We start from the raw sequence: 72,089 nt of genomic DNA on the forward strand, positions 1-72,089 counted from the left end.
TTTTATCTATAAATCTTTTTTTACTGATCTAAAATTGACATTTTGTTGTTTCAAAATTTATTTGCACTGCATATTCTTGAATAAGTTTTTAACATGAAACAATAATTGATTTTATGATTAACTTTCAAGTTTATGATGACTCAAAATTTATTTCAAAATCTATTTTCAAAATTTATTATGACTCCTTAATTTTTAATATTCAGATTCGATAACTGACAGTGAATTTAAAACTTAAATTCCGCTAATTGTAAATTAGGATTAGCATCGTAAATAAATGGAACAAATTTACAACTTGTGGATTATTGACAATGCGACATTGAAATCAATATTTTTTTTTATAAAAATTCTTATTTTAATTTTTATAATAAATTTTAATAAAATTATAATAATGTATAGATTCACACATATGCATAGCTGTCAAGAAATCTTTGACATGTACATATGCAATAATTTTACACTATATACATTATATAGATAGTATTTTAAAGTGCAAATCTTTTGAAATAAATAATATAAAATATTCACAATCATCGTTTTAAAAACACTTAGATACAAAAAATATACGATAAAAAAATAATAAAGATTTCAATTAAAAAATTTCAATCTAACTCTTATTACAGTTAAATTTAAATTTGTGTCTTCGTGGAGCCTCATGAAATTCTAAATCTTGATTATTAAAAATTTCAATTTTCAATTTTCAATTACATATCGTACAAAATCGCAAATCATTCTTATAACACGATGTAAATACGGGTCAATGTGTTTATCGATTTATGACACGCGGATGTAAGTGTAACACGGCATATGCCTGCGAGTAAATTCTCATTTCTCGACAAAGATTGCAATTTCATTCGCGCAACTTCCGCGCATGTACTCAATCCAAATAATCATACAGGCATAATTGAAGCACATGCTCGCATTATGATGAATATTTTGTACGGTAAGTGTATTAATGTGTGCCAGCAAACATCATCGCACGCACGCGCATTAAAAACTCATTCGCTATCCAATTTAATTCACGTATGCAATTAATCTGCAAACATATATTCGCGTACGTTTAAAAAAAATTGGTGAAATAATATGATTTTAATAAGATGCATTAAGGCAAATTCATGATCGGATTAAATATGGCAACGCAAAACAATATGAAAATATTGATAAATAAATTTGGCATTTATAAAAATACAATCATCTATTTTTGCCGAATTATAATGAGATATTTACTTAATGTAATAAAAATTTCACCAGTAAAAGATTAATATTAACGAGCATGCTCATGATTGTATTTTTCATGAATTAATAACGAAAAAGAGTGAGAAAGAAGCATGAAATGATACATTGCTTAAAAAAAGTCGTATTTGTTTTCACTACATATCCACTAGATATATACACATGATAATCGCAGTAGTCGAGGCGCTAATTACACCGCCGCTGCTCAGATACCGGTACCTAATTATTTCCAGTGCCTCCTCTATGTTATCTTCGCGGCACCTCCGCGAATTGTATCTGCAATTTATACGAATTTATCACGACCAGAAACTCTGGTATCATTTTGCGAGATGAGCCTTTACGCTCGATCTTTTCCATTTCTTTTTTCGCCCGATCGTTTCGAGCGATCCTTTATTAGTACGACGACGCTCAACGAGGCGATAACATGATTCACGGTCGGCAATTCCGAGCAATTGCTGATTCGAAGGTTGAGATAAATAATCGCGAAGATGATTCGTTGCAGTGATACACTCGGATTTATAGGACATTTTTTGTTCTATAAATATACATATAATGATAACGTTATTTTGGAACAATGTTGGACAAATATTACGAATAATTATACGGTAGCTATGAAGAATATCTATAATTCACATTATTATCATTAAAAATCATATTCGAATTAATAATAACACATTTTAAGGAAAATGTTTACATTAACTTACACCTCACGGATCATTTTCATTTTTACATATATTATATTCGGCACATTCCTAAGTATTTTAAAATTTTCTAATATTAAATAAATAATATAATTCATTCTCATGAAATCGAACAACACTAATAATGTTAATCCTAAAACTCCCCCACAAACTCTAAATACTAAATAATAAATTATATATATTTCTACATTTATTAATATATATTTATATTATTATTTATTATATTTATTATATTATTTATATAATTAATATATTATTAAACGCGCACTTTGAATTTTGTGGCGCTCTCCTCTCTCTCTCTCAGGTTCCAGAGATATGCAATTTTAAAGTTTTCACGAATTTAATACTTTTTCTGTTATAAAATAAGGAAAAATAAAGTTTGTTTACATTGTATTTGCGTAAAACAGACATGGAAAAAGTGTTTGTTTACATTTCCGGGGTCGAAGCTCCTTGGATTTGTCCACATTCCACGCGGAGCGAGATTCAACGCAAACCTATGTGTCAAGTCTTCCGATAGTGGAGCCCCCCTCCGCAGGGGAATATATATATGTATTATTTATATATTTTTCAATGCGTAAATATAAAGTGGAAAATTGTAAATCTATGTGGAATCTTATTTTATTTAAAAAATATATGCGTGGAGACAGTGTGTTCCGCCCCCCTTGCGGAGGGGGAGGGGGGGCTCCATTATCAAAAAACTTGATACATAGATTTGCGTTGAATCTCGCTTTGCGTGGAGTAGGAATTGCGAGTAAAGTAGACGATCTTCTGAAGCGTACTAGTAGCAACATCAAAACAACTCTAAATGTAAACAAAAGAAATTGCTAGCGAAAATATACTGACAGTGACGCAAATGTGAACAAAAAAACATAAACGCGCAAGTGAGATATAATGAAAATATCATAGAAATAAATGCGATAAATTATGACACATCAAAATTGCATATCTCTGAAACCAGAAGAGAGCGCCGCAAAGTTCAAAGTGCGAGTTACTTAGGAATGTGTCTTCTATAATATATGTAGAAATGAAAACGATTCGTGAGGTGTAAGGTAATGCAAACAATTACCCATTTTAATTTAGCTAATAAATTAATTGGTTAATATATGCATAAATAATTAATATAATATAGTTTATATTAATCTTCATTATAAAATATTAAATTATGTTTAAATTATTTAATTTTATATATATATATATATATATATATATATATATATATTTGAAAAATTTAAATAAAAAACAATAAAGAAGTTTTTAAATAAATTTTCCTGTAGAAGACAGTTTCCACATTTTTAAGATTGTGAATTGAATTATAAATATATTTTTGACATATATATTAAACTTTATATGTCACTATTAAATATCAAGATACAAATAAGTTGTTACATTTTTTTTTTAAATAACAGGTAATTATAATACATAAATATTCGAACGTTGCTGTCATCCTATCTATGAAAGGTAAAGACGTTCCCTGACGTCGCGAGTGTAACCGCGCGCACATTTATGTATAATAGCGCCGCCACAAACATAAATAAATCTCATCACTATAATTCATTATTTTTGCATAAGCTCACTGGACACCTTAATCACGAATATATGCATATGACAAATGCACTGCGAAGACTAGAAGATTAGAATCGAAAGCGGAAAGCAGTTTCTCTAAGTATTGATAAAGGAAGCATGCTCAAGGGAAGTAACTTTAATAATGTGACAGAGTAAGATTTCTTTTTGAAGCATTACGAAGAAAGAGCGTGGCTAATCCACCTCCACCTTTGTTTTTCAATAGATTAGAAAGCAATGCGAGAATTGACATTTTGTTAATGTTCCTACATATGCATTATAATTTTCTTCCTATGCCATTATTAAGATGCGCAGAATCAGTCTATTTTACATATCAGTCTATAGATTGTATTTTCTGTCCTAGGCAACGGTATTAAAAAAAATTCTTAAAATTTTTTCGTGTATAATTAATCAATTTTATTTATATTGTTAATTATTTATATTGTTAAATTCCTTATATCCGTACAATTTTTTACACAGTTTATTTTTTTTTTTTGTAAAATTTTTTACATTATTTTTTCAACATAATATTTAATCAAATATTTTATTTATTAATGAATAATAAATATAAATATTTAATATATTTAATATTAATAAATAAATTTATTATATTTTTATTATTATTTTTAATTATTATATTATATTATTATATTTAATATTAATAAATAAATAAATAAATAATATTAATAAATAAAAATAAATAAATAAATAATAATAAATAAATAAAAAAATAAATATAAATATAAATTAATAAAAAAAAAATAAATAAATAAAATAACAATATAATATTGATTTCATAGAAAAAGATGGACAATGTAAAATTCATTCTCCTAAAATATTACCTCATCGATCTGACGATTCGTTGCATATGTTGCTGAATATGAATAAGTAGTTTCGCTTCTTAAGTATTGGAGCAATTAATTAAAAATTAGCTGTTTAAAATTCATATCATCTGCCGTCAACCGGTGATCTGACATATTTCCCATCACGTGGCATACCTAGGTGCATTAGTCTACATTTAAAACACGCGCGCGCCAAGAAATTAATTCAGAATTGCTTTCCCGACGACAATGACGTCGGGACGCGATTACACTTGCTGTCAGTCGGCGAAGGTATCTAAGCCCGCAAGAAGTGCCGCTATGTCCTACATAAGAGCCGAGGCGGCGTATAATGATTCTGGGACGGCGCGTTCGGTTATTACGTATCTTCCGGGTCCGGTTACGATTGATTTCTTAAATCACGTATCATCAATCTCGGGGATCTCAGTAAATTTCAGTATCGCGAGTCTTTACTTATCGAGAGCAAACAGCGATAATCAAGTGTTTGCCCTGCTGCTTTCGCGTGAAGGAGAATTTCGGAAAATATTTCGAATTAATTATAAAATTTTCGAAAATTTTTCGGCCGTTTCTTTCTTTTATAATCTTGTATTATTATATATTTTTTAATCATACATTTTATATTCTTTTATAAAACAATTGTAGAAATTTACTTTTAATTTCTTTCTTTTTTTTTTTCGTTTGAATATTTATATTTGCTCGAGGATGACAAGCAACATCGTGAAACACTCAATGGGCACTTCCTGAAATTACTTTCCGGTTATAATGTGAATAATATTAGAAGTAAATAAAAAAGAGAAAAATAAGATTTACGTGTGCAGCTCCTTTGCTGCTAAACGTCATGACTCGTCCTTTCTCTGCTTATTATGCTACTTTGAGAGCGCAGATGGTGGTTGGACTTAAATTGTAACTCAGCGTATCTTCAACTGCGATAATATATATTAGATTCTACCCATTTTCCGCTTTTGTTACGAAAGGAAAGCTTGACCGTGTTTATGCGTAATATATAAAATACCAGATTCGCGATGGCGTTGATTAATTCGTTCGAAAAATCAGCCACCGATGAATCGTAAAGAGACGAACAATTCCTTATCAATGTATATTCAGGAATCATTCGATTATACCTCAGGACGCGACAAGTAGATCATACGCGTTACGATGCGCCAACACTTTATTCCGGCGCCTTTATCGGCTTGATAAAGGGATGCCGGTCCCGCTCTCTTCTTCACTCCTTTCTTTACAAACTGGTTTCCGACTCGAGTTGAAACATCGAGCGTTCCGTTCTTCAACTTCCATCTGTCGCCTGGCTAGCACGCGAGCTACATTGGTATGTGAGTCTCTTCGCGGTTGACACTCGCTCGCATTCCGCGCGATACACACGAGGGAGAAAAAGCTTCTTCCTGTGTTAACCATCGGTTAGCATCGCGCAGCGATGCTTGTTATCGAGTTGGCACGAACCCTTCATCGTGTGCCTTCGTCGCGTGCAGGATGTAGAAAAAAATGAACTTGTAGAAAAAAAAAAAGTTGCTCGATAATAGTAGCGTCGATCGACATTGACCTTGTGTCTAATCTGTCAGTTCCCGTTTGCAATGCTAGTCCACGATACTAATAAATTTTGCAACGCTATTATAATATTGATACAATTTATGATATTTATTAAGAAAAAAATTGATTATCAAAACAAAGGATTAGATATAATAGAATGAAAGAAAGGAATTCCTTCCGGATAAATTAAGGATGTTTTGGCTGTACATTGGTAGCAAAAAACTGTCAAAATTTAAAAAAAATTTATATTTTTTACTTATACTGTTTAAAAACAAAAATAAATCCGGATTATAAAAAGAATTAAAGCATTACAAAATAATACAATTTTTAATTTTGTAAAAGAAAATAGTTATAATTAATATTTTTCCTCATTTATGATAATTACTTTTGATTACGCTCCGAAATTAATTGCAAGAAACAAAAAAAATGAATAATTTATAGAAATAGAGAAAAATAGATGATATTTTGTTTACAATTTTTAATTAATAACTAGTAATATTAAATAATATAATATTTAATACTACTAGTTATATAATAATATAATTAAATAATATTATACTAAATATATATAAAATAGAATATTAACACAATAGAGATGTTTAGATTTAATTTTATTCATAAAGATAAGATATAATTTATGAATTTTTTTTTAATTAAAAAATTTTAATTGCATCTCAAATTCTAAATAATATGGAAATACCAATGAATAATATCAATCAAGGAAATATTACATTTAAACATATTTATATCCATGATATTTGCAATGCAATTATTGGATTAATAAAAAAATGAATATTATAACTTTTGCATACGTTGATATGGATCGCATTTGATATCAGCATCGACGTTTCGTGAAAGTTTGGATACACGCTTTCTTCCTGATCCCAAATGCAAATATCGACTTCTTAATCTAATTCTATGCTATAGTCGCAACCACGTTATGCAAGATCTGTTTAAATAGCCCTTCTCTTGATCTATCGATCTTATAACGTGACTAAAGTATTTCTTCTAGAATTAATACAATCCTATACTCCAAATATGTATCATATCATGTCGTCACATTTTTTTATTACAATCATTTATCTTATATGATTCCCAAATTTCTTACATATTCAAGTTTGCAAGTTTGTATTATAATAAGTAAAGGAAAAATATAATTAAAATATAAAAGGTGAGTTGGAATTTTTAAAATATATTATCATACATAGTATCTATCCTAATTTCTGCGAGATCCGAAACAAATCCACCTTAGACGTTCCGCTCTTCGACTACTCGAGATACCGTATCGTCGCGGGCACCGTACGTCAAGTTCACCCACTTCGCGCATCGATCGGTCGGCGGTGGAAGAGAATCCTCTCGCTCGCTCGTTCGCTCACGCTTAGCATACGCGCCTTATATGTATTATCTGCTAGTATATACATACGTGTAACGACGACCGGCGCGGCGGACGACAGGCGAAGGTTGTTCAACTCGGGCGGATCTTGTAACCGTCAAGTATAACGGGTCCTAAGGCCCGCGCACGCCGGGCATCGCGCCGGCGCTCCACCTTCCCGGTTCGGCTTTACCTTCTCGCGAGCTTAGGCGAGCGCGTGTGCACGCCGAGAACCCTCTTCCTCTTCTCTCTCTCTGCTATAAACCTTCTTCAACCTGGGCACGACTTGTCGAGTCAGCCAGTCAGCCGTGCACCATTGTCGAAAGATCGTCCGGGTAGCCGACACTCTTCGCTTCGCGATCTCTTCCGTTCTCTCTTCCGTTTTTCAAATATCTGGCGATCCGTCAGATTTTACAGTTTAATTCGAGCATCTATCTATATTTTTTTTTTTTTATCATTCTGTCGCTTCTTTCTCGCGAACGTTTGGTGTCTCTTCTTTTCCGCCCAGTAGTTGACGCGCGGGTTCGTATTAGTGGGTGCGCCGAAAAAAAAGTTTGTCTCGCGTCTCTTCGCGGTCGTCCGGGGGTGCGTGTGTGTGTTATCATATATGAAGATCACCGCGTTAGCGGTGATTCGATGTGTCGTTGAGCAGTTAATTGAGATATAGGTAAGATCTTGATAAATTTGCAATAATCGTTAACCATCTTCTATACTTGGAGCTTCTACGTTGAAGCATGCTTCATTTATTTTCACATTTTTCTACTTTTATCGTCCATCTTTTAACAGTAATTATAGTGCATAATTAATGCATTAAGTATAATATTATACATATGTGTGTGTGTGCTATAAATGTCATATAATTTTTTTAATGATATATATATATATATATATATATATATATATATATATGAAATTTATATAAAATAATATAAAAATTTTTTTTAATCATAATTTCAACTCGAGGTTTTTATGTAACGTGAAGACGTTATTTCGTTGAGAAAAGATATTGTAACAATGTTATCAAATATGATTCAGATCTGGGATCTAACGTCGCTAATTATATCCGTATCTATTTCATTTGCATTGGCACAGCTGATGTCAATCGCTTCCTCGGGAGAAGAGCTTCTCGTTCATCTTCCTGCTTCTCTTTTTCGCATCATTACGTCACGTTATACTTGTCGGTCGCGTTTCACGGATGTCTTATTATATTGTTACATGATTGGAAGATAATGGGAACACTTTTGGAATTTGTACGCCACGGTCTAAAAAGTATTAGGAAATAATTATATCGATTAGATTAATCAATGTTATTAATATACGCGATCTACTTATACCAAATCATTTATTGATGAGAGTAAAAGAATCTTTAATATGCGTGGAGACACGATTAAAATAATTCTACATTTTAAAAAAGTTTGTGTGCGACTTTTAAATTTTTTATCATTAAAACTTTGTGACAAAATTAATCTTTCAGTCAAAATTAAAAAAAAAATAAAATTAAAATAAATTTGAAGAATAAAACCCCTTTTATTTATTTGCATCTGCGAAAGCTTAATTCGCCAAATTTTGTTTTTTTTTTTTTGTTATATGTATGTTCTCATTATTAATTAAATTATTATTATTAATTAATGACATTTTTTAAGAATTATTCTTTTTAAGAAAAAATATTTTAATTATTGACAATTATTGACAACACAGCTTTTTTTGCACTAAATAAATACATCATTTAATACTGCATGTGATCTATCAATTATATATATTCAAAATTATTAAGGATAATTAGTCATAATTAACTAATTATAATTTTCCTATTTTCCTGATTTATTAATTAGTAATTAATGAAAGGCTCATGTAATGAAAAAAGTGCCCGTTATGCTTTTACGCAAAAAAATAAAAAAAATAATAAGGAAGTCTAAATATCAAAAAATATAGCATTCATGTAGGTGTTACCGTTATTAACGTGAAATGCATTAAGGATCGATGGGAAGGGAGACTTGGCGTGAGAACGTTCATTGTGCGGGACAGTTACGTCGATGAAGCATCCGCTTCCCATAACGATCGTACATCTGTCTGTAAATTTGAGATTCGATCCGACCGAATGAGAGATCAATGCGATTTATCTCATCTTGAACCTGCAATCTCGTGGTCGTTTTATTTCGTTTTTTTTTTATCTTCGGTGATCTGATTTAAACGGCGATATATAGGGATGTTCGATGTTCGTTAGAGCACAAATCTGTTTGTTAAATAGCATAATTTTATTACACTCGCAATCTTTTCCGCTGCGGCGTTCAGCGTTCCAGAAACGGATCTCATTCCTCGAACATAAGCGATTCCATGAATACGCGAATCGTTAAGTATTCCTTCGCAGATTGAACGGTTTTATCGCTCCGTTTAAACATGTTTCATTAATATTTATGAGGATATTAAGTTTTAATCCGCAGAAGAAAAGAAAGAGAAGAAATAATAAACTTTAATATTACGTTCGAACCTAGATTATCTTGTCATCATTTTTCTGATCTGTCATAATTTTTAAATTTAAATTTTTGTATTAAATTTTTATTTAATAAAATCACACACAGTACGACGATAAAGTAGTTCCCCGTAATTGCACTTGTGTCTATTTACTCTACAATTGCGGAAAATTACTGCAATACGCTTGCCATCGAAAATAGTCAGTGCGTAAATAAGAGCATGAATAATAACAATTATTGTTGCATACAATGGTTCAATTTTGCGAAGGTAAAATTATAGGAGTTCTATCCAAAGCAGTTCATAGTCGCCAAAAATTCCGCTGTTATAATTAATTAAAATTCTTTGTAATTATTATACATTTAACAATTAAAAAAAAATTTATAATCTGTCACATATAGAAGATAAGAAACAAGTATTAATTTTTTATTTTACATATTATTTTTTTAATATTAATTTTTTAAATAGTTTATATAATACCGTCTTCATGCAAGCGGCTTAAAAATAATCACGACAATATTTATATGATATTTATATTTATATTTAACAAAGAATATAATTTATTTAATCATATTGTTTGATCGGTTGTTTTTTTTTCACTGACGCATTTGTTTGGAATTCAGGGAATTTTTTTTAACGTTACTCACAAATTTAATGGAGTCGCTTATGCGCGCGAGCTGTTTTCATGTTCGTAAAGATACATTCAAATAGTTAACGGTACGTACCTGTTTGTAGAAACGCGTTGGATTCTACTATTCTATACCGGCGAATAATATCCTCGAACTTCAATCACGTTTTCTCTAATATTACCGCGGCAAGCAGGATCGACGTCTCACATACGAAGGATTCCCAAAGAAGATATCGATGCTCCGATCGAGGTACCGTTAGTAGACACGATTATATGAACGGAAAAATGCAACGGTAAATTACATCCAGGTGACAATTATGTAATCATCAACTGAATTCTCCGGATTCCATTGGCGGAAGATATTAATTGTAAATGACAGTTGTTGCGGCTTGTCTTTCTCAAGTCGAGACTGAAAGTACTTCGTTAATCCTCGGCGGAGACTTCGATGCGCGAGAAGGAGCGAACGTTTTGCTCGTTCATGAATGATCAAGATATTATTTAATTAAATATTATCTGCAAAACAATTTCTCTTAATTTATATATTGGTTAAAATTCTTATTGATAAATATGTGATTCTTATATTTTTTATTCAAATTTCTTCGAAAAAGTCTAATATTATTTGAAGTACGATTTCATTGCGCGAGTGCACGCTTAATTTCATATAAACGTCAATGTTGAGATAATTTCACCGCTTGTATTCTACGCGCATTGATGGTTGAACAATCGGAAATGAAAATTGAATACGAACGATCCTTTCAATCAAGACCTTCGATAACAAATCGGCAATCAGAGATTCACGTCGCGTCTAAGTAAAGTCGCCAAAATCACCTGTCTCGACAATTGCGTCATTAGTAACTTAATGATTGCATCTTAAATTCCTCAATTGTTGTTGTCCAAAGTTACTTTAAAATTCTTATGCTCAGGCAACTAAGATCAGTCGTAGATTAAGCTTTTATATGCAAATTATCTGTAGAATTGTTTATATTTATAATTATATTTTCAGAGTGATAGGAAATTAAATTGTAGAGAAGAAAAAAATTAAAAATCTTAAATGAAATATATTGTTTACATCTGCTTGATGTATCATTTCATAATCAATTAGAGAAAATATTGTGTACATATTTGATTAATATTTAACTGCACTTTATGAAATACATGTGAGACATTGCAAAAGTATTTGTCGAAACACGTATAGAAACGTTAAATACGTATTGCAGATATATATCTTCGTTCGCAATAGCGTTCACGCATATACTTATTCTCATGAATGTTAATGCAAGCGTCGCGTCTTCGTCGCCGTAAAATTAAAACCTTCCACTTCCGCGTTTGCTCCACCGTTTCCTGTCGCTCTTTCTGCGCGACTCGATCGCACCTTTCATTTCGACGATCGCAAAATCGTTTTTGCGATTCTCTTACTCTCAACTGGTTCCCGATAACACGCAGTCCATACGCGTGCAACGAGATCCACGATCTAGATCATTGCACAAGATCAGGTTTGACGTTTAGGAGTATAGGTCAACGTGTCGAGGACGGCCTCTAGACACGCGTATTTCGCGATTCACGGAATCTCCCTTTGTCCGTCTTCTTATAATTCACGGCGCATCGCGATAAAGCCGTTTCTGAATTTGAAAATAAATTACACAAAAGATTGCGTCGTGTAGTCTTTTTTTTTGTATATATATGTATAGTCTTATTCTAAAATATTCTTCCTTAATCTTTGTTTCAGTGCGAAGATGCGGATGCAGATATTGAAGATTGTGGTGGTCCTGCTTGTCGCGGGATCGGGGGATGCCAGACCTCAGAAAAGTGGTAGGTCTTTTTTTCAAGAAAATCATATTATATGCGATGACGAATTATAACGTGATGGAAACAATCGGTAATATCTAGCAATCAAATCACGTAATGCAGCGAGTTGGTAGTAAAAACCGATTTCTAACGTAGGATTGATGCCTTTTACGCGGCACAATCGTGGCTAATAAACCGTGTCATCTGTCATTTTTTCATGTATAAATGACAGCTAAAAAAAATGTATCTCAATAATAATTAATTAATATAATATTTTTGCTTTTATTATAAATAAATATATAATAATTATTACATTGTAATTAATGTAATAATTCTTGCTAATTAATATAGTAATAATTGTGTAATTAAATAATTGACATATAATAGTTCTTGTTAATTAATATAATATAATTTTGACTTGATAATTTATGTATTTTAAAAATTCGCGTAGAATTTCCATACAACGTACGATTATTTTTAATGGTTAATTTCACTACTATTTCTGATAAGTCTATCGTTTCTTAAAAAGTGGGCTTCGTTTGACGTTCCATTACAGAGAAAACGCGTACGAGGTATAGAACGTGCAATTACTCAATAGTCTCAATTATATATTGTTGTAGCGTGTCGAATCGCAACTTGTCCTTCTTATCGCAATTACGTCATTTACGTTCCCATAGTGCTTTTCTTACAAAACTGAATTTCTTAAGACGGAAGTGTTTATCTAAACTTGCGGCAATTGGAAATTACCAATAGTTTCTTAGCAGTTTCGTTGCGATTGGCGAGTAATTAGTACATTATTGGAATGTCGTAAGCTTTGTTTTATGTATTATGTCCAGTATTTATCTCGATGATGTTTGTTCTTCTTTCTAAAAAAATTCTGATAAAAATTATTTCTTTTGCTTTTCAGGCGACATAAATTCGGCAACGCAAGCGGAAAGGGGCGACGCGGAATGGAAAGATGTTCAAGCCCGGAACAAGACGCACGATACAATTCGGGACGATAGCAGGTATACGGGGACTTCCGGACGTAATAGAAAGTCGTTTATCACACATTTCCGCGATAGTATTGATTCGTCGCGCGAGCATAACGCGATCGGTTCACGCGCGAGCGGTTTCGCTCCGACAACGCGATCGTCGCCGTTGGGCGCTCGTCGTTCCAAGATCGATGACATCTGGACGACGTCTGAATTTAAAGCACCTTCGGTCCTTTCGAGGACGAACGTATTAGGGAAAATCACAGAGATCGATGCCGTTCGAAATTCAAACAAACCAGACGGAGATTTGTTTAGTGGTCTTTCTAATAATTCAAGGTTTGTTTTAGCGTCGAATAAGAGCTTCGACTTAGGGATTGATCGAACGATTGGTTATTCTGGAAAAGTGAATAGCGAAAATTTAGAGATCGAAATCCGACGCAGCTTTGAACCAAAATTTTAAATTGACAGTCGCTCGGACGAGGTACTCTTCCGGAGGAAATAATGCGTTCGATTCGGAAATTGACAATATTTCTAGCGCGAAAAATCGACAGAAGTCGAGCACGATTAAATCCGAGTCATTCTCGAATAAACGTATTATTGGAGATAATACGTTGCGTTGGAGAACAGGACAGGTTTCGAATATTCTCTCTTCTAAGATCTCGAACGATCCTCGGGAAAGCGCTATTTCAACTCATTCCATTCATCGTAAAGATCACAAGCCGATTCGTACGGACTCGATCGTGACTTTGCACGAATATGTAAAGCCCGATTTCATAACCGATTCTTTTCGCCATGTTGTCGATTCCAAGCGCGACGATTTGAATAATTCAAGAGAATTGACGCGCCCGATTTTGATCTCGAATTCGAAATCAAAAGTCGGTTATGACGTATCTCGCAGACACGCGACAACTTCTAATAGAAACTTCGTTAGGCTCCGATATCCGTTCTCCACTTTAAATCGAGGCAACGTCGCGTTGAATTCGAAGCTGAAAGATGACGACAATGTTCAGCTGAGAGAGTCGATGAAGAACCACTTGACGCGAACCGCTGCGAAGAGGCCTGCTTTGAATGATCGCGCAACGTTCGATCCGATGAAGTATCATCATTCCTTGCATGCTCAGAATCTGTCAGGTCAAGTCGAGAGAGTCGACGGTGGGGAGACAACGAAAGATGACTACGTCAGTACATCGACGGTACAACATAATGCGTATTTAAAGAACTGGCCGAACGAGACGTTTCAGGATGTTGAGGATCTGTACAATTACGAGAAGTACACTTCGTCTCTGGAGGAGAATTCAAATCATGATTCTGGCATTCACGATGCCATTCAAACGCCGATGATTTTATCATCGAACGACGGCTACTACGATCATCCGGATCCGGTTATTGATGCCAGTGTGAAGAAGATCATCAATTGGTTGAAGGTATCAACGATTGTGCCGAACGATACGCAATTCACGGACGACAGCGATGATGTTCGTAAGCCGGTCGAATCGGTCTTCGAATCGATCTACGAAAACTTGGAACCTAATCGTCCGCTGAGCGTTAGCGATCATGACAATAATCGTTACGAGACTGTCGTTCTTCAGGATGCGCCTCAGAGTCAAGATCTGGACGAAATAAACTATCATGAAGAGTATCAAAATTCAGCCGTTCATTCACAATATGTAACAGATTCTGCGAATCTTTCTCCAGCTTTAACTTCTTCCTCCTGGTCCAATCCGGCCTTGCTGAGAAACAAGACCGTTTACAATCCCACGACACATGTGACGCAGAATACGGTGGTTCATATTTTAAACGATGGTCTGAAAGAACCGAATAAAACGCAATCAAAAGTGCCTCAATCAAACACGGTATCTACTAGTCAAGTAACTTCTTCTTCTGATCAGAAGCCCAATGTTCACATAATATTTGAAAAAGACAAAGAGGACAAAAAACCTTCTAAGCAGGAGACCAATACCTTCCCCTCGTCATACAACTGCCCAACAATCACGATAAACACTTACACCCGCGTGAACAATACGATTCAAAGCAAAGAGGGATGCACCGATCTTAATATAATCGTCAACTCTCACGTTTTGACTACGAATGTGTTCAAACCGAGCGGCGAACCGACTGAGCTAGGTCAACAGACTTTGTTGGCGACCGAGAGCTACGGCGACACAGACAAGAGCGACAAATATGTTGGGGATGCCGACGATCTTTCTCATCAGGATTCTTCAAACAGTTACGTAACCGCGCCCATCGGCACGTATGGCTCGCTTGAGGCACCGCGACCAGGTCAAAGCCTGGATTATTATGACTCTCAGAAAAATCCCGGTAGCATCTTGGATGGGAACGATCCTGTATCTTCAGAAGTATCGACCTTCGAAGTATTCCAAAATACTCAGATCAGCTTGCTAGGTTCGGGTGCTTCGTTAACGGACTCGGAAGCAACGGCGGGTTCGGTTGCAGATGGTCCTGTCGGATCCTCCATCGATGGTCCCGCTGTCGGCGATGACGCGGTCGTTTCGCCAGCTGTTTCCGCGAGTGGACCACTTGTTGCCGGAAATACCGGCTCCATGAACGTGCCTTTGGTCGAGCCTTCGTCTTTGAGCAATTCTATAAAAGGTCAAGCCAACAACGGTCCTGGTTCATTGCAGCTTCCCGCGCTGCCGAGTCTTCCCAGTCGACCCGGCTTATCGAGCACTGGTAGTTTATCTTCGTCGCAAGGTTCTTCGGGATCATCTTCCCACAACGATGATGACGATGACGACGATTTCGACATGTCGCCAAGTGGCATGTTGAAGTCAGTCGCTTCGGTCTTCACGTACTTTTCTTTACTAAATCCATTAGGTTACGGTTTCTTCAGCCTCGCCGCAGCGCCATTCGCCGCAATGGCGGCCAGCGTGCTCGGAGTCGCGGCGGTTATCTTCCCATGGGCGATACCGAACGTTATTGATTTTGGACGCGCTGCGGACAAGGTGACGATTAGATTCAGACCAAATCTTGAAGAGTTCGTTAAACAAGCCGTGCACAAGTACAATGGTCTAAACGAATGGAAGAGCAGACGAAAGAAGCGCAGGAGATGAATTAATTTCCGATTGATCTCGTAATGCTCGTATATTTCTTCGAAATCACTTGACACTATTTCGAAGCTAGGAGCCATGGCATTATTTCGAAGCTAGGAGCGTGAAACTTGCATGAAGCAAGTATGAGTTCGGCTAGAATTATATTAGATAATTATATTAGATAGGGTTCGAAAGGAGAGTAAATCATATCGTTTTATAGTTGATTGAAAATGATACGTGATTAATAGAAGAAGCGAAGAGAAGGTTTGAGAACATTTATTTTAAAACATGGATGCGTTAATACATAACGCACAATGTAACATATATAATAAGTCAGATTTGTGGTGCTTTTTTCGTACAAACAAAACTTATTTATCAAGGTAAATAATATATAATGATTAAATAAATAGAAAATTTCGTATTTATTAGTGTATAAATATATCTTTCACGCATTTTTTCTTTTTTTTATCGTGTTTTTCTTTTTTTTTTGTGTGTAAAAAAAACTCATAATAGATATAATTTTTACAAAATAATTCGATTATATAACCTCGTGTATAAATTTATAATATATTTTTATACGTCTTAAGTAGCTTTGTTTTTGTTGCCAAAAATAATACATGATAGGGAAACTTTCGAGGTTCATAAATAACGTGTAAATTGAACGACATAATATGAATCTGTTTAAAGAAAGAAGAGTTGTAAGTACACAAAGACATATGTATACATATAAATATGTATATATATATATATATATATATATATATATATATATATATATATTTTATTATATCTTATTACTATTATTTATCATTATTATAATCATGTGTTCATTAATGGAACATATAGTATTGCGCTTTTTTTATCGTCTATATAAATTTTCTATAAATTAATATAAGTTTTTTGATAAAATATTTATATAATATTTAATTTTATATAATCATTGCTTCCTAGTGTGTGTGTCGGTAAAACGTAATAGAAGCTTACACCATTTCAGGGCATTTGCAGTATATTTGTGTGCCAATAAATATGTAACATTAATAAAACATTTGAAAGAAAGACTAATATATTTTTGTGAATAAATATATAATATTTATTATTTTGTTTTCGTACATATTAAAATAAAAATGTATGTTCCTATTTTTGCATACATCTACAATCTTCCTAAGTCCCATCCTGCTGTTATTATTAAAAATTAACAAAACTCGTGGTAAAAGAAATATTATTATAATACTTAATTTCAAATTATGCAGGAAATAAGAAATATACAAAATTGTATTTTGCAAAATGTAATATCTGTATAAATTAACGAGAAATGTTGGTATTTCAAAAAGAGAAATTGTATCACACAACATAATGACACGGCACATTAATATAATAATTTATTTATATTACAATGATTAAATAAAAACAAATCACCAAATAATATGAATACTGAAATAGTGAAAATCAATGAAACTAATTCATTTATTCGCCATTGTTTGTTCGTGTAATTTTATTTAAGTAACATTTTATTTTGTTGCTGACTTATTAAAATATTTAAAAATTTTTGAAGCTAATCAGGTTAACGCTTAGAATACGAAAGATTAATAGCATATTTCTGTGTAATTATACCTTAAATACAAATTTTTGATAAAGTAAAATTCATCTAAATTGATACAAAAATTGAAACAATTTGAAAAATTAATCGAAAAATATTAGTTTTGTTAAAAATTTTAATTCACAAAAGTTTTTTATGCTTAATCCACTTTATTTATTTAAAAACTGTTTGATATGTAAATTGTGATCAAGAAAAAAAAATTAAATTTTTATAAAGTTTTCATTAATAATAATTTATATTAATTTAATTGATTTATTTTTTGAGACATGTAGATTATAGATATAATAATTTATTATATTTAGAACTGCATTATGTTTTGTTACTTTATTTTGTATTATTTTTTTTTATTTTATCTTACATTGCATACTTAGTGCTTGACAGTGATGGTAATCTTTTTGTTACTTTACGATCAAATCTTAGTTATTGCATAGAAAAGGTAAGGATAATATTTAATAACAATCTGTTACATATGAGACTTTTTCCAAGATCTTCATTTATAATATATTTATTTTCTTAATAAAATTTATAAAAATGATGAAATTAATAAAATTATAAAAAAAATTCACAAGGTAACTAGATATTGTTGCGTGATGTTAATTCTTTACAATTTTCATTTTTAAAATACGATTATACATTATATAACTGCGTCGAATTAACATACGATTATTCAAACCGAAAATATCCTGCGAACTAGCGCATTCAATCATTTTTCGACGAAATTTGACAATAGAATTTTATTTCAGTGAGCAGCTAAATGTCACTCACCGTGACTTGAAGGATCTGCAATATATGGATCAATCCTTGAGAACCGTCGCCACTCAACTTCTCAACGTTACGAATCCGCAGGACGTGATAAAAGTGCATAACAAAGAGTTCACCAAGGTAGAACATGGCATCGCGACGACGCTGAAATCCTCGGAAAAAAACGACACATCATCGTTGACAAGAGAAATTACTTCAGAAACCGGTCACTCGGAGTCCACTGGCTTAACTTTCGGCAGGCCGATAAATTCCAAGTTCAGTTACTTCGAGAGTAGCCATCCTGGCCAGGCAATGGCGATAACGGAAGAGGAGCTCGAGCGGGAGATGAGCTCTACGAGACTGATGACCGCTTATAAGAATCATCCGACAACTACCGGTGGTATTTCCACGTGGATCCTGCTGAATCCGCCGTCCACAACTGTAAAGAGCGCGGAGGTTGAAAAAGTGAAGCTACAACAACCTTTCCAGACGGAAGTACGACTGACAGTCAGACCAAGTTCGTCGATCGACAGAGTGGAAACAGTCTCACAGCCTAATAAGACAGTAGAGAAGAGCACGTCGCAATTGACCCCCGTGATAACCACGGAGAAGGTAACCGTGATCACGAAAAAACCGACTACAACAGCCATGAAGAAGATCACAACTACTCTAAGACCGGAGAAAGGCACTCCGGATTCGGAGAAGTTAGAATCCTCTTCGGGTGTGACTTTAAAAGTTCGCACCACAACTGTAAGCACCTTGACGAGCGAAGGAATAGCTTCTTCAACAATCATTTCTACGACGAAGAAGAGTCAAGGAACGCGAACCACTTCTAAACCAAAGATTACTACGCCGAGAACGACAAAGCCGACGAGATCAGGTCAGCAAGGTAGACCAAAGCCTACCACGACAAGAAGAACCACGATCAAACTCGAAACAACGAAAAACGATTCTTCCGCGTCGACCGGTAAGATTGAGAAGGTGACCTTCAAACCTGTTCAAATCATCACGACTCCGCAAAACAAACAGGAGAGTACAGAAAAACCGATATTTGTCACTAAGATAAAAGCTTCGGTGCTCATGGACAATCAGAAAGCCCCAACCACTTTACTTCCGACATCGGTAGCAACCACCCCAAGTTTCGATATCACGTCTAAAGAGGTTTTGTCCGGCGTCGACCTCGTGGAAGTACCAGTGAGATCGAAGCCAACTGGCACGAAGGTGAATAACGTATTGAAAGTGCAGTTGAAAAAGCCTGTGGACGAGGCTACGCAAATCGAAATAGAGCCGATTAAAGTGAACGCGCCGGTCCTGAAAATCGAGAAGATCGACAAAGACAAGATGGAGCAGATCGTGGAGAAGGATACAAATAATCTGAGTAACTCCAAGATAGACTTACAATTCGACTTTAATCCCGAACTGACGAAGATTAACGTAGAAACGCAAACGGAAGTGACATCGACAACGACGACCGCGACGACAGCGTCGACCACGACTAAACGTCCGAGACACAGTTCGAAGAGGAAGAAGAACAAAGTTCGCAGACGCAAGCCAGCCACGACTTCGGTAGCGCCAAGTTCGACGACAGTCGCGACCATCGTCTCCTCTTTGATGGAGACCAGCGAGGGTATCACGGACGCCAGCTTCTTAGATAACGCGATCCAGGAATCAAAGATCGCACCCGAGACAAAGATTACAGCAAACGCGACGAAGAACAAGAAGAAACAGCCACCGAAAGCGATCGGCACTCAAATCTACAACTTCCTCAGTCGCGAGGTGATGCCTAGCTTCGGCGTGATGTCGCTGGTGGGTCTGGGTCTCGGTTTAGCCTCATACTTCCTGTATCCCTTCGGCGGTACCATCGCCCGAAGGAACTATGACATAGAGCAAAATTACAAATATAATCCGGACGAGTACGGCGGTAATTACGGACAGAGCGAGGAGGAGGTGTTATCCAAGGTGTTTCAAGGTATGACGAATCACGAAAGCAAGTACCCGGGGATGAATAATGCCAATAGTAATTATTATCATTACCAGCATTACGACGGTGCATATGATGCACAGACGACGAAGAAGACCGACGCGAGATATCCATCGATATCCACGTCGTCCGTTTATAAAACGATAGAGAACACCCAGCCAGCAGTTAAGTATCGGAACACGGACTTTAGATATAGCGATATTCAAACCACTCCGGTTTATTACGATCACAAGCATTCGGCAGAAATCGCGGGATCGGCGAATCGACAGTTTGTAGTCGGTAACGTACCCAAAGAATATCCTTTTGACGTGAAAGCGGCCGCCTTGCCGATAAACAGCAAGAACGGCGTTAATTACGTATCAACCGAGATCGGGCAAACGCAGTTCGAGAGGGACATCGCGCAAGGTTTCAACTTCCCACCGAACTCAGCTGATGTGCACAATTACGGTCACCTGTCAGAAGCGTCAACTGTCAGATCGGACGATGGATATGAAGAGATTGAGATAACGCCGACCGCGGTAGCCGTCGAACATGGACCGCGATCTCTCAAGGTCAAACGCGCCATTGGTACCAGCGAAAGTGACCGACACTCGAGGCCGAAGAGAGAGTCGGTAATACAGGTGATACCGTCGAAACACGAATTGGAAGAGGAGCGCGAAGAAGCGGAGAAGGAAGAGGACTTGAGCAACGAGATTCTAGACATTATCGACTCGGCACTACCTGGTGGAGAGCAACTAAAGACGAAGAATAATAGCGAGGACAACGAAGTAGAAGATTTCGAGGGGCAGAGGAGGAAACAGCAGGAGGAAGCTAATACACGAGTAAAGGAATCAACCATGAAGACTCTTATCACCATAAAAAATATAGAAAACGCAAAAACGACGAATTTCCCCGAAAGCGCGTCATCTATTCCCAAGATCGTCGAGCAAGCAAATGACGGTGGTTCAAGTATCTCTTCGGAAACTTCTTCTGATCGAGATACTACAGAGACAAACTCCGCGAGCACGACATCGAATCCGAAAAATTCTGAAGCGATAACTGTCGAATGGTTCGAGAGCTCGACCACGAAGAAGCCGCCAGAAGGCTTTAGCCTTTTCAATTTCGTCAAGAAAGTGGCCGAGATCAAGTTCAGGCTGGGCTTGACGATCCTCAAGCACGCCAGCGAAGGATTCGCGCGATATCTAGGTCACGTGCAAAAGAGGATCAACGGCGAGGAATGAGGGTGATCGGGCATAACAAACTGAAGAAGCAGCGATAAATTGACTGGCGATAAAAGCTTTCGCGCTTTAATTTTTACGTTTCGATCGCGTTCTCCAATCTACCCTACGCGGCGTGCGTTTGCTTCAAACGTTATTCGCGAAGAACCTCGTAAAGAAGAAGCAGCGCACATCTTTCCCGACATCTTCACGGTCGATTCGAGACGCGATTTCACGGACGATCATTTTTATCTGTTTGTATCGCCGATAAATGATCGTCCTTTCACTTAGAAAGCTAAAACGATGAAGAGAAACACAAACTACTGTTACATCGGTTAACGCGTGGCGTCTTCCTCTTCAAAGTATGGGATTTTTCGCCAGGATCGATGCTCGACGCGCGAGAGATCGACGACAATGTACTTCAGTTTTACGTTTAAATGTTTGATTAATTTGACGAGCTTTAATATCGGTTTTCGGATCCTCGCGCGCGAATGCACGACACGCAACATGACGAGATTTTAATACACTTCTTCAGACTCAAAAGTAGCGCGGCAGTTTGGTGGAGGGGTTTCGATAAATTTCTTCCTTCCAGAAAATCGCAATTAAATTTTTATTGAAGATCCTTGTATCTCTTCACATAATTTACTAATTTGGTATGCGTGCTGCTCTCATTTTGTCTCGCCAAAGAGCGAGAAGAAACGTACGGAGCCGATTATTAGGCAACTTATACTGTAAAGTACGCTATATATAAATAAAAATAAATAACTCAAACAAATATATAAATGAATAAATAAATAAGTAACTCTCTATGTAATACCCTGATATGAATTATGTAAATAAATATTGGAGATTGTAAACGCTCTTGTTTCTCTCTCTACGTTACGCTATACAAAAAAAAACATGTCATACTAAAACATTTATTTCTAACGGAACAGGTTTTACTGTGAATTATTTCAAATCGTATTTCAATGAAAAAACTGAACGCGAAGTTCCTTAAACAATTCGTTCTTCAACAAATGCAAACTCGACAATTTACGCGCAATGATATAATTAAACAAATAAATTTTGCAAATGAATATTGACGCGCTTGTTGTGTTAGGAATAAATTAACATTTACAATAATGTCATCTTAAGCTTAGAATATGAATTATAAATATTCATGGATAGCGATAAAAATCAAGATAAATTATGTTTCCTTCTTTTTTTGTACACAATCCAACTGCTATCAATTACGGCAATTCAATCGTGATAAGCGGAGTAGCAAAACAATATGCGGAAATTTTTTTACGATTTTCGCGTTCCTCTATTTACTAATATCTGTACTGGAAGAATAATATAGAATAATCGTTTTTTAATAAATAGATAAATAATAGATCGTACTTATACGCTCGCCTGTAAATACGGACGGAATTATATTAATTATTCATTTAGTATTTTATGACATCTAGCCTAGCTGATTAATATAATATTTCCAGAAATGGTGTGTAAAAAGCATTATATATATCCATATAAATTCCATTTTAAATCTGATATGCATTATTGAAATTCTAGTGATTGGCGCAAAAAAATCACTAAATTCGTGGACAAATTAATCGCTTTTGTTTTTATATCCTTAATGTTTTGAAACTTCAACGTCATTTGTACAAATCATGCGTTCTACTCTCCATCTTCTGCATTGTCGTTAATGAGTTATTCTTTGAATATTAAACAAATCTTATTGGTCTCCTTTGTTGGGTGTTATATTCTCTCGCGAGCTTACGCAGATCCATTTGGAGATCGTAGGACTTGCTCAAGCCGTGATCCATCAGTCTCAAATCTCTCTTTCGGCGGCCCAACATCATCGGTATCATCATTGCCATTGTCGCCGGCAACATACCTGTTGTCGTACACAGGTATGATAATTATAAATTAAATTAAACAAATAAAGAGAGCGTCTGAGATTTTTTATTGTATTAATTAATGACAGATTTTGCAAGACAAAGTCAGAAAAAAATCTTTTTCAATAATGACATATAGAAAATTAAATTAATATCTAAGAATAAAATTAATATTTAAGGGCGTCTTCTATTTTAAAGCTATTTACTTCGATATTTTTGTATTAATATTTTCGTCTTTAGATAATTTCTGTCAGTTAATTAGTGTTATAAAAAAATCTAGAACACTCTGTATATTAAGATTTCACGATTTAAAGACAAAATATGAATTATGTAAATTTGAGCTAAATTTATTTTTATTAGAAGATTACCGTTGACGTAATAAATAGAATATACAATTTGATGATAATATTTAGCTAAAAAATGCACAAAGATAAGAAGACGGAATCTAATTATTTAACGTTGTTATATCAAAAAAATATAAATATTAGCATTTAGTTTAGAGGCTAGATTATAATATTATTTTTTACAATTTTACATTAGATTAATGTATTTTTTATATATCATTAAATTAATATTTATCAATTTTAATATTTAACATGTTTGCCAAACTCACTTCTCTTAAATGTTACTATTAAATTTATCACATCAAATTAAAATATAAATCTGTCAAGTATACATATTTCAATTTGTTTTACAGTACCTGCTCCGACTGCTGCCAGAACCGCCGAGCTCGACGGTTGTCCGCTCAAAGTGTGCCTGATCGGTCTTTTGTTCGGGATATTCGGTTCGGTCGTCAATTTCCCCATCTCGTACTCCTTGCGGCTTTGATCGACGCTCTTGAACGTCTTCTCGACTTCCAGAAGGCCTCCGTGGGACGTGGTCGTGTTCGTGCCATTCGACGGCAGCACCGTTAATCTGACCTAGGTAAACGATTTTTCATAAAGCAACTCTCAATGATACTTTTATTAATGAAAGAGAAAATCCAAATCAATAATAATTAACATCGCAAAATTATATGTCGATGATTACTGATCGCAGCTTCAATCAATGTCGGATAAAATTTATCAATTTTAGAAAATGATTCGATGACAAAAAGGAAAGGGACACATTTTAATCTAAATTAAGTTCAACTTTATTCCCTCTCTTTGATCATCTAGCCTAACCTGGCGTTTCGAAGTCATCACGGGTAACGCAGGCCTGTTGTATCTATTCCCGTTCCCGCGATTCGTCGCGTTGGTCTCCGAAATGTTTACCGTATCAATCTTGATTGATCTCTGTCTCGATTTGGAATATCCACGGTTCGTTGACAGGAGGATCCACTGGCCGTCACCGCTCGCCGGATGATTCGGTGGATGATTATTTGCGTACTGATAATGCGAGAAATTTGGTCTCTCGGTGATCAAGGTGGGTCGAGGTCGATCTTGATCATATTTAGATGGATAGTCGTGCCAATCGCTTCCATCTGTCGACTGATCCTTCTCCGGGTACTTGTCGATAAACTGATACGGAGTCTGAGGTCTGGACCAAGTGTTGGGGAAGTTGGCCGGTCTATCGTCCGTGATGATATCGCTATTTGGACGATGGGTTTCGTACTTGTTCCAGTATTTCTCCAATGGCCACTTTTGTGCCGTGTCGTCGGAGTGATAAGGAGGACGGGAAATCGGTTTCTGATACGGGCTCTCGTTGTTATCGGACCAATTCGGTTTCGGCTTGTCGAACCTAAAGATTCAATCATTTACTAGGAATTCAGTCTTTATCGAAAAATATTTTAGGTACCAAAAGGTAGACATTTAATCAGATGTCATCTAATAGGATTATTACCTTTAAAGATTATATTTGATTATTTCTTAAAAATTAATCTGGATTTCTTTTTACGGATTTCTTTAAATAAGCGCAGAAATGAATATAAATATCTACGAGACTTTTCTTGATATATTACTGGATATATCGCTGCCAACTCGCGAGAAAGAAAGTTTCAATTGTGGAAGTTAATAGTAAATATCTCTCGTCGTAATGAGCACGAAACCTATTTTCAGACTCGTATATAGCCTCGCATAGTGAAAGGAAAATTGACGGTTGCGGCATTTACCACGGTTTGTTGTTTTCATAAGTGGGTCTCATGGTATGTTCGCTGGCCCATGGTTTCATGCTCGGTTTATCCCACGGCTTTATCTCTGGCCAAGGTCGTTGCGTGCTAGGATTCGCCTGCCACTTGGAAATTTTGCTCTTAGACCACGGAATTGCCTCTAACGTCACCCAGCCGTTCCTGTCCTCGTAAGTATTTGTACCGTAATATTTGTTCCTCTTCAAGGTGTCGTTTAGCGCCTCGCTTAACTAAGAGCCGGGAGAGACAGCCGGAAATTCATCGACATATTTTTTATTACGCAATATTAAATTAGATAACATACATTAAGCATATTTTACAACAGAGGATATTTATATTTCATATAAGTGATTTTACTTTATATAGATTAATCATATTATACGTGTTATTATTTTTGTACTATTTTCAATTAATAATATATCCTCAAAAAAAGGATATAAATTATAAATTTATGATAAAAAAAAAATATAATAAAAAACTTTTAAATTAGAATATATATTTTTATTCTAATTTTGTATTTAACATTTTTTTTTAATATTCAAGCCTTCATAAAGAAGAGATAAAACTCGATATATTATTATTATTATAAATTAGAATTTATATTTGTTCCTTACCGCATCATTTTCTGCCGAAGTAGCGTTTGCAATTTGATCAAATTTTTCATTCTGTTCAGAAATGGTTGTGGTCTCGGCGGTTTCGTTATCGATTTCGAGGACGAGAGGCTCCACGGGTGGTTTTATGATTCTAAAAGGATACTTGAAGCTCTTCTCGGTGGTACTCTTTATCTTATTCGCGTATTCCTCGAGAAACTTATTGAGTACATCTGGATTGAAAGTCGATGTCTCATCGAAGGAATTTCTCCGATTGTACTGATTGCTCGATATTTCTTTGGTCATCCTCTCGTCCTCGATTTGATGCTCGTTACCCGAATTATCGTACAGAGAATTCGGCGTGATCGCTATCGGGTCCTGAAGAATACGCAGATTGTCATTCTTCGTTTTAAACATTTCGGATGCATTCGTCCTCATTTTCACGAAGTATCTCGTACTGCATTGTGATCCATCTAACGTCAAGATCGTCAGGAGCAGATAGAGCGCTCCTCTCGGCGTCATCTCTAAAACAAGATTTTTTTATTTCGCACATACAGAATTTTATTAATAAGTCTCCATTCTATCCCGATACTCTAATATTATTTTTTATAATTTGTCTTACAATATAATATGCTAGTTTTATTTTTGTTTATGCAGATTGCAAGATCTTGTCTTTGATTAAAAAGAGAAGTGATATATAGCACGTATTAATAATTATAAAAATTATAAAAGAATATTATTTCAATTATAAATTATTTATTATAAACGAATATTGTCTCCTAAAAAAGGGATTTTTTATCAGCCAAAGTGTCTAAAATAATTATTAAAATGGAGAGGACAAAACCACAATGATTTAGTCGAGCTGAATTCTTAAGGGAAATCGCAATTTGTCAAAATCACTGCCATTCCTCGGCTCGAAACGCTCCCACTCCGTAATTATTCGCACATCGTCTACTTGATTCTACTTTTGTTGACGATAATCCGCGTTCACAGCGCGTCGCACTGACCGTGTCGATATTAGTCGTGTCCGAGTCGTCTTTAATTACATGAACAACGGGGCCCGCGGCGCTTGTCGCTTCGGGGGAGACCCGTTACAGGAACCAACCGCGCCGTCAACAATAATAACAATAGGCAACGACGACAGAGCGACGAACGTTACGAATGCGGACGGAAAAGCGGAAGTGTGGAGTTACAGCGCGGCCTCGACTCCTCAAGGTCCGAGATGGCTCTGTTGCCGAGACGTTGCCCTCGTTTGCTTTTAATCCAGATCCCCACTTGGTCGTTGCTTGGTCCATTTTACATCCTCCTCCGATCTTCGCGGCCTGCTCTTATGCACTGTTCCTTACTTCTCGGCTTGGTGGTCGACTCGGAGAACGGGCGCCGTATTGTCTCTCCTTCTCATCCGCGCGCAGACTCTCTCTCTCTCTCTCTCTCTCTCTCTCTCTCTCGCTTTACCATAATGCCTCAGAGGTCTTCCCTCTTGGAGAACGTTCTTGGAATACAATGAACACAATAGAAGGCGAGGTCAGTCGCCGGCTACGATCGATGATCCATCGTTGGTCTCCGACAAGTGAATGATGCCTGTTATATTTTTGCGCGCGCCCGCGAGGTACTGTTGGACGTTATACGGTACCAAGATAGCGGTTTCTAAAGTGTTCGCTTTTCTAAGCTTCGTGCAGATGCAGATATCAAGTAGAAAAATATTTTCTATTTTTACTCAAAGAGTTTATTTATTTACTTTGGGATATTTTGTTTCTCTCTGTCAATCTTTCGAGAAGTAACGAGTATATTGAATGACTAGACAAGGAACGTTCTCCCAATCCAAGGTGGAAATGTTTTTCTAATTTTGTTTACATTTCAAATATTGCGATATGCTTAGATTTTAACAAACTATTTTTTATTCAGTTGTGTGAGATAAAATTAAATGAAATATAACATATAATCAATTTTTATCGCAGAGATAAAATATAATGCACCAAATGTCAAATATATTGCACAATAACAATTGAAATATATTGATATAATTAATAAAAAAACACTACACAACATACATTTAATACTTTTTAAAAATATGACTTCAAATTCCAATTGTGAATATTTTTTTTTTTTTGGTCACGGATAAACTTCTCAATCATTCCCCCGTTTTCTCCCATCGAAACACTTCTATTACTATTATAAACGAATCTCGTCGATCGATCCGCCCATATGCTAAAACAATCATTTCGACAAGTTATTTACAATGCGCTTTCTCATTTATCGGCATCTCTAATCAGGCACACTTACAACATCGCAAAAATCTAGCCACTAATTCGAAACATGACTGAATACATTCGAACGAGACGAAACAATCGTGTTTTCAAACGTGTTCTTTGATCTCGCGATGGTTTAATCGCCACTGTCGGGATTATTTCTGTCGCCTCGACAACGCGAACGCTTATCAAGACGGTAAAGAGGATATAGTAGAGGCGTAATTGGCAGAGAAAATCAAGTCAATCGCCAATAGTTTTCATATATTGATCATTGATTGTCGTTCTTTCCCGAAGAGACTAACGTTTGAAGGCGACGACGAAAGGCAATAGAATGATAAGAAACAGACCCAGACCGCCCGTCACGCGCTAATTACAACGCGCTCGTGACAATCAGCCCGGGTGACGACACGAGCCGCATCCATCGCTTTATCACGGTCCGGCTGGCCGACTCCGGATGGATGACAGTGTCATTTTCACGCGGACTTTACGTTTTGTCAAAATGCTACTTTCACCATTTAAACATGGTAGAAACTGATGTTCCATGGTCATGAGTTGTGCTCTCTCTTCTGGTCGCCTCCTCAAGGCGCGGCCTTATAGTAGTTTCGGTTTTGCCTTAGAGAGATTGGGCATGCGGGAGGAACTCTCGGGTCCTGTTAGTCCTTTCCAAATCGATTTCTTATCTTATTTGTCAAGTGTCATGATAGAGATCAAAACAAAATCTAACAAATAAAGTATTAAAAGAAATATGCTTTTCTCTCTTTTGAGTTTCTTCGACATGTTTATAATTTCATATGTGATTTCATGACTATCTTTTTCTCTATTTACTATAAAAATAAGTAAAAAATAATATAATTCATATTGATAAGTCCAATCAATAACCATAAATATTAACCAATATCATAAATTATAATTTTTTTATTTCTTGAATTAAATTATATCAAAATTATATATGTATTTCTCATACATTTAACTATAATATATTTGAAAAGAATTTAAGATAATATTATATTATAATAATTATAATATTATAATATTATATTATAATATTATATTATTATAATAATTAAAAGTTTAATATAGGAAAAAATATACAGATTTTATTGCTACTATTATTTATTGAATAATTTTAACAATATTTTTTGACAGATGACGCAAGTAACATGCATCAATGTTATGATTAAAGCGAATAGAGAATTATTTATTTATTTATATGATTTATTTGCACTCTTTATTATACATATTTTTACAAATTAAATGCACATGTAACGCAATCGTAAAGGAAAATGTAATGGAATTTCTGATCGAATGGCAACATAATTAAGGACATTGTAAAGAACAAAGAAGGTTGATTTTCATGCTTCGACAAATTGCCGATTTGGCCTTCTTCGATGCAGATGAGTACAGAATCGGGTGTCGGACAGACAAACGTAGAATCGATCGTTTACCGATTTTTGCGCTTTCGCGGCCCAGAAACCTCCGTCGTTTTTATTCCTCGTGTGCCCCCTTCCCACCTTCCTTCCGCCCCTACCCTTACCCCTTTCTCATTTACGATGATTCTTACTCGTCGCGCGAGTGAAATTCATCTGAACAATTTCCGTTTTACGAGCAGCTTCCGATTCTTCTGCCGGATTTTCACCGATCTAGGATTTTTTGCCCAGCCACGACCCAGAAACAGGCGATTTCATTTCTCGTCTCTATCTGCGGTTACGCGTTTCCTTCAATTTTTGCAACGCATTATTGCATTCTTATCATTTCAGAAAAAAAAATTGACAAAATACGTTGCATCACTTTAAACAATTTTTATTTCCATTTTTAATTTTTCTTGAAGTTTGTTACCAATGTAAAATATCGCCTTTTGAAATATTTGACAGTAAATAACTCGGGATTTTATTTAACAGCTGTTCGATAATAGCAAATCGTTTTTTTAAATTACAGAATACGAATAATCACATAAAACAGATCTTGCCTCTTTTATGGTGAATAATAGATAAGATCGTGCATTTTCGGAATTGCAGAGGAGTACGAGATGGATTTTTCTTACCACCAATTCCGGTTACGGCGTGGTTAGCGTGGCCTACTCAAAACCGGAATTGGGTCGGTTTAGATGTAGCTAACCGCGAAAACGACTACGATGATGATGGAAAAAAGGAAGAATGGTTCGTGCGAGTGCGGCAGACGTCTACTTTCATTGTCGGCCATACCAGAGGGAGAGTCTCGCGATGGCGAGAATGATATGGGAAGAAGTGGAAGGGGTGAAAAGGGTACTTAGATAAAATCTAGCCTAGATGTTGAAAAACTCGCGCGATAACAGAAAGTTTTCAAGAAAAGCGGACATATAATCGCGGAGAAAATGACACGAATTCGAAATTGGCATACAAATATAATTTTAACAGAATTTTTAATTATGGGAAATTATAATAAAAATAATATTATTAAAATTATTATTTTTATTAAATTGTGAATCTTCTTTTTTGCTTGACTGCCTCTGATAACGATTGCTTTTCTTTTTAGCAGGCCCTCAATAAGTGATGAATCATATATTCTAATTCTATTTTATTTGAATTCAAAAATGTTTAAGAAGGAGGCTTAATGTTTATATAAGAAATGGATTATATAAAAATTGCCTCTTTCTCTGTAAAACAAGTTCTAAGATTTATCGCGTGTATATATAGAACATATTGAAATGACCTCGCCGTGAAACAGGGTCAGACTCTCACCGCTCGACGATAAAACTTGGCTTAGAAAGTCTTTTCACCCCTTCCGCTCATTACACTTGTACTCGGCGAGTACGTCCGAGGCAAGGAATGTCTTCTATCTTAATTACGCAATTTAGCAATCCATTAAACGTTTCACTTGCTTTCATTCAATCCGAATCTTTTTTTATAAAATCGTGAAATTAAAATGTAGTATATATCTCGATAAAAAGTTCAATTTTTCAATAAATGATTCAGAGTTATTTGCGTTTGTAAGTAGCGATTGTTTCTTTCTACAATTTAATAAAATAAAAGTCACAGAGACTTTAATTTGATTTTCTGACTGTAATAAATTTATCATTTTTTTCCCGATTATTGATAAAATTTGGAATAAAAATATACAAAATATAAAATATAAAATAATAATAAAATATAATAAAATACAAATAAATAAAATAAAATAAAATAAAATACAAATATAAAATCTGGAACAAAATTACAAATAAGAAGAACAGAAGCTAATGATAATAATAAGTATTTTACCTCTTTTTCTCCTCGATTAATAATTAATTTTATGTGAAATTGTTTTCGAAAACATCTAATCTCATCGTCGCGACAATGTGCATTTGATGCACCGTGTACCATCATGAAATCTGCTGGAACTAAAGATCGCAACACTTACTTTGTCGACGACAATTAGAGTACGGACAATGATTAAGCCACACAGTTCCCACATTCACGCTTTTTAGCGTCCACATTAAGGTAACTCTTGCCTTCGTGAGTTAAAGTCACAGTATGTCGTACTAAATCCTTCAGTCGCGGGTTCCTCGCAATGGAAACAGCTGTCTTCAATAGTCGCTCGTCATCGTCACTCCATTTGCACTGACCGTTGACTTAATCGACAACTATGCGGTTGCATAAGATCTCCAAACGTCATTTGTTCCCGCTTCATCTTTTGCTCGCCGTGCTTGTATGCGCGTGGAGCGCTGAAGTATCTGAAGTCATATGCGAGAAGGTCTCCTTTAAGGAGACTTCTCTGGGGGATCGGCATTCGGGTCAGGAAAGGACGACATCTGCATCAGTCACCAATAATAGTCAGAAATTAACATCGCCAATCGTCTTTGAAACTCTCCTCCAAAACGATACCAACATCTTTAGACCCAGTATACACTTAGGCGAGATCGAGCAGCCCAAGAGTCGAAAGAATCCCTTCAACAACGTGCAACACGTGAGATTCGAGAACAGTGTTCATCTAGACACCCAGAATGCCCTACAAAACGCATATCAAGGTGTTTCCAGTTTGATGGATGAAGCGACGCGATCGAGTAAAATTAAGTTGCAAGACGATATTCAGATACCGTCGAGTATCCGTCATCCCTTCAATGATCAGCGAGAGGTTACAGAGATCGTTTCGAGGTCACCGCTCGAAGAGGTCACTGTCGGACACGTGTCCCTCGATCAAGCGTTTTTCCAGAACATCTTGAAGAAGCCAGAGGACACATCGACGATCTTCGGCAAATCGATGACGGATCATCGATCGACCGGTACTTATTTGGATCTGTCGAGATCTCCTCCGTACGTCATCAATTATTACGCCAGTCAAAATCAGAACGCTCATCAGCCGTTGCAAGAGACCACTCTCGAGATGATAAAGAAGCCCGAGAGTAACGGCGTCTTGGTTGTTCGGCAGTCCACTTACACGAGGAAACGTAAGTTCCCCTATACGTTTTATCAACCAGGTGACGAGTATCACGATATACAATACGTGGAAGCGCCACACACGACGATGGCTTATCCGCAGATGAGAAGGTGAGTTTAGGGAATTAATATTTTTGAGGAATTAATGAAGCAATGTTACATTTATACCTAATGACTTCTACATAAGACTGAATTCTAAACACATATAAAACAAAAATATATCATTTGCAGTATGTCTCCTTGGAAAAAGATCATTCACCTGATCGGGACTTTTCTGCCGCTGGGTCTACTGTTGGCGCTGACGCCCAAGGTTGTGCGGGTCGACAACAACACGACAACGTGAGTCGCCTCTTCTTGCGTCTATTCGCTCATATTTTTTAATCCGACACAAATTTCGTTCCAGCCAGCCTAGCATCGTCCTCTCGAAACTTCGGGTCGCCGACCTGCCAATCGAGCATAAGCAGGCAGGTCGCTCGCTCGACGAACAAACGACGACCGTCTGCGAAGATCGATCGATCTGCGAATTGATCCTGGCTGGCGGCGAATCGCAGTCCAACACTTTGCAGAATATCCTGTGGAACTTGGCTACTAGGTAACTGACAAACTTCAGTTTCATTTCGCTGATCGACACATTTAAAATAATACGAAACAAAAAAAGAAAATGTTCTTTTCTTTTATTAACAGAACTGCAGATGACGTGGCAAAAAGGAACGGTCTTCGTGAGATATTTAGCGCTGTGAGAGAGAAGGATTGTACGAGCATCGATTGTTAATGACCGTTTAGGGAGCCTGAAAAACCACTTACAGCCACACGCGCGATCAGTTTCGCGCTCGATGATTTATGGCGTTAATATTTACACGTTATGCAAATTCGTGACTTTATGCGTGAAATAGCAAGAGTACAAAAAATATTATAATTATGCCAATCACACATTACATATGTATAATCATCATAACATATATATGTCGGTTACATATAATAAATAATTATTAATAGAGGGAGATATATTGCGATATATTAAAAATTAATTATACATCATTCATCTACAAAATTATTCAAGAAATTTAAAGACCTTTTTGTTTAATTATTCCACGATTTAATTCTGTGCATGAAAGGCATTCTTTAATGATGTTCAATAAAAATATGACACTGTCGATAAGTGAGGACGATGATTTTTATATCACACGTATTATTAATGAACCATTCTTTCTGCGTAAGCAAAACAACAAGGCGCGAAAGTTGTCGTAAAAAATAACGAAAAAGGGGATGAAAGCTGGATTTTTTAAAGAATGAAGTACCGGGAGAGTGGGAGGGTATGTGTTATTCGGAAATTCGTTCCGCCTGCGTGCATCCGTGCCGACCTCGTCCCCGCAAGTGAAAGTAGTCGGTTTATAAGTAGGTCGGCGTTATTCTACGGCGAGCGAGCGCTTGAAGAATTTATGGATGCACAAGGGACTTTCGGTCGACGGGCAAGCAGCTGACCAATTATCGCACACGCGCCGCGCACACGTTAACACGCGCCGACAATAATTACACGCGGTCAAACCGAGGCGATGAGGCGCACCGCAATTTTTAATTAACAAGGTGCCGGTGAAGTAAAATGGATAATTTGACGGCTAAGTGTAACGACGCTAAATGTAGCAGGCAACATGTAACGATGACTAAATGTAATATGTAATGGCTGGATGTAACATGGCATTCTCTCTCTCTCTCTCATTTACTCTCTTAATTTATATTTCATATTTTAAAAAATAATAATTTCTCCCTTTCTCTCTCTCTTTTTTTTTTAATTAATTTAGAATTTTTTTTTTTTCAAATGATATTATTGAAACATTTTGCGTAAAAAATAGCAATTTATGAAAAGGAAATAAAAATTTTTTGCTGAAATAAACTTTAGAAATAAAAGTGAAAAATCACATTTTTCGTATAATTATATAATTATAAAATGTAAAAATTTTACTCTGTAGGATATTTGTGCGAGCCTAATTTTGTTAGAAAAGAAATTGAAAAATATTAAAGTATTATTTTAAAACAAGATATATCAATTTTATTAAAACTTTAAATTTTTTATATAATATTAATTATTAAAAATTGTAATAAATATACGAGACTATATAATACTGTGTAGTATATGATATAAAAATATGAACTCTATCTGATTATTTTACTGAGAAAAGACTAATAACAAACTGATTGAAAAATCTATCATAAGAAAATATTATAGCAGAAATAGAAAACTTTGCGAGATCATTCCTTTTCTCTTTCCACATTTAATTATTTATTATTAAAGAATACGTATAATGATTTTATGTATATGTGTGTAAACGTAATATAAAACTTAGTTTATCGTAAAGCGCGCAAAATTATATATATATTTAAATATTTAATTATGATTAACATAAAGGCATTATATAAAAATATAAAATTTTTATGCGCACTGTCACATGACAACATATATTTAAAATTGTTTTACACGCAAGAAAAAATTTTTATTTTTTCTTTCGTGCACAATCATTATTACTATTTGATCATTTATATCCTTTCAAATGTATAATAGTTGCATTATTTTATAAATGATACGGCGGATCTACAGTGGCATTAAAAACGTCGGTAATAAAATGAGTTACAAAGCATTGTCTTACATGTCTTCGATGTCATCATTTGCGGCAAAAATGTCTGTTTAAAGTATCAGCATATGCGAGTCGATAAAAAAATAATTGGCAATTGAGAGAAACAAGCGTAATAAAGACGAACACCGCAGTTGGATTTCGGGTCGTTACGAATCGCCGCTTCTCCATTTTCACTTCAGGAATGCAAGAAAGCACCGACTCGCGTTGATAACCAGTCGGTCCGGTCAAATCAATTAATGACGTCCTCTCTGAATATCATGAGAATATCATACTCAGAAATCTAAACTCACCACATAACGAGATACGTTTTGTGTGCGCCTTGTACGCAATTACACGAGCATTTTTTGCATTCATTATAATATTATTTAAATTTATTTAATTTGCACATTAAGCAAATTTTACAGATTTATGAATTAAGTATATATATATATATATATATATATATATATATATATATATATGTATTATTATTATTTATTTTATTATTTTATTATTTTTTTATTTTTTATTTTTTATTTTATTATTTTCATTTATTTATTTTATAATTTATTATATAATGTAAATCCGTTATTTTACTGTAGTATATTCTTTATAATGTTTTCTCTCTATCTCTATCTCTTTTTCACTCTCTTTCTCTCTCTCTCTCTCTCTCTCTCTCTCTCTCTCTCTCTCTTTCTCTTTACAAAAATAAAATAAATCTTGAAATTTTTTACCAACACACACTTATGTATAAAAGCCATATTAGATGTCTCAATTTGCTCCTTGGACTTAGAAGCAGTATCATTACAAATTTAACGACTCATTTACGTCTACATTTTATTCCGTGCGTTGATCCTGGATAATATTATTATTCATTACAACACATTTATCACTACTCTTGGCTATACCTATTCCATCGAAAAATCGAGATCCCAAGAGCGAAACGTCTTCGTTGGGCGAAATTTGATAATATTTTTTGCGGACATTAGACTCTTTTTTTGTCTTCGGACAGACCCGAGAATTTCAAGGACAATTAACGAGTTTCGAGCGAGAATTGATGAGTCTCGCTCTTCCCGGGATACTGGAAAGTCGACACGTAGTCGTATTACCCATTTCGTTAGTCGGTGAAAAAGTAGTTTTCACCGAAAGTGAGCCACCTTTTGCGCTGATTTTTATACTTCTGAGCGAGTCGCGAGTAATGAAGCGTTGTTTCAAGCATAATTGAGCAAGAAGATCGCTCGTAAAAATGCTCGGAAGTGCGCATGTTTTCGAGAATAATATTATTCCGCGATGTCTTCTTCGATATCTTTTATGTTCTGAGAAAATTATGCCAGAGAGCCAATAACGCCTCTAAGGCCAATAAGACACAGGATCAAGAGGTGAGGATTTTCCGCGTTCCGGAAAATAAGCAGAACAATAACCAGATGTGTGAGAAGATTTTTCTCTGCGTCTGTCAACAAGTCTCCTTTTCATTGTATCACGTGCAGAAAAGAAAAAACTTTCCCCATTTCTCCTGCATACTTTTCTAATCTCCTTATAGTTAAGATCTATTAAGAAAAAAAAAAAAAATAGAAATTTGTTCAACAAACGGAAAATATATAATATTGCTCTACTGACAGATCACACGGACATTAAAATGTCATTAGAACGTCTTTGACGTTAATAACGTTCGAATCTACAATTCATCCGCGAATCTCAGACAATGCGACGCGAATAGAGACGCATCTCTCTCCGGAGAAATTGCGCTGAACAATTAAATCATACAGTTGACGAGGATAATTGTGTCGCAGCGACACAATCTCTCGGCCGTAATTATGTGACAACGATTTGTCATGCTTAATGCAAGCGCATTTCCGTTTACAAAGTATTCCGGCAGGTCAGCTAAAAGAGCTAAATATTATCTAATAAATAATTTTCTGACTTTATCTGTAAAGAAAAATTTAATCAATAATTAAATTTAATCGGTAAACATAATTTAATTATATAAAAAATTTAATTAATAAAATAGTATTAAAAAATTTGAAAATCTGCTGAATTTTAATTTTAAACAAACGGAGTAAAATTTTACTGATGTAAAGTCTATTCGCGATTGGAATATAGCGTAAAACTATATTTATTGCTTGATTTGTTGGAACTTTTCAATTCCTATATTAAGCAATGTCAGTCCCGATTTCACTTCTGCAAAATACTGAGTACCAACAGCACATTATCTGATATTGTATACATTTTCTGTCATATTTTCATATTCAGCTTTCACGGTTTAAATCCGCTCAGCAACATTGCTGCGGATAGAAGATAAAATATTATACTATCAAAAAATTATATTATATATCATCATAAAAATCGTCCTTTATCGTCAATAATTCTCGCCTTTTCCTCGTTGCTTTAAATGCATGATCGAAATGACAATGGCTTTAAGCGTTTGATGCGCGGAGCTCTTTCAATATCGCAAGTTTCACCACGGCGGAAGTAATGCGGCTGTGAAAGCGCATATCGCAATGTATGTGGATGGCGAGCTGATTTGAATCCTGCATAAGGATCGATGAGTCTCGATTTAGAACTACTTGAGCTCTTTTTGAAAGCTGTATAACGGCTGATTCGATTTTATACGCAAAGTAAAAATTCGAATTTTCCATTTTTTTAAGAACAAATTTTTCTCTCCAATTTAAAAGATTAGAGAATATCTCTCTACCAAATATAAAATAAAATATAATATAATATATATATAAAATATAATATAAAATAAAAATATTTTCTCCTTTCCACTATCATTAATGTCACTTGTGAGAGTCATTAGAAGTTGCTAATAATACGTGATACGTGGGCGTACGTAGGATGTCCCGCGACAACGATGCGTGGATTTATCTTCGAGATGTGTCAAGGAAAACGAGTCTATTCGGAGATGCCGAACGATAATGGAAAATGTATCGAACGAGGCCTTCGTGTGCATCGCGCATTAAGGCACGTATGTAAATAATGCCAACGTGATCGTGATGCCAAATGAATTTCGCCAAATGCGAACATAGCGTGAAACTTCGAGGACGCGGGAAATAAAAGGAACATCTGTAAGATACGTTCTGACTGATGAGTTGCAGAGAGACGAATGTCCGTTATTTAATCAAATATTTTATTGTGCAGAAAATAATTAACTGACTGGAAGAGATTTTTAAAGCAGCTAGATTTCACATTCTTAACGGAATTCTATTCTCAATAAAACTAAAGAATCCAAATTTATTAAATTTATTAATTTATAAAATTCTTTTATATTAATTAATTAATTAATTAATTTTATATTAATAATTTTATATCAATAAATGTTATTTTAAAATTATTCTAAAACATACAAATATATTTGCTTATTTTTATCAGAGGATTTTATTTTTTATTATGTAAATATATTATATATGTAATTATTTTAAAAAATTGTTGTCATTAGTATAAAATTATTAGTCAAATATTACTTTGAAATAATAGATTATAAACATTACATATATCAAAATCCAAAATAAAGGATACAAAACGGAAATCTTGAGAGTTTTTAAATGACTAAACTTCTAAAATAAAAACTTGTTACTAATTAATAAGTTTTGCTGTCAAATAATTTACAAGGTACATTAAATTTTGTAGACAGCTGTTTTCAAACAATGTCTCATAATTTTCCCAAATTTTATAAAGTTTACACACAAAAATTAAAAAATTATACAAAAAATCCATCAACAATTTTTATCATAAATTTTTTGTTATATAAAAAATTTTATATATTGTATATCTTTATACTTTAATATATATAAAAAAAATTTATTATTATTTCTGTCCTTCTATTATTTAAAATAAATTTTTTTATATTTTTTTATATTTACATATTATATACATATACGTATACATATTTTTATCGATATTGTTATTATTATGGCATAATAATAAATATACTATCATTTTTATTTATTTAAAAAATTAATTAAAAAACAATTTAATTAAGCTTGTATAAAAAAAATCGTGTATAAATAGACAAACGTATTTAAATACAATTATTATCTGTTACGCCTACGGGACTGTCAATAATAGTTTTATAAACATACAAAGAGCTCTTGTAATTCGTGAAACAGAATTTTAAAGGAGTTAATTAACGGCGCCGGAAGCCGACGCGAAGAAAGTGGTACGTCCATCAATTGACGAGTCGTCGGACGAGAACGAATTTAAACGGAGCCGTTTTGCTTTTCAAAAGGGATTCAAATTAACTCTCATATTTTTAAATATTTGCATTAGATCGTCATAAGAGACGTGCTAAAAGCAGGATGTTGATCCTTCTGCGAAGAGAAACTCGTTACGCGATTCGTACACGTCCGTGGACCACGTCCGAGACTAATCTCTCCTCGTAATTAGATGAATGTCCCACCTGCCGAGAGATACTAAAACAATGACAAGTGAATATATAAATCATAACAGTCTGACAAAAGCTATCGTAATCCTTATAGTAATCCTTATTTAATAAACATGTTTATATATCTTTATATCCGTCCGTGTAAACTACATTCTTTAGAAAAACATTAATTGTAAGAGCAAAAAATTGAACTTTAGTATCGTTACATGAAGCGATAATATTGACGTATATATATTTGACAGCATTAAAACTTATTAATTAGTAATAAGTTTAAGGAAATTTTAGAAGTTAGTCATTTAAAAACTCGCAAGATCTGAGTAATTTGCATTCTTTATTTTGGATTTTGATACACGCAACGTTTATAATTTATTATTTCAAAGTAATATTTGACTGACAATTTTATACTGATAACAACAATTTTTTTAAATAATTATATATATAATATATTTACATAAAAAAAATAAAATTTTTTGATAAAAATAAGCAAATGTATTTGTATGTTCTAGAATAATTTTAAAACAAAATTTATTGATATAAAATTAATTAATTAATTGATATAAAAAATTAAAAAAATTTTTATAAATTAATAAATTTAATAAATTCAGATTTTTTAATTTTATTGCGATTAAAATTCCAGTAAGAATGTGAATATTACTAAATCACTAATCAATTGTAATTAAAAAAGAAAAAAAATGAAATTCAAGATTGACCTGCGATACAATCGATATACGCGATTTATTCGACCGCGATAAATGAACGAGCTGCGATAATACGCCGTATTAGTCACGTATTGCATTCAAGAGAACTGCAATTTCTCCTCGCGTTTACGTGTTACTACGGGCCACACTTACCTACTGATCCATATTACTCGCGGCAGTATTCACAAGCTGACGTGAGAAATTAAAAGGTCCCGAATCTTTCGAAGAATTTCTTAAATTCTGACGTATTTCTCTATTAATGTCAAACATGAAGAAATGTTATTCTAAAGAGTTAGTTGGAAAAAGGGGCTTGTTTTCCCACGCAAAATAAACCCCTTGCTTCTTCTTAATCGAACGTTAGTATTATTTATTAAAAGTATGTAATACTATTTTGTGTCATGAACCATCATAATTAAGTATGAAAAATATTTATTCGATTTGAGATACTTTGCTGTCTCCAGTCGCCGTTATTTGTTGTTAAAAAATAAAACTTGATGCTTTCATATATTCGCGTATTTATCCTTATTTATTTATTTGCATTTCTAAATTTCTTAATTCTATATTCAATAATTATTCAGGTGGAACAGGAAATATTTATTTATTCTGAGAGATACTTGCCACTTCGCTGCTTGCCTAGAATCCTCAAAAAGTGAAAGTTATTATTTTTTTCTTAATATTTGCATTTTTAGATTCTTCCATTTTACGAAAATTATTTTGAACGACTGTGTATATCTCAGATATTTTTCAAAATATTTCTACAATATATATATATATATATATATATATATATATATATATATATATATATATATATATGATAATTGTAAAATATTTGGCTTTTCAATTTTTTTATTACATATGTGTCTCCACCCACGCTCATCAGAAAGCTTTAATTAATTTTAATCCAGAAAAAATATTTTCGATAACGAAAACAATAACGTCACATTTATTTCGTGGATAAGAAGAAATAGATAAGAAGAATATTTCGATCTCATACACGTGCGCAAAAATCTTTTAAGAACTACGATTATGGGACGGATTATCGATTTAATGCGAAAGAGATCAAAGAGATTTCATCGAAGAGGAAATACGTAGTACCTTGCGGGCAGTATAGGAACGTTACGCACAGGTGTGCATCGGCGTCATTTAACCGATCGACTTTCACTGGCGGGTCTCTGAACTCGCCGTGGCCTCTCACGAAGAAATACGCCTCTTCCGGTTCGTTTCGAACCGGCCCCGTCGTTCGTGAACTTGAAAATTAAACCGGCTGCGAAGTTTCGCGCGTCTCCGGAATTTCGCGATAAGAATCTGCGTGTGCGATAATTAAGACTCACTTTACAGATATGTCGCATGCGAACAATAGGACTTAGAAACGGAATAAATGCATATTGTTCTGCGGCTTTTCTAATGAATCATTTTAAATGTAGCGGAAAAGACTAATCATGTTTTACGTGAGATTTAATCTGTACATGAAAAGAAAATGATTATTCTTTTGAAATAAATTTTAATAAAAATAACTTTTTTAAGATAATCCTACACACAAGAAAAAATACACAATAAAAATATAATTGTATATAATATTTATTTTATATTAAAAACTGTGTGTTGGATAAAAGATTAGATTAAAAGTCAACAGGCAAAGCGAGATAATCGATCGATGCTCTTATTAAGAAAATTGCTGTGAAATGTCTATTTTTTTGTTTCTATTCTTTAAGGAGAAACTGGATGGATTAGCTATATTAAAAGTTAATAAATCTAATATATTTCGAAATTCATAAATATGACATTGCGCTTTAATTAATCCTTCAAAATATAAAATTAATAATTAATTTATGAGTTAACGTAAAAATTTGCCATGTAGAATATAATTAATCTCAAAATATTAGCTCATATCCAGCTAATTGTTTTTATAGTAAATGCACCATGAAAATTTTATAGTGATTGTACTCAAAAGTTTATGAAAATAAAAATTTTAATTTTACGGAACAAATATCTCTTTACTTTAACTCACAAATTAATTATTAATTTTATATTCTGAAAGGCTAAAAATTGCTTTTTGCACATCGTCATATTCATGAATATTGAAATATATTAGATTTATTAATTTTTGATATAGCTGATCCATCTAATAACTCCTCGTCTAATAATTCCTCCTTAAATCAAGATTAAGTAATTAAATTTATATCTTTGACAAGATTCATTATGAATCAATTTATGATTCAGAATATAAAATTAATAATTAATTTGTGAGTTAAAGTAAAGAGATATTTGTCCCGTAAAATTAAAATTTTTATTTTCATAAACTTTTGGATACAATCACTATAAAATTTTCATGGTGCATTTACTATAAAAACAATTAGCTGGATATGAGCTAATATTTTGAGATTAATTAAATAAGGACAGAACTTCAGTGATAACATTACGTGCGGTCATTGTGTATAATTCGCGTATATATATATATATAGATGGAAATCTGAAAACGTAAAAATTTATAATTTCAAAATTTCCATTGAAGAATTTATGAAAATTAATTATGAAAATTCATAGATTATGAATTCAAGAATAACGTTATAAAAAGATTCATATTTTAAAATCTGGTTGGGAACAACTTGACAAGTTCAAGAGCACGAAATGAAAGCGGTGCAAAGTTGAGAAATGAAGCGCGAAATATATGAGTACCGAGAAAGTATTCAGAGGAGAAGAAACATTGGAGATAAAGATGTAATGACGCGGCCCAAAACGTCGTCCCGAATGTATAAATTCCTTTTGCAACGGCCGAGTAATTGGAACAAACCGAAGTATCGCATTATAATTCTTACAAATTAAATTCGTCGCCGTATAAATAAAAGTTGCATATATTTGCAAAGTATAACATGCGAGTGAATCTTTATTTTTATTTCTCGGATCACACAGTAATATTATTGCATATCTTTCTTTCTCTATCTATTCGATTTCGAAAACATTTTTACTATTTTATATATATATATATATATATATATATATATATATATATATATATATGTACATATAGCGTCCTTTTAAAAAAATTATTTACGTCACATGATAAATTTTGTTGACAAATAGTGTATTTGACATTTAAACTGAGAAGCAAAAAAATCCACATAAATAATGCAAATTAAAAATAGCACTCTCTCTTTTTTTCATATTTTTAGAATACGAAAAAAGTCTCAAGTCTCGCGAGAAATTAAATCTAAGTTCCTAAAAAAAAAAACTTTCTAAAAGAAGAAAATTTTTATTGGTTACAGCATAATTTTCTTTTTTATTAATATTTGTCATACTTAAATTATACATATATATATATAAATTTTTATAATATATATTATATAAAAATTATAATATTATAATACATATTATATAAAAAATTAGTCACGTGCAATGTTTCCTCTTTAAATAGGTTGCAGGAAATGGGAAGAAGAGAGAGAAAGAGGCAATTAATTCCGAAGGGATGAAACCTAATTTATATTAATTAATATTCGTTATAAATAATTATTGTTATAGCTTCCCCGTTTCCTTTTTGATCTCAGGATTATTTAACAGTCGGGAAAAGACTTGCTCTCGCGGAAGGGTTTAAACGAAGACTTGTCTCGTGCCACTACGACGGAAGAAGGCGAAGACGGGCGCGGGAAGTAGGTCGGAGAGAAGCCTCGCTCCTACGTTGGTCGGTCGCTGGTTGAGCGAGTCTCAGTCAGTCTCGCGAGGATATCCCGGGAGTTAACAGGTGTTTGTACGAGGCAGGCCCTCCGCGGAGAGACTTCTTTCATTTCCTCATCCTTATCTTCGCTTTCGCTTCGTCTTTGATATCCACAAGAGATCCGCACGTCTGTCAATTCGTCGGCGAGACGATACCGGTGTTTTGCGCGGAACATGCGGTCCTGAGGAAAAACTCCTCGTGCCTCTTCCTTCGTGCACCGCCTTATATATTATTTTTTTCTTTCTCTCTGAGATCGCTGAAAGGCGACCCAGGAAATATGACGACGATGAAGAGATATCAGGTAATTTTTATTTTATGTATCATTAAATGTCTAAAAATAAAAGACTCAGAATGACGTGATTTCTGTAGAAAGTTCGATATTCAAAAATTCGAATTCCGCGTTTTGATAAATTAATTAGCAAGAAGTCATGTGACAAGAGCAAATCTTTTCATTAAATTTGTATTTTTTATTATTTTATTTGTTGATAGGTTCTGTCAACTATCCTGATAATTATTTCTTCTGTTAATTATTTATTCTGTTTATTATTTTTTGAAAAATAAATTAATGCACGATTCTTAATTATTTAATATTCAGACATTATCATAATTAATTGTTATAACTGAATATAATAATTAAATAATATATAATAACAGTATATATATATATATATATATATATATATATATATATATATATACAATAATATATAATAATATTTATGGTTGAAGAAGGGCTTCTCACGATTTAATTAACCATTTCTCGTCGTTGCTTTGACAATCATCTGTATTTCTACGAGACGAAAGGATCTAAATGATCGTTTAATCTCCTCCTTTATGAATGAAACTAACAGAAACTACTGCGACGACGTATTGCAATCAATTAAACCATAAAAAAATCCGTGCAGGCTCGCTCTTCCGCCGCTAACGTAAAAATACACGTTATGTACAAGCTTTATCTCCGCTCACGATCGGTGCAATAACGAACCGTGAACGATTCCGCGGTTAATCTCGATCATCTGCGTGATATCCCGCGCGTAATCGATCAGCACGCGTGACGGCATCCGACCTTCATGATCGATGGTAGAGCGCGTGGGCGGACATTTCCGGACGAACGGACAAAGCAGACGGACAGATAGAGATCGGGAAACAAAAAAAACTAGATCAGCTTAATTGCCGTGCAATTAATGTCGACTCGTGAATTTTCTGGAGCGGAAAGCCGTGCGGGTGACGTGCACCGCTGCCACTATCATTGTGCATCACGTTATAATGCGTACCGTTCACTCCGCGAATTAACTGGCCGATATTTTGTTTGTCGCAGACAATTAAATCTAAACCCTTAAGCACAAAAAGGTAAAGGTAAGGTTGTTTAAAAAAAAAAAAAATTTTCTTTTTTAATTACGCTTAATTATTTTAAGCGAAATTAAAAAGCTCTTGTCAGAGATTTTATCGAATTAAAATTTTATTTCTATTTTCAACCTCAATTTTCTCACATTTATAAATTTGATCGTATGAAGCACCGATGATTGATAATCGAAAGTTATTGGAATGAAAAAAGATAAACCAAACTTCCTGTTTTCAGATACGGTATATTGCACAGTAATATTGTAAGACTCTTCTCGTCTACATGTCCATTTTCAAATTAATATAATTTTAAATATTTTTATATAATTTTGCGATAATATCGAGTAGCAACACAAAAATATTATAAAATCTTAGCGCTAAACGCGAATCATCAAAACAATCAGATGAAATTTATTATAAATAAATAAAATGTCTGTGATATGATGAAAATATTATTCTTTTTTATCTCATATAGAAAAATCATGTTAAATCAATTTATTCAATTTTGTTTAAATTTTTATTATAGAAATAAGAAAATTATTTATTAAAATTATTTATAAAATTTACATAATACGAAAGACAACATCATTCACTTAATTTTATATGATTGCTTTGGCAGCTCAGTATACATTGTGTTAACGCCAAATTTTGTAATATTTTTATGCTGCAAAATTATATGTCGATATTTGAAAATAAATTGATATTCGAGAACTGTGCCTACAAATTAGACAGTCTAGTTAGCCAAAATTTAAAAAATACTTTTATTTACGAATTTATTACAAAGGGCTTGATATCACTTGATATCAAAATTTTCCAACTCAACATTCCATCATTAACCATGATGCACTAATTGTATAAATTCTCACACATTGCGTATAAGTATATGAGTACGAAATAGAAGATGAGTTAATGCACGCGTGCACGGGGAAAGCATGTCGTTCCATTTCACTTGTCGCTCGGTCCATAGCCACCTTTCACGATTTTATTTCATTTTATCCGCTTTTTGCGCGTATATAAGTGTGCGATCAGAAAGTATTTTTTTTCCATCACACATCGCACTTTATATATATATATATATATATATATATATATATATATATATATATATATATATACTTGAGCCGTTTATCGTTAACGAGAACTTTATTAACGGTTATTGAAAAAGCGATGCTCTTGAAATGTCAATATAATCTTCACGGATAGTCCTCATAGAAAACGATTGAAAGTTGTAAATCGCAAATCGAATCAGCAAATACAATGATTTTACGCGTGATTTGCCGATTTCTGAAAGATTCTTTTCTCCATGTCAATTTAATAATATCTATGTATACTTGAAGATATTTCTTTACAAGTTATTTCGTTATACTTCTGTCACTTACTTTCAATCGCACGCCGTCTGAGATTTTATAATTCACGCAATCAGTCAGATGAGAATTTAATTCGGCGCGCGATCACGCGACGACAGGTGCGCGTAATTTTCAATCAGCGGTAATCCGTCACGTTTTATAATAGAAAGTAACCCACCGCTCGCGCGATTACTACACTGCTATTTTCTAATCCCGGGAAAGAATGCTGGCAATCTCTCTCCGCGAGCTATTAAATTTCTCTCATCGCGCGGCTATTGCCGTTTCGATGACTCAGTCAACCGAATATTGACTCGAGTATTACAAATATCGACATTTTTTGCTTCCTCATAGGGGAATTTTTTTTAATTTAATTAATTTTTTTTTAATTCCTATTTTTTTAAATGTCGGGCAAAATTTTTTTAAATTAACAAAATATCATTAAAAGATGGTTGGTATTGAATTTGATGAGGATCGGTGAAAAGGTTGATTTTTTATAAAATTTAAAATTTTTTGAGAAATATTTGTATGCGCTGTAGTTTTCGCAAATTTTTAAATATCTTAAAGAAGCTAAAATTGAAAAACCCGCTTGCTTTAAGAAGCTTAAGTTTTATAAGCAAAATAAAATGATAAGGAAGCAATTGCAATATGCAAATGCAATGTGTTTCTAATTGGCACAATTTTCATCTTTTTTCTTCTTGCAACAGTTCAAAAGGACTTTTAATGACTCCGTAATTGCTAGAATGTTACGTCACGCGTACGCTGCAAATGCAAACGACAAACGCGATTTGCAAACAAACCGAATCTTTAGAAACTCGTAAGGTCGGCTTTCGAAAATCTTTTCTTAAACTCATTTCGCATTCTGGTCGTCTCGTACTTCAATCGTCGAGGCGCAATCGAACATGTACGTAACATGTCGCTGAATGTTCGAGTGGGAATTATCATTGACGCGTATTATTTTCCGATGAAGCGTATTATCACGTCATCTTTGTGATCGAAAATTAGCAAACAATCAAAGTTGATAATAAATTCGAAAAGATTTTGCAACTTTACATAAATATTAAGTAACATTTCTTAATTATTTATTTTTATCGTCATTAATTTGAGAAAAGTTTGAAATGAAAAATTTACTGTAATTCTTAAGAATTATTGATTTAAAATAACTATTTAAAATATTGATTTAATAGATAAAATATTGATTTAAAATAATATAATAATTGATCAAAAGTAAATAAATTAAATGACAAAATTGCTAAAAATATATTTTTACAGAAACACAAAAATCCGGGAAATGTATATTATATTGCACGATTTTATTTTATTTTTCAGATTACCTCTCTCCTGCTTTTCCTCGTCTTGACGCTCGGTACGTGCAATGTCGAGCTACCTAAGCCGAGCTACACCAGAACGATGTTGAAGGTTTCTCGAAGTCTCCCGGGCGAGACGGAAGAGCTAAAAGTGCGAACGAGCGAGGGCAATGTAGCCACTTTAATTGTTAAGCGACGAGACAAATCGTCGGTTACCTTCGACGATTCGAAGCTCACATCAAAACCTGTTCAGGCAGAATCGAACGTCACCGCGGAGAATAAAAGCGATTCGAATGTGCGGAATGAATCGAAACTTGCCGACGACACTAACAGCGAAACTAGAAAAAAAAACGATGTGCGAAGGCTCGAGGAAGCTCAAGTAGCGCAAATCAAAGCGACGTTCTCCGAATTGTCGGGATCGAAGGACGAGAAATCGAATGTCAACCGAACCGATGCAAAATCGATATCCGAAAAAAATCATCCAGTCAGTGGCAGCGTAATCGATTACGGGACCTGGACACCTCTAGACGCGGATGGGAGAGCGCTGAAGCAGATGGAGCCGGAAGAGGAAGAGGAGTATCGAAATTGGAAACCTTTGGGGACGAATCTGAAGACTACGATCGAGGAGAGGACGAATTATGATGAAGGTAGAATCGGCGATATTCTGTTCGCTAGAAACCCCCAAGATAGGATTCAGAGAAATGCCGATTTACAAGACGGAAGTGATAAGAACCAACGATCTGTCTACACGTACGTGCCTCGTCAGTCCACGAGGACGAATATCGGAGCGAATCTGTCGAAAAATCGAGACGGTAAAACTGTTCCCGCAGAAGTAATTGTCCGATCAGAGATCAACGTGAAGACCACACCCAAAAGAACGCCCATGTCGCTGGATATGGACGGTACACCGGTGATCCATGGTACGAGAGTCCCCGACGAACCCATGGATAAGGTACAAATTTGGCGAAACGCTCGAGTTATTAACAACAGGTTGATAAACATTGAAGGGAACACCGCGGGAGTCACCATGGCACCTTCCATTGAACCTTATTCTGGCGATAATATCGAGAAGAAGCAGAAGTTCGATAAGTTCTTCAAAGATATCAATCGAAGGTAAGCCAGACTCAAAGTGTTTAATTAAATATTAAAGAAAAGCTTTTAAAATATTATTTATAATAATTTAATAACACTTGCTCAGAAATAAAGATATGAGACGCGTTTTTTAAGTAAGATCCGTTTTAAAATTACCGCCGATTGAAACTTAGAGGCGGGATGTTTAAAAATTATTTTGATTCTAATATCTTTTCTCTAATAAATAATTTTATTAATTACGTAAATCCATTCTGATAACGTTCAAATTATCCAATCTCGCAACGTTATCAAAATCATTATTCAAATTTATTTGGACCGCTTTCTTTGATCTTCCGTTTTATTTGCCGTTAGATACGGTCGCGATTACGAGGAGGAGGACCGTAACATGTACTTCGAGTGGGATCCGAGGAATTACAAGAGCGAAGCTTTGAAAGCCGAAGTATACGAGCCCCGTAACGACCATTACCGTGCGAGTGTTCACAAAAGGATGTTGCATCCGGATAGCGTCGCGAATTATCCGATCTCTCAACGTTACACCCCCGATAGCCAGACCATCGCTCCCGTAGCCCTGAAATCTGGCGCCCGAGCGCCTGTCCTTCAGTACGCTCATCCCGAGCTGGGTGTGCAGCCCGCCAAGATCCTGAAGAACGAGAAACGCCGCCCCGACAATTTCCCCGAGAATCAACACTCCTTTACCGAACAACGTCACAAGAAGAAATACGTGCTGAATGACAAGAGTATCGTCGATAGTTACACGACGAAGAATTACTATCCGAATCAGCATTTCTACGGCCTGAAGCGACCGAGCGAGCCGCCGTTTTGGGTAAAGATCTCCGAGAATCTGAAGAATCAGATCTCCACCGGGGTCGAGAGAGTCTCGCAGTTCACTAGGCCAGTGATCGATCCTCTGGTGGAAGCCACTCATAAGATCTCACAGAACCTCGGTCTCTCCAGGGGCAAGGAGGCTCAGGACAAAATCGACACGATAGCTTCGGGCACTAGTATCCTGATACCGGCCTTAGGTCTCGTCGCGTCCGGCGCTGCGCTTGGAATAGGTGCCGTAGCGGTCGGTCGCTATCTCGATGTCGACGTCTTGAAACGATCAAACGCGGACGACGATCTTGATCTCGAGCACAAGCGGGCCTTCGAAGCAGGAGCGTACTTGAGAGCGATCGAGGACGAGAGTTCGAGATCGAACGAGGCGACTCCTTCGCGGACCATGTACGTTTTACAAAACGTCGCTCAAGATGACAAAGCGGCAGTTGAGAATACGACTTCGGTGGAGAACGACGGAGTCTTTTTGATTCTGGAAGACGAAGATAAGCGAAATGCCGAGAGGATTGAAAATCGGGAGAGCAGACAGATGGTAGACGAGGTCGATTATGTGGAAACTAACGGACGAAGAAGAAAGAGAAGCCCCGACTATCTGGATATATTTAAGACGGACGTTGACATGAAAAACCTGGTGCGCAGCAAACGCTTTCAGAGAAAGGGAGCCGATTCCATCAGCGAAATCGTCGAGATCGATCTGCCTGCTGACGCAATAAGTCGTACCGATATGATCGAACTCATGATTCCGAAGAAGAAATATTCGAATGAAAATACCATGGAATGGAAATACATGATTGTTGATAAAGACAGCACGAGGATGGACAATCTTAAAGCGGACATATCGGATCAAGACGCGTTGGAGAACAACGCGAAAGTTATTGGAGATGCCATCGATAATTTACAGGACATAGTTTCGACGAAAGGACATATGCAAGATCGAAGAGATCATACCGATGGTACTTCCCTCTGGAAAGTCCTCCTGCTGAATGACAAATCGCAAATTCCCGAGAGTAATCTCGAGAAGGAAACGATGAGAAAGGTCGGAAAGATCGATATAGACTTCTCAAAAGAGGACAACGGAAGGCGAAAGCGCAGTGTTGACAGCAATCAGGAACTCCTGGATACTTTGCAGAATCTGGAGAATGCGGAAATAGCCGAAATTGCTCACATACAAGGCGATTGGACGAATACACCCTGTGCAAAGAGAATATTTTGCGACACGATGATTCAAAGAGGATCCGACGCCTCGGTGCTCATGGAGAAGAAGATGGCAGCGTTATTAAAATTGTAAGTATTTTTTACTCTTGTATTCATTCTGTCTGTAGAAAAGAAAATATTTTTACAATAAATATTTCCCCTTTGAATAAGCTAGATAAGATCTTGAAACAATTATTATAATTATAAATAGAAATGATGAATAGATTGTGCAAATTTAATAAATTATTTAAAATTGAGAAAAATATTGTACGATCTGCATGATAAAAGAAAAAAGTTGATATTATCATAAAATGTTTTCTTTACATTTTTATATAAATTATTGTCAAATTATATTTTTTCACATTTATAATTTCTCCATTTTTTACATTACTTTATTTTTAATAATATAATATAATTTAACATAATTTTATATTATTATATATAATTTTTTTTAAATAAATATTATTTAACTTATATTTATAAAAATGTTAAATGATTGATAATTACAAACTATATTTTATTCAATTATTAAAAATAATACCTTGTTGAAATTCTATTTAATTATATATAATAGTTTATTGCTTTATAAAATAACTATATAATTAGTATAAATGTTTTTTTTTTTTTTATTGATGTTTGTGCATTCTAATGATTTTTTTAGAACAAATATGATGTAAAAATCACTCGTTTTACGTAGTTTTTACTATTTTTAACAAGGTTTACACAAAATCGCGATTTAACTATCGCGACTCGAACTATCGGGACTTCAACGAGCACCGATAACAGCCGGTCGAACGGAACTATAGAGTCGTGTATAACTTTCTTTCAGCTTTCGCCGACAACGTCCTACTGACTGATTCGACTTTTACCTCTTAGCACAGTTTCACTGTATGCACATACTGCGCCCTGTCATTGACATCACACCGGCCACGCGCGATAGAAAAGAACCCTCGAGAGTAGAAGAAAAATAAAAAAAAAATACAAACGCGTTATCGAAAAGGAAAAAAAATAAAAAAGATGACAGAGAAAACTGATGTGCCTGACCATGTCCGAATGTAATTCATTCAATTGAACATTCGCTTTCCAATTCTCTCCAATCTAACCATTCGATTAAATTGCTTTCTGATACAATTTGTTAATAATTATGTTTACGTCATTTTATACAATTAATTTTATATAAAATGTATTCTTGCATATTTAAATAATTTCAGTCTAATTAAAACTGTTTTTTCTTTCTAGAATTTATTTCTAAGTCTTTTTTCTTTAAGTGGCAAATATTTTTATTATATTTTATTGTATTTAAATAATTTCTTTGAAAAAGATTGTCCTGCTAAGTACATTACTTAAAACAAATGCAAAGCAAGATGAGAGAAATTAAACTCGCACGATGATGTGCACGTTCCTTACGCAAATAAATTGGTAATGACAAATATGTGACATTTAACAAGCCGTTTCCTGCGTCGACAACCATACGAGACTCCATTATTCAATTCGATTCATTGCAAACACATGCATCCGTAAATCGACGAGAGAGCAACGTTATATCATGTACCATGTTGTAAGTGCACGCTCTTTCCGAGCCAGCATTTCTCGCGTACGTGACAGGAATTTGCGCGACAAACAGTTCTTAAAAATAGCAGGAATTCCGATATCTTCTCTTTTATCAGATTTCTGTTCACAATTATATATATATACTTTTTCGTATATAGATTTTAAGACTTTTTCGAAAAATCATTCTTCCGGACTTTGTACAATTAACGAAATAATTTTTAAATTTTCAGAGTCGATTATTGGATTTATTTTAGAATTAATGTGTTTACAGCGTACTTTTGAATCACCTTGTATTTCAAATGAGTACGCCGTAGGAAAGCGAGTTAATTGGAGCGAGCGATCGTTAATAGGACATGATGAAAAATGTCGATTAAGGAATTCGCGATCTAGTGCACATTTAATTAATGATTAGGCGCGCGCAGTGTCGATCATTTGTCGAAGTGTGTCTCCAACTTTCTAACGATCCTATCGCTATTCTGTATCTAATCGTTTGCGCTTGCTTGCAGAATTCAGCCTGGAGCAGCTGTTCAAGTGTCCAGTCACTTCGAGGAGGTCATGAATGCTGTCAGGAGGCACGATTGTTCCATCTTTTTGTGTCCGCGGGCGACACCCGGCAACGTCTTTCTTTAGAGATTACAATATTTTTTAATCACACACTCCTAAAATAATTGTATCGTAAAAATATCAATTTAAAATTTATTGGGATAACGAGACGGGAAACGCGACAAAATATTTTATATAATTATTGACAATTCTTCGAATTTTTTAGCTGCGTTTGAAGGTCAAAAACAAAGAGAGTGTCTTTTACACGCAATTAATTTAAATATAATTGTTTAAAAATGGCCGGCAATTTTTAAATGCCGACAATAAATAATGCGTTCTTTTCTTCGCCGAGTAAATTCGCAAAAGAATTGTCACTTATATAGAATATTTTCCGAGTAGCAAAGTTGTTGCGATTAAGCTTGTTATTTTCGGAAAATAAATTTAATTGAATTAATTTTCACGTCCGCAACGATTTTGCGAACGATTTTTAATTAGTACGTTTTCGATAAACACATCGAATTGGCACAGAGCCAACTGTACATACTTGCCATCGAGGCGACTTTATTTAAAATGCACACATACTTATAATTTAGATGATTAAGCATAGAATTTAGGAAAAACAAAATGGAAGATCGACGGATAATCAGTCGCAACTTCCAAATGTTTATCACATCATAATCGCCCTTTGATAAACATTTTCGCCTATCATTTCATTTTCTCTCACGTTTCGAATTCCGTCCAAATAAATTATTTTTTAACGAGATAATGTAATTTAATTCGACGTGCCGACCATCGCACAAGTGAATAAAATATTACACGCGAATCTTAATGATTCCAAGATAGAGTCATCACCGATTCGCGCGTCGAGCATGCAAATATATTTATTTCTGTATTTTTCTATGCGCGTACGACATCGTGTCTACAAGAGTCGAATAAATAAACGATATTTTTTACTACACATGTGTATTCCTTGAGCCTAGTCTTACTCTTGCTTCAGTGACATTTCTTCGTAGATTTTCAGCTGAGATGTTGGGAATAAAAAATTGGTCGATATTAGTATGCTACTTTCATCGAACACAAGCAGCTTGGCACGTGTTATATTCACATTTGATTTAGCGCATGGTAATTACACGCTACTATCGATTGTTATCTGAAAAAATTTAAACAGATATTCGTAGATGGTAGCGATTGAATCTTTTTCATATGTACTGAGCAAACGCAAAATCACGGCAGTGTGGTGCAATCGCGAAGAGCGATTCGGTACAACTTTAATTTTCGTGTGAATATCCAATGAATGTCAATAAAGGTAGAATATATTTCCGAAAAATAGCTAAAGTTCGCATATTTTCTACTAAAAATATTATCGTTTTACGTAAAATAGTTACGTAATAATAAATAACAATAAGTAGAGTATAAAATCACATGTTTTAATGTGTGTGCAGCATATTTAAACTTTCATAAAAAAAAATTCCGATAAAGATTAATTATCATTAAATTATGGACACGCGTTTATGAAAAGTGTAAAAATTTCAAACTAATTTTCTTTATTTTGTTTTTTACCTACATCGGGAGATACGTGTTGTATTTCACATTTTTTAAATTTTATATTGTTGCTGATTAAATTTGGAATATTTCAATTTAATTTTATATTTTTTATATTATTTATATTATTTTATTATTATTTATATTATTTATGTTATTCATATTTTTTATATTATTTTATATTTTATATTTTATTATTATATGTGTGCTCATATATATTTTGTTAACATAAAAGAACATTTTCTTTCGACTAAAGTGATTGTATCTGGTTTGTTACTAAACATATTCTTTGTTTAAACGTTTATTAACTAACAAAGATGTGGGAGCATATAATAATAATACTAGAGTTAAAGATTATTTATTAAATAAAGGAAACATTGCGCTCTGACAATTAGTAATTTGTTCCAAACGCTCGAGAGAGTTATGGTAGTCGTCTATAAATCACTTCCAAGACTTCACGTTCCATGGAAAGTTTGTCAGAGTTGATATTAAACTTTGTGCGCTTGCAAAAAATGTTCGCTTCCGAAGCGTAGGCCGAACATGTTTTTCAGTCGCAAAGTGCATAAATCAAATGACAGAGTTGTGCACGATTCGTTCTTTGTTTCCTCTCATATATAAACAAAGTTGTAGAAAAGTTCAACTTCTAGAAATATAAAGCAAAATTGAAACAGCGATTTTACATCAGGACGACAATGCAAAATTTTGCAGAAATAAACATGTAAAATCCTATTTTAACAAAATGGTATTATACTTTTCTTTTAATTCACTTTTTTATCGTTATTGTTATTTATTAGGCTATATAAGCCTAACATTAATTGTCATTCTTATAGTGTTTTACAAAAGTGAGTAAAATATAAGAAAAGTCACTCTTACGACTTCATGAAACGTGAATAAAGAAGTCATAAAATCAAGCATATCATAAATTCATTAATAAATTATTAATACATATATAAGAAAAGAAAATGTTTGAAAATCACATTTCAGAAGAAAGAAAGATTTTGAAGAAAAAGAAGATTTTATCCGAATTAAGTGAAGTATTTATTATTTATAAAATTTGAATTTCTTAGATTTGAGTTACGCGTTTATCCTGAGCCGTCAATGTTTGCGGCTGTTAGGTGTATGGCCCGATCCTCAAGTCTCTTTCAATATTTTTCGACCGAATAATAAGATTCGTGATCGTTTCCTGTATTTATTTTATATATATATATATATATATATATATATATATATATATAATATTATATATAATATTTTGCAAACAAATATCTTTTTGATGAAAACTTTTTAAGGACTTTATATATATATATATATATATTTTTTTTAAATAGGATTTAATTTTTGATCTTTTATATTCTTAAATTTAATAGCCAAATTTTTAATTTAATATATATATATATATATATATATATATATATATATGTTTTATGAAAATTTTATTAAATTAAAAATTTGGCTATTAAATTTAAGAATATAAAAGATCAAAATATTAAATCCTATTTAAAATTATAATTAAATTATAGTGTAAGATTCGTATATATACATTAATATATGTATATTAAAATTTTAATATAAAAAATCGACAATGTATAACGAATGAAATATTTTTTAAGATTTGCCAAGACAGTCGACGATTGTTATAGCGCAATGCTGTTTGTACATATGCTAGCTGCTACTTTTCAATTATGTTTCGAAACTTTTCAAACTTTTTTACACAGCAAGTTACATGACTTATATAAAAATACAATTTATATTTATTCTACTCGCATATCTTGTAATGCTTTTCTCAGAATCCTTTCCTGGAATCCTTTTCTCAGAAACATCTAAAGATAATATTTCTAATTTCAAAAATTAATTTGCCACAAAAATTGATCATTGCTGGAATAAAATTACAAATCTCTTTTCCAGTGTAATTTCATCTTTCACGTTCAACAACTTGACCTGAAAACCGAAGCAAACAAAATGTTTACATTTCTGAGTTTACATTTCGATATATCGACGACATCATCAAACACAATTAATATCCTGGACCAAATCCCCAGAGTTTCTTTTTGTTAATTTATATAAAATGTCTGTGCACAAAAGCTTATAACATGCCGATTCTAATAAAAATCTACGCATTTTCCACCAAAAGATTGATTTGATAAGACACGATCCATAATGAATAATAAAAAGTGCGGATATTTTTGATAAATGTGTCACCTCCATGTTTAATCGCTCTTGTCATTAATAATCATTTTGTTTGTTACATACATGATCACCTGTATTATTCAAATCTGCATACAATTCTCGGCAACTATGGCGTAATCTGTTTCCTCAATAATCATGCTGCATATGTGCGCGCAACTAAGAAATCTACGAAGCACATTCAACATTTTAATAGACAAATTGGGCAACAAATTCATATCTTCCTCGGAAGTTAGAAAAGATCTAACTGCGATATGACACAAGCATGTATTATTTATATGAATATAATCCAAGCTTTATATTACATAATTTACAGATACGCAATCGTTTCATTAATATAATTTTTATTTTTATTTATTATATGTATAATATATATTAATATTAATTAATAATTTATAATATATATTATAAATTAATATAATTTATTATTATTTAACTTTGCATGCGTCTTTCAATAATTGACAATCATGTTGCTATTGAATATTGTCAGCTCAATGAATGTCAATTTAACATCGATAAATGTCAATTTTTCGCAATTATAATCTCATAATTTTATTTTATGTATACTTATCGAATATTTAAATAATAATTCTTACTTATTGAGTACATCAACAGATCGCACAAATTAGAATTTATACACCTTGAGCAGATTATAGAAATAAATTTTTGATCAACTTATCGATATATTCAAAGTGTCGCGAACTGTTCCATATGATATAGTAACTTTCTCTGACTTTATAGTCTTTTGCATACGCAGCATATCATCACTCTCCGCATGCGTGATTCTCAAGTGGAAGGGATGGAGGAAAAGTTTACGGCAAAAATGTTGTCAGTTGTTGCGCCGTCGACATCCGTTAAATATCGATGGATGCTGATCAAGGTACGCGTAGTCATGTGGATATTAGTTACAAAATTGGCATCTAAAGATTTTACCTATCTCTCTCTCTCTCTCTCTCTCTCTCTCTCTCTCTCTCTCTCTCTCTCTCTCTCTCTTTTTAAAATTGAAACATTAATTCTAAACTAAGAAAAATTCATTAAATGATTTGCGAAATATACACATGTACGTGCATTGCAAACTGTTAAGTGTTTAAAAAAATATATAATTTGCATATAATTAAAATTATTTGTTAAGTGAAAAGTGAGAAATTTTGGACATTTTAAAGGCGTACTTCAAACTCTACAAAAGTGAAATAAATTGGATAAATTTTCATAAATTTAATTTTTAATATGTTTAATTTCATGTGTGTGTGTGTGTGTGTGCATTCTTTAACTTTAATATATTTTTTATTGTTATGAACAAAGCGATGAGACATGGAATTAAACCTTCTTTGCATAAAATAACGTACGCTTTCCAGTCTTACAAATTTTTCTGAGATTTGCAAATAGTATTTTTGATTAAACTAAAAATCGTCGATACTGCACGCATGAATGATCATCGAAGTAATTCTTTTATTTATTAATTTTTTATGCAAGTTCGGTTTGTATAGACTTGAATTTCGCGATTGGATGGAATCGATTCAATTTGGGTCTCGTCGGCATCTGGCCCGATCCGCTGCAAAATTCCAAGCGAAATGGTGGATTATCCCGATGTCGTTTTCTGACAGCTAGTTTCTTTATGCTGGGTTTCATGTGCATACCGCAATCGATAAATCTGATATTTATTTGGGGTAATGCGGACATGATGACCGAGAATTTAGCGACCGCCAATATTCCAGTCGCGAATGCTTTCATGAAAGCATTCACCATCTGGCATCATAGAAAAGGTACAAAAAATATTTTTAAAAAAATACTATACATTATATATATATATATATATATATATATATATATATATAATTACTATATCATATGGAACAGTTCGCGACACTTTGAATATATCGATAAGTTGATCAAAAATTTATTTCTATAATCTGCTCAAGGTGTGTAAATTCTAATTTGTGCGATCTGTTGATGTATTCAATAAGTAAGAATTATTATTTAAATATTTGATAAGTATACATAAAATAAAATTATGAAATTATAATTGCGAAAAGTTGACATTTATCGATGTTAAATTGACATTCATTGAGCTGACAATATTCAATAGCAACATGATTGTCAATTATTGAAAGACGCAAAGTTAAATAATAATAAATTATATTGTATAATAATTTTGTGAAGTCTGCACGATAAAATAATTTTCATAATTAGCTTTGAATTAGTTAATAAAAAAAAAAAAACAGTATCAGGAGCAAGAGGCAAGTTCCAAACTTCTGATTTATTCTTATTTTCGTCAATTATCTTGTTCAACAATTTTGTTCTTACAAACAGAATGAAACGCAAATTCTTATAATTCTTATACCAAGTTATACCAAGATTTCATCGTATTTCTTATTAATAGTAATTAAAATAAGATTGGTTTCATTTAGAGAAAATTTGATAGTTGCTTTCGATCAAAAGTTGAAAAAATTGAAAATTGCCCCAAGCTCTGAAGCTGTTGGTCGACTTCTTCTACCAGGATTGGCACGCGCCCAAGACGTCAGAGGAGAGAACGGCCATGCTGAAGAGCGCTAAGCTCGTCAGAAAGATATCTATCTGGTGCACGATACTAACGCAGACCATGGTGACCATTTACATCGTCCTAAGAATCTCGATAATCGTCAAGTTTCCACGAAGCGATCCGGCCCGTCCCTTGCTTTACACGGCCTATTTCCCCTTCGATGTTACTCGAAGTCCGATCTTCGAGGTGATTTGCGTGTGTCAAATATTGTCGGCTTACAGCGCAACAGTTTCTTACACCGGAAGCGACAGTTTCATCTCCATGCTGGTGCTTCACGCTTGCAGTCAATTGCAAAATTTGCGCGAAAGGTTGAAAAATCTTGCTAACAATCCAAGGGGGGCGAAAACAGTCGAGGAGTTCAAGAATGAACTGACGCGAATCGTGAAAAGGCACGAGCATCTGAACTGGTTTGTAATTAATAGAATAAGCGATTTCGTTAAAATAATTTTATTTGCCTTAGGTTTGATAATTTTTTTTTTCTCATTCTTTCCGTTGTAATCCAGAATTAGCACTGGGTTCTTAAGAATGCTAATATTTGTTATTTCAAGGTTTGCAAAAACAATCGAAGATTGTTTCAACACGGTGCTCTTAATACAGATGCTTTCTTGCACCGTTCAATTATGCTTTCAAGGTTTCCATGTGTTTAGGGTAAGTAATGGAGATGTAAGTCTGTTCTTTTCCGCCTATTATTTCTACTTTATCTATTTTGTGATATACAAAATGTTTCAGATTAAGTCAAACTTTAGAGTCTTTATAAGAAATTAAATTTAAAATAAAAAAAAAGTTCCTATAAACATAGAAAATGCTTTGTTAAAAAGTTACAGCTAATAAACTTCGAAAACTCACGTTTTTTCATGATTTTTAAAAATAACTTAATAACCTTTCATTCATTCAAAATAAATCTGTCGGCTAATTAAATAACACCAATTTCATTGAAATTCTGATGAAAGCATTTAAAAGAAAATAAGCTCAAAGCAACGAAAAGAGCAGGAACTTGAAAAAAAAATCACCTTTTGATGGTATTTTTGTGTAAACACTATAATCATATAATGCAAAGGCAAACATGAAAATGTTCTTATTAAATTTTGACCATAATTAATTGCTTACAGGAAATTTATTAGCTGTAACTTTTTAATGAAGCGTTTCCGGTCCTATGTTTACAAAAGCTTTTTTATTCCAAATTCAATTTCCTATAAAATAAAACTCTAAAGTTTCATTCATTTGAAACACTCTGTATAATGTGCTAAGATATTTATAATATCAATACATCGCATAAATTTTTTCAGAAAGTTTGTATAACACATGAATTCTCGTATAATAAAAATTAAAAATATTTCAGTTACTAATAAATGAAGAAGAAAACGAATCATCGACTTTCCAATTAATTTTTCTAGTCACTTTCGTAGGTTTTGTCCTAGTCCACCTGTACATCTATTGTTATGTCGGTGAGGTGCTGCTTGTGCAGGTAAAATGCATAAAAATATTGTTTTAAGTTTATTAGTATAATTTATACACTTCTCGTTTCTCCGAAGAATCATTAAAAATATTAAATATGATGCTCTCTATTAATCTCTCTTTGTATTATTTTACACTCAATTAATTAAAAGATAGATATCTAATCATTTCGATAATTTATTGTTTTTTATTAATAAGTGAATTAGTAAGAAAATATATTCACTGTAAAATGTAAATGGATATAATCCAAATATAATAAAACATAATGTAATAAAAATATAATGTAGCAAGATATAATATAGCAAAATATCTGATACAAATAATATTTTTTTAAGAATAAATAGATCAGGTCAAGTTAAATAAATTTGAATAAATTAGATAATGTTAGACTAAATTAGCTCGTTAAATTCTATTTTATAGAAAACGGCATTATATAATAGAAAATATGAAATTGTAAATTGCCTAATAATTCTAATATGTCAAAGTAATTGATACTGAAAAACGAAATTTTATTCATAATTCCAAGTACAACTGATACTTAAAATTCTGCATAATAAATTTCAAAATTAAATTCATCGATAAGATGCAGCTTTTTTTTTGTAAATAATTATGAAATAAATAATAAAAACTAAGATACTTTCTTATAAATATTCCGACAAATTTTTATCTTTGATATGGTAAAGAAAAATTGTATCAATAATTACTTCAAAATTATTATATGCATCTATGACGCACGCGCATATTAAATATTAAGTAATAAGAACATTTAAGAGTACCGAGATGGGTTTCTCCGCGTATGAATCGAACTGGTTTAACGTGCCTGGGAAGGAAACAAGGAGCCTTCTATTAATCATGCACAGATCGTCAATGCCGCTTTGCTTAACTGCTGGAAAATTTAGCACATTTTCCTTGCAAATGTTTAGCAAGGTAAAACAAACTTTTGTCAAATATTTCATATTTTATACTTTATCATCAAATTTTATTATTCTATTTTAGATCGTGAGAACTTCACTCGGTTATCTCTCGGTATTACTTACCGTAACCGATCGAGGGGACTAACTATGGTTCTGCTATAATTATGTTAATAATCATTATGTGTATAGCTATTATTGTTAAGCCACATTAAACTATCGTTACATTCATGATGGCTATTAAACTTTGCGTTGATGATTTTCTTATACATTACTTCCAGTAGTTTCAATAAACATAGATGAAAAATTAAGATAAAATTATTTCTATGATTTAGCAATTTTATTATTTCGATTGTGTAAGTATCTTTCATGCTAAAACTGCAAATCTACCAATGCTAGATTGTCTATCTACATTTCTAAATTATTCTCAATCTAAATTATTCATCAATTTGAATGAACGCGCAATTGAGATTTTCCACGAGCAACGTCCTACTGTTATTATTAACAAATAAACATAATTAAAAATCTTTTAGAATTATCTACAAGAAAACTATCAATCATTAAAACTGCAAGATTACGAAACTAAAAAAAATTTGCACTATCTATTTATTTTTTCTATTGATTATAGTAGATGAAATTTATATATAAATATAAATATCACCAGTTTACAAAATTATACAAATTTGATATTCGATTTTATTAATATAATGTTCGATTTTATTTTTAACTTTTATGCAATAAATAATTTGTACATTATAATAATAATTATAAATATTAATTGTAAATTTATTGACTGACTCAATATACATTAAAATAAAATATATAGTTTCCGTATTTATACAGTTTTTAATATAGCAATAATAAATATGAGATTAAAAGTTTTTAATATAGCAATAATAAATATAATATTATATTTTAATATAGCAATAATAAATATGAGATTAAAAGTTTTTAATATAGCAATAATAAATATAATATTATATTTTAATATAGCAATAATAAATATGATATAATAAGGGATATTTTTCTTAACATCAGCTGACAATTGTAGAATATATATAGTGACCATGAGAGTTTCATTCTCATCATTATTTGCTTATAAAGTTGTTCGAAAGAGGGAACCTTTGTATTGTAATAGTGCCTACGAGAAACAATTCGTTCTCAATATATTTTATTTAAGAGTTTACATAATTATTATTAATTTTTGTTTGTCGATAGAAATATGGATAGATTGCTATACTGACTCAACAATTTTTAATAATTCCAAAACAATAACAATAGTAAATAGTGATATACACAACACACACAAATGTTTTTTAGAAACATAAAACAATCCAAATTTTTTAAAATTTATTGATTTTAATATAACATATAATAATTTTTTTTTAATCTATTTGTCTAATTTTTAATAAAACTATTATTACTTATACACACATAAATATTTAAAATGTATTATATTGAAAAAAATGTTATTAATTATTCTAATCTGTTTATTTGAGAAAATAAAACATCATATTTTTGTCAAATACATATATAATGTTACTTCCTTTAGTATGTATAACGTTTCTCAAAGAGCATGCGTCGTCAAGACTCGCATGCGCCTCGAGATAGATCCTTTCAGTTACTTTAACATCGTTGTTGCGAAATGTCGATCGAGGTCGGTTTCACACACACACACACACACACACACACACACGCACGCACGCACGCACGCACGCACGCACGCACGCACGCACGCACACACACACGCACACACACACACACACACAATTTATTCTTTAAATCTCTCTCTAAAAATGCATCGTAAATTCTTTTCTAAATAAAATATTTAATGTGTACGAATTTTATACAACTAATCGTGCGAAATGGCAGTGAGCGTTCTAGATTATTAAAAATTTATTCGATTATCGAGAATATATTGTCAAATTTTTCAACAAAGATTATTATTAAAAATTATTTCCTGTTTCTATTCATCATATTTTTCTTTTTTTTTTATTTAATTGGAATAAATATTTCACTTCCAACTTGTTAACACGACTTTCTTTCTCGTTAACATCAGAGTATTTTGTGCCACAAAGTATTACAAAATTACAGAAAGAAATGTGCGTTCATTAGCATCTTATTTTTGCCTAAAAAGGTAGACTCCGAATACGCGCACGGATGGAATCGTTATACTATGATATTTATGGGAATTTGGCCGGAGAATTTTGGTCGAATTTCTAGCTACAACGTGATAGTCCCAGTTCTAACAATGTTCTGCTTCGTATGCGCGCCACAATCGGCCAATTTATTGTTCATCTGGGGCGACTTTGACTTGGTGGTAGAAAACTTTTCCATGGCAAATATAACCATTACGATCTCGCTGTTAAAGACCATCATATTTTGGTTAAACATTGGATGTAAATATACCAATTTTTATACCACAAGTTTGAATTTTTATTTATATGACGCGCGTAGAGAAACTCGATGCACAGGTGGAAAATTTGACATATGTCACGTGTCGTAAACGTGTCTACATAAATTTTTGTGTTAATTGAACATAATATGGGTACGTCAAATAGTGACACTAATATTAATATTTCCACACAAAATCAATGCAAACTTTATAGTAATTTTGAATAAGTAATTTCAGAAATAAATTTTGTCTAAAATATATAACATATTTTTAATGATAAAATTAATTTGAAAAAATATTATTGACGATTTGTAGTCACTCTCACTCCTACGATAAAATCAACATTTTTTAAATTTTGATAGATAAATACTGTCACTAATAATACGGAGCATATTTATTATGTACAATTGAAAATATATACACATTCTTACTTTTACATTTTTTTATTAATTTAATAATTTAATAATTTAACATTTAAGTTCAATTAACACAAGAGCAATATGTTAAATTAACACATGCGTTAAATATTCAACATACAAAAATTTTAATCGGCACATTTTTTAATAAAAAAAAAAAAAAAAACAAACAAATTTTCCAACTGTGTGTCGATAGAGAGAATTTAGAAACAATAAATAAAATATTTGAATAAATTCTGATAAAAAGATATTAATCAGTGTTTTTAAGGCACATGATAAATTTTCAATTTTCAATTTTATAATAAAAAATATATTATCAGATACATACACATTTAGAATTTGAAATCGTTAAAATAGAAAGAATATGAAAATAAAATTGACTTTTTTCATAAGACCTAAGATTAATACTTCAAACTTTTCCTATACCCTAAAAAAGCCATGAGAACACTCATGTCATACATGAAGAGGGACTGGAGCGTAACCGTGGATAAACGAGATCGCAGGATGATGTTAGACACAGCCAAGATCTCTCGAAATCTATCGATAAGCAGCACCATACTGGTTCAAATAGTGGTGGTTATCTATGTGATGTTTCGATTCATCGTCATGCGACATACCGGTCGTCAATTATTCTTCCGCGCGTATTTTCCTTACAACGTGAGCAGTAGCCCTTCTTTCGAATTCACCTTTCTCGGACAATTAATCGCTGCTGTGTTTGCGGCAATTACTTACACGGCAGTGGACACTTTCATCGCCACTCTCGTGCTTCATACGTGCGGTCAACTCGCGAATTTACGTAGGAAACTAACGAATCTACATGCCTGCACGAGAGCAGAGTTCCAGGCTAAGATGGGAAGGATCGTGAGGAAACACGAATATCTTAACAGGTGAGAAATCAATAGAGTAGAGCGCGATGCAAGAAAGCATAATGAATACGATTACACGATATTGTCATCTGAATTCCCGAATTTTTTCAAAATTTTTCTAACAAATCCGCCTCTGGCTTACTCATGCGAAGCACAAATCATAGCGCCCAACGAACTTATTTACAAAATATATGCAGATAAAAGATTTTTTATGTCCAAGAAAACTATAACTTCAAGCGCGCCGAGAAATTATTAAAAAAATATTAGTCGATATTTTCTGATACGGTATTCGATTTGTAATTCCGTCAGATATGCTTGTGACCAAGCGTTGAGTTACTTCAAGATTTTTGATATTTATTGTTTAAAATAAAGTTTTATAAGCTTTCCCTCGTGATTAAAAAACTCAAAATTGATGATATAATTTGTTTAAAAAGCAAATATGATTTAAAGATAGAATTTCATTGAAGACAATATTTGCTGCTATCTAGATAAATTTATGAAAATAATTATTTAGCTGAAGCAATTGCATTATTTCATCTTTATCTAGATAATAATAGGATGTATTATCAACATCTTTATGTTAGATGAAAAAATGCGCCAATTGTCTTAAATTATCTAACAATAAGATAATAGTTGCATTCAGTAGAACTCAATCCTTAGTAAGCACTTTATGAGTCTCTAATATGTTTGGTTCTTACATTTAGATTCAATAGAGACTCAAAGGTAAGATCCAATATTAAAGAATAAGCATTGTACTCATAATTATACAAAATAGATTTTAAATGTGTCACGTCCAACAGTCTTATCATTAATATATAATTAATCATCTTTACCTCATCCAAGATAAAGTTTCATATGCCTCATCTTATCTTTATCTAGATAATTTCAACATTATCTATGCAAAGGGACATTCTTATCTTTACACGGTGGCATTTTTTATTTTTTAAGATTTGCAGAAACAATCGAGGACTGCTTCAACATGATGCTTCTGATACAAATGCTAGGATGCTCAATGCAACTTTGTTTCCAGTGTTTGCAAGCGTTTATGGTGAGCCACGCAAAGAAAGGAGAGATAATCCAGATGAAAATAAATAAAAAAGAAAAAAGAGAAAACTAATTGCACTGTCGTCACAATTCTTTGTTATTTTGTAGTCGCTGTTTGGCGAAATGAATCAACTTCTCATCTTTCAAATCATCTTCCTAATGGTATACGTAGTTTATATATTATTGCAGTTGTACCTGTACTGTTACATCGGCGAAAGATTACTTATCGAGGTAACACGATAATCATTGATAATTTTCGATGATGTGCTAACGTAACTGATAATTTTTGATCGATATATTCATATAAATTCTGATATATTTTGGTAATTATATATATGTATATTTTTAAAATTATGTCTATATCTCAAAAAAAAAGTCTCATAAAATTCTCGGAAATAAAATTCAATTTTCAGATAAAGGTAAAACCTATATTTTATACTTTATAATAAATATTTTATACTAATCAATATTGTCAACTCAACAAAGTTTATTTTTAATTCAATAGACATTGAATGAAACAGTAAAGTTCTATTCTAGAAAGCGAAATTGCTTCGTAATGACCATATTATAGAAATAATGCGGTCATTAATTATACGCTTTCGTATTAAGGTGATCTGCATGACTCCTTGGATGTTAATAAGCGAAACTAAAATACGCATTTTTTGCTATTTATTTAATAACTATACTAATTAACTAATCCTCATCTATAAAAATAAGACGAATATTTACAATAGAAGTAATAAATAAAAATGGACAAGAAACTATTCAAAATTTTATTTAAAAAGTAAAAGAAGTTTTATATATAATTGTTCAGTTTTTTTTTTATTAAATAATAAATATCTATTATTTTATATAAAAATATGCATATATTTGTAGTTTTGTTCTATAGCCTTACATAAAAGAAATTTATTTATTATTATAATAATTTATAATTGACGTGCGCAAATTGAAAAATCAAAAATTGCACGTGTATCCAATAAGATTTTTTATGACATATATATTTAGAAAAAGATAAATACTCAAAGTGCTAATTACCGGTCGTCTGTCGATAAAGAGATAAAAAAATTGCAAAAAAATTATTTCGTCGCAAAAATATTAGTACGCGGTCTTCCTATAAATTTATAGATACTTTTCTATGATTTATACACGATTCAAAATATAAAATACAAGACTTCTTTATTCGCGTTTTTATATTTAGTGCGATTGCTTCTCATTCATTTTGCCGCTATTATAACGCATGTGTCTCCCTTTTGAAATTCTTTGAATTTGACATTCCAGAGCACGAAAATAGCAGACGCGGCGTATGATTGCAGTTGGTACAACCTGTCAGCGTGCGAAGCAAAATCGCTAATGATCATCATGTGTCGTGCTCGGTCGCCATTACAAATTACCGCCGGCCGATTTTGTTCCTTCAACCGAGAACTTTTCAGCGAGGTATAAAACTATAAAACATTATTGTATATATGCATATTTTCTTACCTTATTATTATAAACAAATTAAACCCTGTTTTATTTTAATATAACGAAAAAATGCATATAAACTTTTTGTCGATAATTTTTTCTGACACAAGAAATGTGTTATAACTTAACAAAATTTTTTTCTCATTAATATCAGAATCGATTTCATATGTCAATTTTAGGTTCTGAAGAGATCGGTCGCTTATATGTCATTCTTCTGCACAATGATGAATTTAACGTGAAAACTAAATGATTTATAATAATGCAGAAAGAGTATCTGTATCATTTGTTTAATTACATCAATTATAATAGAAACAATATATATATTTTCAAGGCATTTGTAAAATGTATATATTTTAATAAAGTAGTATTAGATATAAATTATATATTATTATAATTATAAAGAAATCAATATACAATATTATATAACACAATGCAGAAATTCTTTTATGCTATTATATTATTACAAAATATTTAAAAATTACCGAAAAAGAGAAAAAGAGCTTGGTGAAAGTTATTAAAAATTTACAAACAGAACCCAATTTGTACAAAAATTATAAAAATATAAAAGTTAAATTTTTTTTTAATTATAATAATAATTGTCATACATTACACATTAGTGTTCTTTTTATTTTTAAATAATTAACAATAATGTATTTATACTGTTAACCAACAGCCAATACTGATAAAATGATATTTATAAGTGGTAATATAGCTTGAACAGTTATAGCTCAGAGATCGCTAGTAGTAAAGAATGGTACAAAATACATGTCAAATAATATAATAAGCTTTTTATAAAATAAAAAAAATAATGTATAAAAAATTTCATTAATTTAACATACAAATAAACAGATGATCAATTATTCAAATAATATCAAATAATCAAATAATCATTGATCAATTATGTATCCACAATATGTATAAACTAAAAAATATCTTCTGTCTCTATTATTGTTCTTCTTTAATTTTCAATTAATTTATAAAAAGTCTCTCAGAATTCAAATAATTTACTAACATCTTCATTGATATGATTAATTTTATATTTCAAGAAAGAGGATATAATAAGATATCTTTTCTTTATTGCATATTTATATTTTTTATATTCTCGCAAATTAATTTTTATGTTCTTTAAATATGATATTAAAATTCTTCGATTGAGACCTAAATAATATTGTGTATTAAATCATATATATATATATATATATATATATATATATATATATATATATATATTTTATATATTTTATATATACGTCAAAAAAAGTTCTCTTGGGACATGATGTGCATGTATTCTGCAACTTTGCACATGCATAGAAAATTGCAATGAATAAAAAATGTAGCAGGCGATTACGATGGGGAAAAAAAAGAGGGAACGAAACGTGACGAAACGAGAAGATAGTAGGGGCCGCGGCAACTATTAAAGAGAAGTTTTACAAGAGTCGGATCTCACATTAAGTATGTAAAAACTCGGGGAATACGCTTTCCGCGTTTTTTCTTTTTTCGTCATCTTATTTTTTTCCGCATGGCGCATATTCGAGCGACTTGATGCTCCAACGAGCAAATTGCTCACGCAGGTACACTTTATCAATACATATTTGATGAAGGAGTCTATAGACCGTATAATTACGACACAATTCACGTTACAAGTTCATCAATTATTCCGCCTACAACTGAAAGATAGTGATTCTGGCTTTCGCGATCGGTCGTCCGTATTTCGAAAATGTACTAAAACTTGCAAAAATTCTACTGTCGTAAATAATCGATTGATAATTCGCAACATGAAAGAACCTTAGATCGTTTTATTGCTAGTAGTTTTGCTTATTTTTTTTCTCCATTTTGTTTCATTTTGATTTTTTCCATTCTTCAAAAAGACGCTAAATTGATACCCGCAAGTATTATTACTTCTTTTTTGCGATATTAATCGTTTATCTCGACAATGCACTTCATATCAATAAAAGGCTGTCATGGCCGAACTGCGTATTTGACAGTTTAAATATTAAGTATGCATGTATAATTATTAATTAAATATAATATAATTTAATTTAATATAATGTAATAAAAAACGCGATGCAATATTTGCAATATTATTTATAAAATCGTTCAGTGAATATTTAAAACAAAATTCGTAAAATGCGCCTAATCAAAAACGATAATCAAAGTAAATTATTTTGTTTCACAGATTTTTTAATCTCCACACGTGACCAATAATATTTTCAAAAATTTTTCAATTTTTCAAATCCACTTAATATTTTAAATATATTTATAATACTATTTTTGCAATATCAAAAATGTGATCAATAAATTTTGCGAATAGAAGCTAATATTTAATCGTTGGCTTAATATTTCGAGTTTTGATATATGTTTATTTAATAATTTTATCATATTTATTTAATAATTCTGATATATATTTATTTTATAATTTTTTCATATTTATTTAATAATTTTTATATTATTAAAAAGAAAGAATTTTAGCGATATTTGCAATTACGAAATTTTTAAGTAAAAGTATCTCAATTTTATTGATAAATTTTTCGATATGAAAAAAGTAAGCTATATTAAACTTTTGTTTTGTAAAAATTTATTTTGTATAATTTACACACGATTGTAATAAATATAATTTTATATAACATATTATAATATAATTATAATTGCAATATTAGATTATAATTAAAATGCAATTATAATTACGCAACTTACAAATTGATGTGCTATCAGTATCACATAAATGTATTTAATTTATATACAAATATTCTAATAACGTAAATAATTTGATACCGAAAGCATATTAATATACACATTTAGATTTATGCATATTTACATTATAAGTTGCGCAATACATATATATATATATATATATATATATATATATATATATATATATTTAATAACATTTTTAACATAAAATATAAATTATAACATGTTATAATATTTTATAATATTATTATGGTTAATTTTTTTTAATTTTTTTTAAAATAAAATTTAAATTAAATATTATTATTTATATATTTATTATTAATTATTTATTATATTATTTATATATTTATTATTAAATATTATATTATTTATTTATATTATGTATTTTTTATTAATCTTATTTCTACTATTTTCCTTAATACCGTAATGTTTCCTATAACCCTAACAATCTTACTTGCTGTTTGAACCAGCGGAGATTTGGAAAACACATCCCAAATTGCGTGTATGCTCATCGCAAATCCTAATCGTACTTTATGTAACTTTTGCTATGTATTTTGGCCGCCTATTTTGCGTAGCTAACATCCATTCTTCAGGCCAGTTGGACTTACCTTTCATTTAGATATGTATTTGTACGACATTGATTTACAGAAAAAAATAACCATTAAAGCTCTTTTTTTCTATTATTGTCTTTTACTTTTATTTTATTTAAAAACATTAATATAAAAAATATAACTATAGTATCTCTTTTAGTCTGACTCTTCCCCTTTGACCTGTCCGGCATGGGTGACCCTACCGGTAACTATTAACATTTTCGAGTAAAACAAGATTAATCGTTTTAAGAGCGATTAAACTCAATTTATCATGAATATATGACAAAAAATAAGTTTTGAAAGAATCTGATTAATATAAATAATATAAAGTACGTTCTGCGGTTCTTATACTATTTTGTTTTTAAAGTACAAGATTTTTTGTCCTGATTAATCAATTGAACGATTACTCAAAATATTTCATTCATACTCAAAGTATTTTAATCTATTTAACAATTCAAGTACCCTTAATAACCCAAGACGGAATATATGATGTTTCTAATCAATCAAAACTTGT

The 72,089-nt window shown here is 32.7% G+C and overlaps 5 protein-coding genes across 7 annotated transcripts; 4 read left to right on the top strand and 1 right to left on the bottom strand.

Annotated features, from left to right (window-relative positions):
* The first annotated feature begins 7,454 nt into the window (after positions 1 to 7,454).
* Positions 7,455 to 22,757, top strand: LOC126857721 (serine-rich adhesin for platelets-like). Its single transcript, XM_050607422.1, has 4 exons — positions 7,455 to 7,911; positions 12,068 to 12,150; positions 13,034 to 13,133; positions 18,491 to 22,757. Exons 2-4 carry the CDS (start codon positions 12,075 to 12,077, stop codon positions 21,687 to 21,689), a joined length of 3,375 nt encoding a protein of 1,124 aa, XP_050463379.1. The 5' UTR covers positions 7,455 to 7,911; positions 12,068 to 12,074; the 3' UTR covers positions 21,690 to 22,757.
* Positions 22,758 to 22,943: 186 nt separating this feature from the next.
* Positions 22,944 to 33,422, bottom strand: LOC126857737 (uncharacterized). 3 transcript variants are annotated; one of them, XM_050607453.1, is made up of 6 exons: positions 33,136 to 33,422; positions 26,261 to 26,760; positions 25,632 to 25,876; positions 24,706 to 25,261; positions 24,243 to 24,462; positions 22,944 to 23,541 (listed from the first exon to the last, which is right to left on the bottom strand). In XM_050607453.1, the coding sequence occupies exons 2-6, from the start codon at positions 26,756 to 26,758 to the stop codon at positions 23,369 to 23,371; spliced, it is 1,692 nt and encodes a 563-aa protein (XP_050463410.1). In that variant the 5' UTR covers positions 26,759 to 26,760; positions 33,136 to 33,422; the 3' UTR covers positions 22,944 to 23,368. The 3 variants fall into 3 exon arrangements, with proteins under 3 accessions (XP_050463410.1, XP_050463411.1, XP_050463409.1); XM_050607454.1 differs by lacking the exon at positions 33,136 to 33,422 and adding an exon at positions 27,244 to 28,055 and having other exon boundaries at positions 24,243 to 24,457; XM_050607452.1 differs by lacking the exon at positions 33,136 to 33,422 and adding an exon at positions 27,244 to 28,053.
* Positions 31,761 to 34,727, top strand: LOC126857742 (uncharacterized). The gene is made up of 4 exons (XM_050607463.1): positions 31,761 to 32,987; positions 33,108 to 33,215; positions 33,280 to 33,468; positions 33,561 to 34,727. Exons 1-4 carry the CDS (start codon positions 32,086 to 32,088, stop codon positions 33,646 to 33,648), a joined length of 1,287 nt encoding a protein of 428 aa, XP_050463420.1. The 5' UTR covers positions 31,761 to 32,085; the 3' UTR covers positions 33,649 to 34,727.
* A 9,558-nt stretch (positions 34,728 to 44,285) lies between these two features.
* On the top strand, positions 44,286 to 54,437 carry LOC126857722 (uncharacterized). Its single transcript, XM_050607423.1, has 4 exons — positions 44,286 to 44,577; positions 48,290 to 49,380; positions 49,711 to 51,477; positions 53,445 to 54,437. The coding sequence occupies exons 1-4, from the start codon at positions 44,554 to 44,556 to the stop codon at positions 53,566 to 53,568; spliced, it is 3,006 nt and encodes a 1,001-aa protein (XP_050463380.1). The 5' UTR covers positions 44,286 to 44,553; the 3' UTR covers positions 53,569 to 54,437.
* A 3,608-nt stretch (positions 54,438 to 58,045) lies between these two features.
* LOC126857788 (uncharacterized) lies at positions 58,046 to 68,533 on the top strand. Its single transcript, XM_050607509.1, has 12 exons — positions 58,046 to 58,087; positions 58,695 to 58,970; positions 59,673 to 60,153; positions 60,295 to 60,394; positions 61,086 to 61,211; positions 61,973 to 62,193; positions 64,207 to 64,511; positions 65,360 to 65,810; positions 66,738 to 66,837; positions 66,942 to 67,064; positions 68,112 to 68,267; positions 68,474 to 68,533. Exons 1-12 carry the CDS (start codon positions 58,072 to 58,074, stop codon positions 68,531 to 68,533), a joined length of 2,415 nt encoding a protein of 804 aa, XP_050463466.1. The 5' UTR covers positions 58,046 to 58,071.
* The last annotated feature ends 3,556 nt before the right edge of the window (positions 68,534 to 72,089 follow it).

The sequence above is a fragment of the Cataglyphis hispanica genome, chromosome 22 (genome assembly GCF_021464435.1).
Source record: "Cataglyphis hispanica isolate Lineage 1 chromosome 22, ULB_Chis1_1.0, whole genome shotgun sequence".
NCBI classification, from domain to species: Eukaryota; Metazoa; Arthropoda; class Insecta; order Hymenoptera; family Formicidae; genus Cataglyphis; species Cataglyphis hispanica.

What these genes read in the sequence shown, in the direction of transcription:
- LOC126857721 (XM_050607422.1), top strand. Translation starts at nt 12,075, where the DNA reads ATGCGGATGCAGATATTGAAGATTGTGGTGGTCCTGCTTGTCGCGGGA. An exon ending in TGCCAGACCTCAGAAAAGTG is followed by an intron (nt 12,151 to 13,033) that starts GTAGGTCTTTTT and finishes TTTGCTTTTCAG; the next exon opens with GCGACATAAATTCGGCAACG. An exon ending in ACAATTCGGGACGATAGCAG is followed by an intron (nt 13,134 to 18,490) that starts GTATACGGGGAC and finishes ATTTTATTTCAG; the next exon opens with TGAGCAGCTAAATGTCACTC.
- LOC126857737 (XM_050607453.1), bottom strand. Translation starts at nt 26,758, where the DNA reads ATGACGCCGAGAGGAGCGCTCTATCTGCTCCTGACGATCTTGACGTTA. An exon ending in CTTCGGCAGAAAATGATGCG is followed by an intron (nt 25,877 to 26,260) that starts GTAAGGAACAAA and finishes CCCGGCTCTTAG; the next exon opens with TTAAGCGAGGCGCTAAACGA. An exon ending in TATGAAAACAACAAACCGTG is followed by an intron (nt 25,262 to 25,631) that starts GTAAATGCCGCA and finishes TTGAATCTTTAG; the next exon opens with GTTCGACAAGCCGAAACCGA.
- LOC126857742 (XM_050607463.1), top strand. Translation starts at nt 32,086, where the DNA reads ATGCGGTTGCATAAGATCTCCAAACGTCATTTGTTCCCGCTTCATCTT. An exon ending in GTCGACAACAACACGACAAC is followed by an intron (nt 33,216 to 33,279) that starts GTGAGTCGCCTC and finishes ATTTCGTTCCAG; the next exon opens with CCAGCCTAGCATCGTCCTCT. An exon ending in CTGTGGAACTTGGCTACTAG is followed by an intron (nt 33,469 to 33,560) that starts GTAACTGACAAA and finishes TTTTATTAACAG; the next exon opens with AACTGCAGATGACGTGGCAA.
- LOC126857722 (XM_050607423.1), top strand. Translation starts at nt 44,554, where the DNA reads ATGACGACGATGAAGAGATATCAG. An exon ending in CGACGATGAAGAGATATCAG is followed by an intron (nt 44,578 to 48,289) that starts GTAATTTTTATT and finishes TTTATTTTTCAG; the next exon opens with ATTACCTCTCTCCTGCTTTT. An exon ending in TTCAAAGATATCAATCGAAG is followed by an intron (nt 49,381 to 49,710) that starts GTAAGCCAGACT and finishes ATTTGCCGTTAG; the next exon opens with ATACGGTCGCGATTACGAGG.
- LOC126857788 (XM_050607509.1), top strand. An exon ending in AGGCACGAGCATCTGAACTG is followed by an intron (nt 60,154 to 60,294) that starts GTTTGTAATTAA and finishes TGTTATTTCAAG; the next exon opens with GTTTGCAAAAACAATCGAAG. An exon ending in GTGAGGTGCTGCTTGTGCAG is followed by an intron (nt 61,212 to 61,972) that starts GTAAAATGCATA and finishes AGAACATTTAAG; the next exon opens with AGTACCGAGATGGGTTTCTC.